At 39.4% G+C, this 60948-nt stretch overlaps 2 protein-coding genes across 2 annotated transcripts; one reads left to right on the top strand and one right to left on the bottom strand.

The window, feature by feature from the left end:
- Nucleotides 1-3086: 3086 nt before the first annotated feature.
- LOC108679330 (probable 18S rRNA (guanine-N(7))-methyltransferase) lies at nucleotides 3087-10629 on the top strand. Its single transcript, XM_047880255.1, has 7 exons — nucleotides 3087-3351; nucleotides 6932-6969; nucleotides 7265-7443; nucleotides 8202-8293; nucleotides 8555-8734; nucleotides 9647-9873; nucleotides 10424-10629. Exons 1-7 carry the CDS (start codon nucleotides 3301-3303, stop codon nucleotides 10563-10565), a joined length of 909 nt encoding a protein of 302 aa, XP_047736211.1. The 5' UTR covers nucleotides 3087-3300; the 3' UTR covers nucleotides 10566-10629.
- On the bottom strand, nucleotides 10613-41595 carry LOC108679329. The gene is made up of 15 exons (XM_018167932.2): nucleotides 41126-41595; nucleotides 36892-37079; nucleotides 34806-35002; nucleotides 33961-34194; nucleotides 33578-33732; nucleotides 31888-32016; nucleotides 19894-19984; nucleotides 18712-18814; nucleotides 17783-18351; nucleotides 16934-17125; nucleotides 16288-16526; nucleotides 15925-16100; nucleotides 15207-15568; nucleotides 13181-13855; nucleotides 10613-12188 (listed from the first exon to the last, which is right to left on the bottom strand). The coding sequence occupies exons 1-15, from the start codon at nucleotides 41452-41454 to the stop codon at nucleotides 11715-11717; spliced, it is 4113 nt and encodes a 1370-aa protein (XP_018023421.1). The 5' UTR covers nucleotides 41455-41595; the 3' UTR covers nucleotides 10613-11714.
- Between the last annotated feature and the right edge of the window lie 19353 nt (nucleotides 41596-60948).

The raw sequence follows: 60948 nt of genomic DNA, 5'->3' as shown, positions 1-60948 counted from the left end.
AGAGGTGTAAAAAATAGTTTTTACAAACTCTTTTACAATTCTACTAAGGTNGGTAAAATAAAAATTTTTTACAATCTACAAAACACCGTTTGGTAGTTAGGAATGTATATGGAAAATTTCGTTCAAATCTGTTCGGTAGTTTGGAAGAAATTCTTTGATCACTGCGTCTCAATTGACACGTAGGATTTCTGTAGACAGTACGGTGCCCCAGTCTTGGCCGCCGCTCCCAGCTCTGTATTAGGGTAGGATTTGCTGTCTTTAAGTATATAAGAGTTGATATCATTGTTTGTGTCATTCTCCTTGTTAAATCATACTGCCAGTATAGAGAATCTCCATCGCGCCATTTTTGACCACTCGGAACAATAAAACCAACCTGACAGTAGAATGTTTATGTATACAACTCTGCTGAGGATAAACTGAAATCGATAACTTACCGTAGGCTTTAAATCGTACAGTAAAAATAAATATTGAAGGCCAATACCGAGCTCAAGAAATCAAAGTCAACCAAATATATTCAATTAGGAGTAAAAGATTCTTCCAGTCTAATCAACCCAACGGAGCCGAACGTCTAGAGCTCTTGGAGAAGCATTCGGATGGCCTGGCATCATCGTCGTCGATTATGATGGTAATTGTGATTGTACAGATGGTATCAGAAAGAAATATCCACAGAGCAAGAAATGTTCAGTTATGGAAACCCTCTGTTCAGGACAAGGCGTCTACGGCTACGTTGTAAGAGTCACACGTGACACCTATATAATATACGTTATCGTAGAATGCTCACAGTTTGCCGAGCCCGGAACCGCTCCAATAGCTGCTCCAGTTTCAATTCACTTGGCTCTTTGTCAGATGCAGACTTTCTTTTAATTTCAGTGTGTTCGCCATGGATTCATTCACCGTACGACAGAATGTCGCACAATTACTGTCTCGGAATGTACCCGTGACGCGGAATATACCTATGATTGGATTTGCTAATTGTTAGACGCAAGAAAGATAAACGCAATTCTGCGACATGATAGTTAACGAAAACCTCGTTAGGTTAGTGTTAGAGGTGTAAAAAATAGTTTTTACAAACTCTTTTACAATTCTACTAAGGTTGGGTCCAGCCAGCAAAGGTTCTTTTACCTTAAATAACTCATTGAAACACGTCAACTAATCATGGACGCGGTATTACCAATTAATGTATAATAATAACGAGCTAGAACGCGTAGTTCAGGTGGCTGCTAACGCTTATGTTCGGTTCGGCACCAGTTACAACCATCGGAAGTACGTGCTACGACGCGTCGTCCCGATAATAGCATGGGGATAAATGTGACGCATCGGCTATATCATAAATCGCGATGTATGGAGAAGCATAATTGGCGACCGTGTGGGGGCTGTCTCTTATACACATCTAGATGTGTATAAGAGACAGATGTAACATTTGTGTTGCGCACAGCGCCATGCAACATTTATGTTGCATNGGCCTATGTCTTCAACGCCGACACTTCTATTCTATAGTGATGTCAACACCATGAAGGTGCTGACGTGATGTTGCACGATCCTGCCGGAGCAGCGGCCGGTATGAGAGTGAGCTCTGAGAGGGGGCAGAAGTGAGCTGCGAGAGATCTACCGGAAATTAATGTTGCCAACAGAAGAAGTGATTCGTTAGCATGGATTCTTTACATTTTTTCCTAAATATAAAAGTAGTTATGGAGCGAGATCTGCAACAAGCCTACAACCGCCATACAGTGGCATCCACCTCGATCGTACCTCAGCGTTTTTGGTGCAACGAAATCGGCGTCCTCGACATAAGTTGCGACATTCAGAAACCCTTGACCGAAGGAACTTGGCCGGCCGATTAGAAAGAAGCTCAAGTGACACCATTAAAAAAATTACAATAGTAGCCAAAAAAGTAACAAATTTAGAAAGAAGCCGGAACATGAAATTGGAAGGCAATAATCGTAACAGAGTGTGTTTTTGGTAAAAATCTATGAGTTGAATATACGTAGATCTAGGGCGTTATTTACGATTTAAAATTTTTATCTCGAGAAAATAAACCAATTACATTGCATTGTAAATTGGACTTCAAAATTTAGTGTAGATCGTTAGTGAAATAGGGAATAGTAATTGACACAAAACAATACTTAACGCACTCTAGAGGATTATGTCACAAATTTCAGGAAGCCTCCAGAGTCATTGTGGAAGGTTAACGAGGTCCAGATAGATAGGGTAATCAGGAGAGTTGATGCAGGATAGGTTAAAATTTATTCCGGTAGTTAGAGAATAATAGTGCTAGGAAATACATACTGGACCGTTTAATAAACCGTCGAATCAAAACAAGCGAAATGCTAATAAAACGCAGGAAGGAAATATGTGAGATGTTATAAGATATTTTTTTTATAAGATATTATAGATATTAAGACTGGTCATGATCAACTGGCTTACAATGTCGATCATATTTCCTTTTTATTTGCTCTATTTTATGTTGACGCACAGAGGGTTTCCAGGTGAATTTTACATAATTAAAGCATAAGGAAGTATAAAAATAGGTACTGTTTCGTTCTAATGATACTCGTGAATCACTACAATACTTATACGCTGCGCAACTGCCTTCACGTTGTAAGGTAGTTAGAGTTCACTTAGAATATTCTAGTCAAGCAACGCAATCTTGCACAGTCGGAAAACTGTCGTATTGCTGTAAGCCTTTCGCATTTATGTCCGAAGGTGAAGTCTAAACAATTCAAATGTAAACAACGCGCCTGAAAAATGGCCGAATAAAACTGAGAAAATAGGGTATTATTGCAGATTAACTACATCCAAAAAAAGGGTGTTTTTTTTTTTTAATTATATGTTTTTTGGGGTGTAGATTACGAATCTGAAATCCATTTTTGGCGGTCGGCATCGGAAAACCGATTCGCAGTGCAGTGGCGTAGCCGTAGTGCAGGCCTGCAGGGGGACTTCTCACTACGGGGACTCCTGCAGCCCTCGCTCATTACTGCTGTGCTGAGTGCCGACTGCCGTCTGCAGAGTGGCTAGTGAGTGCTCTAAGCTCAACGGAGCCTCAACCTGTCTACTGTATTCAGTATTGGTGAACTGTATTTTTCCTCTAGGTCATATTTTTTCAAAATTTTATATAAAAGCAAATGATCCATTGTTATCCTATTTCATGAGCCCTGCAGTTCTTTTGAATTAGTCTATTAGAGTTTAGTTTAGGGCTGTTTGAGGTGCAAACTAAAATTTTTTGTTGAATAGGCCTATTCCTTTTTATTTGCCACTTTCTATTTTCAGAAAAGTTGGTTTCAAATTTCAATATCTTCCACAATGGGTAAAATGACAGCAAGGCGACCTGAGCATCAATCACCACCTGATATTGTAAGTTTCTATTTTCTAAGAAATAATTTGTAAGACATTGCTTCTAGTAAGCAAGATTGACATTTTATTACTTATTGATGAAACCTCAATAATGAATGAATCCTCAAGTGACATATTTGAGAGAAATTTTGAATGATCATTGATCAGGGCATCAGGCCCCTGGCCGGGGTGTTGCCCCGCCCCCAGACCGGGACCAGGTCTCATAGAGTGGCAATAGTTGTCAGACTGTCAGAATATTGACAACTTTTGCTGAAGTTAATGACCAATTTTTTAAACTTTACAACAACTGGCAAGCTAAACTATTATGTCATTTATCTTTTTCAACAACTGCCAACTAGTGAAAACTGAGAAGGCAATTTTCATGCTGCCAACTGGAGCCAACAGCTCGACTCCCAGGGTGCAGAGGGTGCAAGCAGTGTCGCCAAGCATAGTGGCAAACCAGTTATTTTTTAGAATCAGTTCATTTTTAATTTCCTCATTTACCCAAGATTTTAACAGATTTCTTATGTATGATAATTCTGGTATCCAAGATACTTTACTGGTCTACTTATAAGACTAAAAAATGAACTTGAGGAAGAGTCTAGAAAACTCTCTGCTTTGCCACTATGTTGCCAAGATATGGTTTTTCAGCCAAAAGCATTGCCGGCCATTTTCAAGATCTGTAGCCGGATAATTTTTAATAAGAAAGTGCTGCAAGCTACTTTGATAGTACATCCTTTACTATCCACACAGTGAAACACACACAACCTAACTGACAAGCTTCACTGCATCCTGATCTTTCCAGTGTACCGGAAACCTTACTGCATGCACTTGCAGTCCTTCAGATTTCCAGTAATTTTAAAGTTATTTCTCATATGCAATAATTTCAATCTAAATGTGTCAATGTGTTGGCAAGATCTTCAGAATGAGTTAATTTTGCTGCCAATGTGTGGCCAAAGATCTTGCAATATTCACCTACTTTCTGCACAGTAGCCCGACTCAACAAACTTGTGATCCACCAGGGTATTACAAGGGGATGTAAAATGTTCAGCTCTGGGTCAACGTAACCATCATATGAAAGTATTGAAGCTTGCAAAAATAATTGGACAGATGATGCCAGTGTTTTTTTTTCACTTAGAATTTTCTGCATGTTATACTTTTATTTCAACCTTGACATGTAAGAGCTTTTAGGTGTTGCAGTGTTTTTATGCATGATACTCATGCATATTAACCAATTATGTAAATCTGAAAGTTTGTATGCAAAATATTACAATATTTGTGTACATGAAATTCAAGCACTTGAACTTACTACGCACATTTGAAAGCCTGTATGAAATATATTGCTCGATGAAACTTCATAAAACTTAACGGTGATGTTTAGCTTGTGAATTTTTTTTCCATTTCACCTTGATTCATGAGTTATACAAAAATTTGAGCCAAAATTTGCAGTGACCAAGAAATTTTTGTTACTGATCTCTTTAGTGTCAAAGTCACCTTAGTGTTACTGATCTCTGTTCTCTTAAGTGTCAAAGTGCATGTGTATCATCAATACAGACATTGTAATATATTGCATACAGGCTTTCAGTTGTGTATAGTAAGTTGAAGTGCATGAATTTCATGCACACAAACGTCATAATATTTTGCATACAAACATTCAGATTTATGTAATTGGTTAAAATGCATGTGCATCATGCATAAAAACACTACAATATATTACAGACCTATAGGCTCTTACATGTCAAGGTTGAAATTAAAATATAACACGCAGAAAATTTCCTTAGAAAGTTTGGTTCTAACTTGTAAGTGGAAAAACACTGGCGTCATCTGTCCGGTTATTTTTGCAAGCTTCAATACCTCTACATGATAGTTACGTTGTCGCGGAGCTGAACATTTTACATCCACTCATAATGCGCTTGTAGATCATAAGTTTATCTTGTTGGGGCTGTTGGCTCCTGGTGGCGGCATGAAAATTGCCTTCTCACTAATTGGCAGTCATTGAAAAAGATAAATGACCTATTAGTTTAGCTCGCCAGTTGTGGTAAAGTCTAAAAAATTCATTGTTAATTTCAGCAAAAGTTGTCAATATTCTGATGACTATGGCCACTCTATGAGACCTGGGGAGCCATCATGCTTTTTTGATATTTGCATGGATAACTTTTCTAGCAAGCCAATCTCAAATCTGCTGGACCTGATTTTAGAAAAATTTCTGGTAAAAACTTATTTATTGGTAATTTTAAAAAATTGTCATATTTTGGATAGCATATTAGCTTTTGCCCAATTTTTCAGATTGGCTTGCTACCACTTTCAGAAGTGACTTTCAATGTATTTTTTATTATGGATGTGTTTTTTAGCAGGTATATATGTTATTCTTAAATAACAACTAATGACCAATGAAACATCATTATTTCAAGTATCAAGAAGATATTCTATTAATATTTTGGATTTTATGATAGTAATAATTATTCACATGAGATATGACTGAAAACTGGGTGCATTTCTGCATTTAGTGCCTACATTATTGTTAAAAGTATGTGCAACCTAATTGGGAAAATTTGGCAGCAGTGACCTGTAAATCAGACAAAATGCCTGTAAATCTGGCCTATTTTGCCATTCCTATTTCCTTATGATTCCAATGCCCTTTTCAAAATTTATTCAGCAAAAAATTGGACAAAGGCTTATCATGGTGCAATTTTAGGATTGGCAGTGGTTATTGGTCTTGGCAAAGGATGCCTGGTCTTGGTCTGCACTACCCCCACAGCAAAACCAGGGTGGTAGTGATTTCAGCACCTGGGGAATGGACTTTTGACTGACCAAAGTTGGGAATTTAGGTAATTCAATTTTAGATCAAAGCCAAATAGTCATATAATAAATTTTTTATATTCAATGTAAAGTTAATTTCTAATAAATAATATAAAATGTAATTATTTTCTTCTATTTCATATTTAGAATGAAGTATAACTTTACCAAGTATCAATGTTGAAGTAGTACCAAAAATGGTGAAGTTGCCATTTTCTCAAAGTTGGCTGAGTAATACCGTACAATACAATGTACACATATTCAATACAATCTACACCAATCGTGATGTACCAAGTAAATTAAAAATTAAAGAATTTGGCAATTCAATATCTTATTCACATAGGTTGCAAAATTCTTCAATGCTGCACAGACTACCAGTTATGACAACAAGAGAGTTAGGAGCTTGCTGTCAGACATTGCACTGTACATTGCTCAAAGCAAAATGGCATGCGATGCCCTCAAGCCTTGAAACTTTGTCATGACAAGCAATTCCTCATGAAGCAAGTGTTTTTCTAAATGATTTGTGGGCCATTCTAGACTTAAAATATGCTTCTTTATATACAATATCTAGTTCTTTAACCTAGCAATCAATGTGAAGAGGCTTTTGTAAACCATAAATTTTATAGGACCGAGTGGACCTTTTGGTTCTGAAAGCGTTTCTGAGTTATGTTTGTAGTCAAATTATAATTTATTTAATAAGTATATATGATAAGTGAGATGCTTTAAAGTTCCTCAACGTTAACAGCATTTAAATCAATGTTAACAGCATGTTTGCTTCTTTCTGACATTAATTTATTTGTTTCAGTTTTACAATGAAGAAGAAGCTCAAAAATATACACGAAAGTAAGTACTATAAAATTTTAGTAGATCTTGTTGACATGTGCTGAATAAGATATATTCTGGTCACTATAACATCATATGGATTGGAGCGATATGTATGCTCATACCTATTTTGATTATGTTGCATCAGAAAATCAATTTGCATTCGGTTTCAAAATTGTGTTGGGGCATTTGTTATTCATGATTGTCATTCATTTCATATGTTATTCATGATAGTTGTTAATTTTATGTGCCTCATTGTATAACTTTAAAAGTACCAAATGATGTTTGATGTTCTACAATTTTTATGTTTTATCAGCACCAGAATAATGGACGTTCAGAGTCAATGCAGTGTGAGGGCCCTTGAGCTGCTTGCCTTGCCTCCCGACCAGCCTTCAATATTGCTTGATTTGGGATGTGGTTCGGGGCTGTCAGGGGAAGCAATCACAGAACAAGGACACTTCTGGGTTGGGTTGGATATTTCTCAAGCCATGCTGGGTGAGCATTTTTATTCGATGTATTTCTGCCTTATTTTCATCATCCTTGCTAATTTCTTTAGTGTAAATAATAAAATTTGTATGAAAAATTTGCTGATCAGATAATGCAATTAAGATACACGTAAGATTAACAACATTTAAGATTAGGTAAATTTTTGCCAATCCTTCACTAAAGCTGATTCTTCATTATTCCAGCATAAGGCAAACCAATTTTTTGTGAACATTTCATCTGAAAAAGTACCTATTTGAGCATCTTTATTCAGATCAGACTGGGCATATGAGTGCGTCTGTGTTTTACGGCATCATTTTGTCCTCGCCTGTCATTTGGTGTTGAGTTTGAAGTCGCTGGTGATTATTTTTATTATTGCATTCATTCTAATCATGTCCTCTCAGCTTTGTCTCGTCACGCCAACGCAATATGTGCTGCAAGCAACTTCAGCTTAGCTCTTCTATTGATTTTGAGCCACATTACAATCACCATAAATATTAATCATTGAGGACTTGACTTAGTTGACGAATTAGTTTTGTAACAGATGACAAAGTTGAATTGAAAACAATAGCGCATAACTATGAGGTGCTGGTACTATTGACAAAAACATTTAAATGATTTAAATGATCAACTGAACAACATTTAAATGATCAACTAAAACCAAGACTGATGTTGGTTAGCCCGCATATTAAAATTTCATGGTGCAGTGCTAGCGTACCAATGAACATTGTATTTTTTAGGTTTGTTAGTCACATTATGCAGCATTCCAGATGTTGCCCTTGAACGCAGTGCTGAGGGAGACATGCTGCTCAGTGACCTGGGCCACGGAGTGCCCTTCCGCCCCGCCATGTTCGACGGGGCCGTGAGCTTGATTTTGTGAATTAATAAAATTAGGCCGTTTCCTATATATTAGTATAAATAGCAATGTTTTGAAAATAGTCAAGATTTCTTGAAAGAAACTGGAACGAAATTAAATTATCTCGCGATGCCGTGGAAGAGAACATCGGAATTTTTCAAATCTTACTGTAGAGATAAATTTAAAGAATTTGAAATTATTTGTTGACTTCGCAGCAGAGTACTTTTGAAATCGGCACATTGAGTCTTTATTTCTTTAACATTTTAGGCTCAGAACAGCGCGTGTCGAGCCTCAGCGGAAGAAGCACGCACGGCAGCTGTTCGCCAGCACAGAGAACAACAGAGACAAGCGGACGAGCAACAGAGACGGCGTCTGTTGGCTCTGTGGGAGCGCCAACAGACGCTCGTAGAAAACAGGAAAAGGGAACGCGAACAAGCTGCTAGGAAGGTGAATACATTTGTATAACTTACTTTTAGTCCTCACAGTTAATTTTTTTGCGGGTTACTTTGGAAAATAAATGCTCGAATTTGGCTTTAACTTTTAATCCTCACAGTTGATTTTTTTGCGGGTTAATTTGGAAAAAAATGCTCGATTTTGGCTCTTCAATAGATTACTTATTAACTAGATGTATTTCAATTTTATGGTGAGCAGACCTTGTGGTGTTTTGTTCAGTTATTGGGACTTAGATGTTTTACACCTCATTAAAGTAAAATAATTTACAGCTAGCATTATCAGTTTGCTTGTCTTCTTGATGCACGCCGGATAGGTTATATGCTATTCATTAGAAATTTATAATTTTGAAAATAAATTTTCGATTGATTATCTTATCTAGTGTAGCTAATTTTTTTTAATCCAATTGAAATTAGATAATTCGCTCGTGAAGCCTTGATCATTAAATCAATAATAAAAGTTACTGACCGAATTAATCCATGACAAATTTCAAAGCATGATTGTGATAGGATTTAAAGTGAGAGGATTATCAAGATGTGAATGTTCTGCGATGTTAAGAATCGGCGACATTCCTACGGCCTAATAAACGCAGAAACCGATATTATCATTATTATTATAAATTATAGTCTTTAATTTGATTCATTTGATGGAAAAAATCCTTAATCGTTCTATATTTCAAAACATTTTTTATCCGTTCCCTCGTCTTTTTCTTAGCTTGAATACTACATTTAATTTGTGGATTGTTAACGTACGCCGTTACCTCTTAGATAAATTTTGTAACGAATTTTTATTTGTTGCATTGACCAATACCTCATGATGAAAATGCGTCCTTGAAAATAGTTCCACTCTCGTATTGATGTAGGAATGGGTCACGTTTCAACGAGTTTTAAATGAGTTTCGTTTCCTCAGAGTCGTGGCAGCAGGGCAGTGTTTCAGTTCTACCCAGAGAGCGACCAGCAGGTGTCACTCATAGTCAAGCAAGCCACGAAGGCTGGATTCACAGGTGGCGTCGTTGTTGACTATCCTAATTCTACGAAGGCAAAGAAGCTTTACTTGGTACTTATGTGTGGGGGGTCTGCGCCCCTGCCGCAAGGGCTACAGGATGAAGGCGTGCCTGAGGCCGCATACAACAGAAGGTCAGTGATACCTCGAAGAATTTACAAAATAAAAACGTTAATCTTGTTGTGGCGAAACGACTTTAGTTTTTTTAATACACATGTTTGGGTGAAAAGTAGTTCAAAAAACGTAACGTATTTTTAAATGCGTATTGACGTATTCCATTGCCGGTAAGAGATTACTTTAACACGTTGACTACGATTACTTCATCTTGTACAATTATTTCATTTTTTTGTACTTTTTTTTAAGCAGGGTTGCCAGACGGTCATTTTTTCCGGACAAATTCCGTGATTTAGTTTTTCTCAATTGCGTTGGCCGGCTAAAATTTATGATAGGGGTATTTTCTAATTAAATTTTAAATACTGCAAAAAGAGAATAAATGGAATTTTTATAGCGGAACCTACAAATAAACTAGTATACATTAAATTATCGGCCTTTTTTGTTCTCGGATTTGGCCGATTTTAGGCAACCTGAATTATGTACCACTACGTCCTGGAGAAATACATTTCGTGGTACGCATATGTACCAATTCGTAGTCAACGTGTTAAAACTTGCTGTGTTCGTGGGCAGGCTGCAGCTCAAGAAGGGTGTGAGGACGACTGCAGCCATAAGAGAGAAAATTCGTCAAAAGAAAGAGAGGAGGATGAAGCAAGGCAAGCAGGTGCACCGTGATTCAAAATATACCGGCAGGCCAAGATCTTCAAGGTTCTAATGCAATGTGACTGAGTACTAAGGCATTGTGTTTAAAAAAAAAATACAAACGGTTTGCCCATGTATTATCCCAGTTTCATTTAAAATTCTCTGATACGCAATGTGGAAAATAGTTTCCTGACGTCGGCTGGTACGAGCTCGACGGCATTGCGTACGCATTTATCTTAACGTACAACAAATATTTTTACAGATTATTATACTAAAGTTTAAGACTAACAGTGCAACGGTACTCAACTTCCATTACGACTTCATACAAGCAAAATATTCTCAAGTCTTTAAGTGCTTAGCGATATGCGGGGGAAAATGCTCTTCTCATTCTAAGACCCTGTGTTGGTATTGCGAGCATGCGCATTTTATTGAGCAGCTCTGTGCAAGCATTACAATCGTGAACTCATCATTCATTTCGGCAACTTGCAACATGCTAAAAGATAAGAACATACACTAGTCAACACCAAATCTCATGCGAAATTTCCCGAATTCTGTGGACTGCAACACGAATCGCGTAGCTAATGTACTTCAAACCGAACCGAAAATAAAGGAGAAATACTAATTGGCTAAAAAATTACGTCACCGTGTATGAACGCTTTCCAACTTGTATTATGAACTGCGATCTCATGAGCGTAAGTTGTTTCGACGAATTATTCCTACAAGAAGACATTTCGGTCGACGAAAATGAAAGCTTTGCATTATTGGTATGCTGCAGTGCTTTAGATATGTATCCAAAATACGAAATCTTCGAAGAACTTGATGTCTCACTCTTGCTCATTAAGTCTAGACGATACAAACGTTCATAAAAAATAACTTATTTATGGCACTAACTGAAGGGTGAGCCATTCTATTATTCCTCGAAATCCAGGGTTGAATTATGAGATTATTTACAAGAAAATGAACATTCTTAACTAAAAATCCATTACAGAGTAAGCGGTAAATTTCATCTCACAAAACCGACCGAGTGTTGGCCACTCGCAACCTCATTCACAGGCAAGACAAATAATTTTCGTTTTCGGTTATCCAGCATAGAATTGTGAACAGTTTTGTCGTCACAATTAAGGTCATCGTAAGCAACTGATTATTTCTACACTATATATTGTTGCATTGCACAGCAAGCATCTCGGTGACAGAAATCCGATTGCTGTTTAAAATAACAATCTTAGAGAAAAGGTACGATGGTTACAGATGGGCCAGAGGAGTCCTCCATGTAAAGGCACTCTGAATGTCGACTTTGGATTTGTCCACTCCGGGAGGCGCAAATTTCGGGCTCCTTTAATCCTGAGCGAGAAGTCGCGTTGTGCCTGATCCCGGACGCAGTTGTTGTCCAGCAGCCATTGGGCGAGACCGTCAGCCATGGACCTGACCTGGACGCTGTATCTCTTGCGACCAAAAACTGCCGCTTACTCGGCTTCTCTGATCCACTGCCAGTGGTGTCTTTAGCATGTCTTTTGACAAGGAGCTTCTTGCATCCGCAACCTTTCAACTTAAGGACTTGGGTGCTGTCGGGGGCTGCGCCGCAGTAGTGAACGGTGCAGGGCGTCATGATGGCTGCGGTAGGTTTCGTCTCAGGCGTCGTGCTCGACTTGAAGGTCTGTCGGCACACGGGGCTTCCCAGCAACACAGACTGAGTCATCTGTAACAATAAATTCTTTAATCAGCATAAATATAGTTTAATTCGTTCAAACGCAAAATTTGTAGTACTATCAGGCAGTATAAGACGTGAAATTTGCGGTAGAAAATTACACTTGAAGCCACTGAACGCCGGTAAAAAAATTAATAGTATTAGCTTAAGCGTGGTCGTGTCTTGTAACAAAGCCGCGCTTCTTATGGCGAAGGCTAAAAAAAAGCATAAATGAAAATGAGTCAACATAATGAGCCTCAAATTTACTGAAGCCTAACATTTGAACAAATTGAAAGAAGGAACGGTAAAAAAGTAACATGTTTGACTCATCATCAAAACCTCATTAGCCAAGCTTCATTAAAATCATAACATATAATAGAAATAAGTGAACACAAAAATGCGATTTGCTTATTTGCGGAAGCTTAAAAACATGTGCTCAATAATTATTATGAAATATTATGATCAACAGCTAAACTAAGATCTAAATAATTCTAGTAAAAAAATCTACCACATAAAAAATTTACAGGAAACCGCTAATTTAAATATCAATCTCACAGAAAGAAACTGGGCCATGAGAAAATATAGTCTAACGTTTCATGTGACAACTATCGACTGTATTCATACACCAATATGTGTTGGGTCATGACCAAATCTTTCATTCTTTCACTTACGTGCACAATTAGCCTTTTTACCTCATAAAACTTTTATTGGTCAGTGCCACGCGTTAGAATGTTTTTACGTGTACTGTAAGTTTATGTCTTTGATTCACACACATTGAAATCGGGTACCACGTATATGCTACAGATCACTCGAGCTACAACTAATGAACCGGTAAACTGTGCAAGGTGAAATAACTAATCGGGAAGCAATATCATGCACACTGCTAATAACAAATACGACATAAAATCATCCACGGGAATCAAGGGTCGTTTGGAGGATGTCACACAGCTGAGCATGCGTAAGCGGAGGGATGCGAGATGGAGAAGCACACGGATTGCGGATACCTTAGCAGGGGCGCGTTGAGTGCACAGCTGTAGGCGTCCGTCGGGCGATAGTGTGGCATACAGAGAGCCAATCGCTGGAGGAGAGGCGAGGCGGAGGAATTTCATCCTGCCTAAGGAAGTTGAGCGTAGCAAGAGTGTAGATGAAGCTGAGGATGGTAAACTAGAGCCGCCATCCTCCTGCTTAAAGTCCGCACATTCTTGAGCAGACGACGACACTGTTGGAGACTCGTTCGCAATTGAGGATTTAGGGAGGCGAGGAGATGGTAACGGTCGATGGAGGATACAAGGTGATGCGCGGACGGGGGAATTGGGCGACGAGTTATCACGTGTATCGTCGGCGGAGTCGGAGTCAGCGGATGAACACTTTGATGAAGACGACGATGACGGCGGGGACCAGGCTCGCGTAGGGGGAGACGAGGGAGGCAGCACATAGTGTTCCTTGCTAAAGTCACGACCGGACACTAGCAGGTTCCTAAGGACTGAATTGAAGGATTTTTTAAGGCCATCGCGCGAGTTTTTATCGGGTCCTTCATTGCTCACCAGCAGCTGCTGTACGCAGGGCATGTTAGGCTTGACCAGAGGGCGGCCACTCTTGACAGGTTTTCTCAGGATAACGTTACCGGCGTTACCCTCATCAGCGGAGGGCGCAGAACACATGCGCTTGCAGGTCACCAGCTGCACATGAGATGAGCCCAGAAGTCGTGATCACTATAGATGATCAACATCCGGTGCGGTGACCTCCACAAAAGCATTTCGGAACACCAAGTAAAATATGGGCACCTGAATTACCGTACTAGCCGCAGAGATAAAGAATGTCGGTGATATTTAATTGACTAAGAGCTAATGGGAGACGCCGGAAATCACGTTGATCGTAGACAAATACGCCACACAAAATCAATTGTTGATCATTTACGTGACGATCAAAAATAAAATGCTTTGAAGGCGCAAAAATTATGAGGGAATTAGAAAGTTTAATTGCAGTTTTTTCGTAATTCTTATTATTAAAGTTTAAAAATAAAAAATAACTCAGAACTGAGCATGGAATATATCAACGGGGCAAATTCAATTTAATTTTTCTGATTTACGCGCATAAAATTATCTGCATAAACCAAAATTAGTGACTTCAACACGAAATAACTCTGGAGTCAAAGTAACCACAAGATATTCTGCCTTTTCATCGCAATTAAGTTAATAGATTGTTGAGGTAATAAAAAACATAATAACGACGACATTGCGGCAATAGGCTAGCATCTGACCTGATTTATCGTCATAACATGAACATGGCATAAAATTAAGTGCAGGTTATAAATAAAAGTAAATAAGAATTAATGCAATATCATGTGCCACGAACAGACAAGGCCACTAATGCTGACGACATCAGGTCAACGTAGGAACCTGGGGCCATACTTTCAAAACTCGCTAAGTGAACGTAAGTATTTACGCTCTATTTTCTTGTCTATGATTGGTGAATTTTACTTGAAAGGCCGTCAACGATTGGCTGATGAACTTACGATCTCTTAAATTTTTTTGAAAGTATAGGCACTGGGAGATGACAATCAAGAGGGAACCCAGAGAGTATACCTCAACACGGGACAATTTGACAATCGTTGACAATTTGACATATGCAGAAAATTGCATGAAATTCGTGAGAATTTTTTTTATTCAGGTACATAAATAAATCAAGTTGACGTGCCTAGAATTACTAAATACTTTATCCAACTTAGAACATACTTTATTTGACAAAAAAGTTCATTGTCTTATGAATGCAATTCAGTCACAATGAAAAAGAATTGCAGGGAGAACACGGCAGCATCCATCCATCCCTTCGAGAGTTCAATATTCGTTTCAAAATTAGTGGGGCAATAACATAAGGAGTTATCAGTTGAGTGGGCAGAAGGTATAAAAAAAAATCCGTTGCCACACATCGCTTGCTCGGGGTACCACACATTCACTTGATCCTGTCGCAACCAATGCAAAAATATGGCAATGTCTATTGAGAAAAAATACAAAATTTAGGAAGACTCACTTGCACGGAGGCATTGAACGGCGATGGAGGTCGCTTGATGGTCGGCACCGGTGGTTCATTGGGCGGTTTGTCAGACGTCGGCATGACCAGCAAGGAGGTGGACACAGCCGTAGCTGAGGTCGGAGCTCCAATGGACGCGCGATATTTAGGCTCCTCTTGGTCGGTCTTACGGGCGGGGAGAAAGCGCGCTGACGCAGGGGGCGTCTGGCCGCTCGAGGAGGACGGGCAAGCGTTACGGAAGGGGCCGTCCCTGGGGCCGCCCCTCGCCAGCACGGACGCGAATGAGGGCGACGAGGTCGGCTCCTCTTCATCCTCGTCGTCGTCTTCGTGCAGTAGTTGCTCGAAGTCCAGGAGTTTGTCTTCTATACGTAAAAATAGCATGAGGTTACGTTGGTCATAGTTCTTTAATGGCTCAGTCTTCTACAAACTTCTATCCTATTTGTTCTCATAATGAACAGAATAATTTGCAAGCAATGTTTCAATTAATATAAAAATATGAACGAATTTGAATCGCGGAATAATTTACAGTACTAACAATTCTTACTTCATGTCCAGTACATAATTCTTTGGTGCTCCCACTTATGTATACATTTTCAATATTTCAACGAGAACTTAAAAATTTGGACAACGAAGTGTAAGCTATAAATTTGACATCCGGAGCGAGAAGAAATAATAATGAAGCAAAGGAAAACAAAGAATGGAACAGAAATTTTTGCACCTTGAGGCGGTTGATGGCGCACCAGGCCCGGCCAGACTGTGTTGGGGTCAATACAAGACGCAGGAGCGTCCTGCCCCCTCTGAGGGGAGCTGATGCTCAGGTGTAGGAGTTCAGAGAAGGAGCTACGGCGCACCGAGTCCCTGTGGGACGAGTGGTCTTCATGCGTGCTACTGTACCTGCTGAGCAAGTGTAATTGTTATCGTCAACTAAAGTTATGATGTCCAAGACAGCAAAGTCCAAAAAGCATCTAGTTTACAGAATTTATTCAGAATTATTACAATTCATTTTAGCATTAAAATACCTCTGAACAATAATATTCAACTTAACATGAAACTAAAAAGTCAAACAAAACGAATGCCCCACCGATCTCCAGCAGAGGTGAAGAGTCCACCTTCAAATCCACTGTCGGGGCTGAAGACGTTGTCGCAAGATTCGATGCTGCGTTTGCCGTGACTGCAGCTTACGCTGCCGTCATTGCTGCTGCTGTTGCTGCAGCAGGCTTCCTCTGCTGCAGGGCTCCACATAATAAGGCTTTCATCTTCACTGAGGTGGAGTAGAGGGGCCCCGTTGTCCATGTCATCGTCATCAAGGAAATCTTCAGTCTGAAGAAGAATGCGACAAAGTTAATGAGGTCTTCACCATTAAGTATGGGACTCCAGCCGTCAGCCAAATTGATTTCTGAGTAGTATCCTCTTTACATGATTTTGTACTTATGTCGATCCAAATCTCATCACTCGGTACGTCTTGTAACTTGATAATGAATGATTGACGCATTCTAAACGTTGTTTACGAATTAGAAATGTTCGATATAATAAAAAAAAATAACAAGAAAATTGTCAATAAAACAAACTTCCAGATATCTGCAAATTTAGCCAAGAATGCATCATGAATGTCACGGAAAAACTACCTCTGAAAATTGTTCAGAGCTAATCACCAATTGAAGATTAGCGGAGTTATGCCGTGGTTTTCATGTTAATTGCAGCTGACTACTACAAGAGCGGCTTCTCACCTTCAAGAAAGGTGAGTTATTGATGAAGTCCATGCTTTCATCCAGGCTGGGAGATGAGCTCTGCTGTTGGATGTCCTCGAAGAGGTCCAGACTCCCACTGTCACACGACGAGTCAAGGAAGAGGTATTGTTCCAGGGTCAGCGGCTCAGGCGACAATAATTCTTCTGTACACGCCTTCTTTGTAGGCGTGTCCTGCTCATAATAACCATAGGTCAACACTAATAATTCTAACAATATTATTATTAATTATTAATAATACTAAAATCGATAGTAACATCTATGTGCGACTAATCAATAATAAGTCAAATAATAAATAATAGTACAAATTGCATGATGTCTCATTATATTTATTGCTCAGAAATAATACATAGCAAATAACCAAACAAAAGTTACATCTGATTTAAGAAGAAAAATTTAAAACTCTCTTTTATCAACGATCTTTGCAGGGAAATTCCTTACACATGTAGGAAAGTATCAAGGGAATGATTCATTTCTTTTATCAATAATTTGTTCAATTCAACGGCAAATAAAATGATGATACATAGTAGCAACTTGAATTAAAACCTTAGTGTAGTACCGAAAACTCGTTTGATAATGCCATCACGAACATGAAGGACAATCGTTTATTTTAAACAAATTCTGCAGACAATAACGTTTGCTTGAAATAATGGCTAAAAAAGTATGGAAAAATTAAAAGAATAAAATGTGAAATTGAGCCTGAAGGCTACGAATTAGTTGAAAAATGAAAATGTCAGTGGGAGAGTCGGAGGAGATGAAATATGACTTGACAGCGACTGGTAGAGTTTTTCCACAGCCATCCTACACGGCAACAATAATCGCCCCAGTTACCTTGACAGACGCTGCGAGACTCGACTTGACGTTCCAAACACCAGCTGCAGATTGGCTCAGCAGAGGCGAGGATTGTTGTTGGTCAAATAAAGGTATGGAGTCTTCAATGGATTTGCTGAACACGGGACTCTGTTGCTTCAGATCATTAGTGACAGTTATCGGATCGCTCTGAAAATTATCCGAACCAAAACGAACTGAATCGGGCTCGGTTACTTCGTCCGCAGTTGAAATTCCGAAGAAAGTATCATCAACTGCTGTTGACTCTTGAAAATCTTGAGTGAAGAGTGCCAAATCTGTTGTATGTTGATCAGAGTTCGCGGGACTTTTGCTTGCGGTTTGACTGGTGAGGGGACCACCAAACGCTGCTTGGTCGCTTACGATGGCAGCTGAGGCAGTGAGGTAAGAAGTCTCAGGCAGAACAGCGGCTGCGTCGTCCACGTAAAGAGGATCGTAAGAACACTCAATGCTGGGGCCGTACGGAGTGGGGCTCGAGGAGGGGATCAAGTTGGGGGAAGCATGGTTGGAGATGGGGGGGCTGCGACTGGCCAGCAACTTGAGGGAGCGTTTGCCTGCACATAAATTATCTAACTTTAGTCGTAATGATGATGAGGATTAACATTATACGAGAATACGAACGTTATCTTCATCACGGAGGCATTGATGTGTACGTCTCGACTCTAGGCCATATTAACAATACAAATTCGTACTTACTTTCATACTGATGACATCAAAAATTATGACGATATAGTTCATCTCAAGTAGCTGCGATAAAACAGCCATTATCATTTCAATGCAATCACAAGAAATGCTTCACCAAATTTAATTTTGCTGTATCGTCCCAGAAGTGTACACCACACGATAGGAAGTTAAGATTATCCATAGACCATGTCGAGATTAAGCAGCGACTGCTAATAAAATAGAAGGCTGACCTGTGGAATGTGAAGAGCTAGCCGAGTTGTGTGAGTTAGGAAGAGCAGTAACTGTCATTGCCAGTACACCAGCAGCAGCACCAGCACAGTCTGCACCAGCACCCTGCAGTACCAAGAACATCACCCTCACTTACTCTATCTAGCGTAGTTATCAAGTCAAAGCGTATAATCAAACGCATGATTTATACAGAAACTCGAGATATGCACGTGCAAAACTCAGTAACTTTGGTAAGCTGGAACGGCGTTCATCTCTCGTTCAATAGTATTTTCTCACCTCGAACTAGCTAACAATCTTCACAGCTCCGACAAATTCAACAAAATAGATATCAGAGTGTTAAGTTAATTTTCGTTATTTTACAGAAGAAAGTTAAATACGCTATCAAATTGAAAAACGTTCTTCAAAACTATATATGAATATAATAGAACAACGCCCCCGATGTTAGTGAAGAGCGCAAATAAGAGAGCTTAAGTTACCGTACTCCAACCGCTGGTGTTCAGTAGAAGATCGCAAGAGTGAAGAACAACATGACAACTCCGATAAAATAAGCGTCACACAATACGAGAATCAACTGCGCAAGATTGATGCCACCCAACGGCAACTCAAGCACCTTCATGCAGCCGATGTGGATGAAGTTATTGTTAGTTATAGCTGATGTATACCCATTATAACTTCAGGTAAGTAACCTCTGGCGCCAGGAAATTCCGCACAGAACAACACACCATAAATAGAAAGAAGCAAGAATCGGAACAAAACTAGTTAGAACATGGGAGCTTCACTTAATGAATGGGTTCATGATTATATTGTGATGATGAGAGAGAAATATAGAATTATTATCAAGGCACTTCAAAAGCCAACGAAAACGACTGAACTCAAATGTTAATGAGATAAGATGTTAAAGAATAGGTCCAAGATGCTGATACGCGGTAGAATGAAGCAAATGTTGAGCATGACACATTCAACCAAGATCAGCCAAAACACATACAAGGTAGCGACTGCAAGTTAGATGGCATAATGTGGTCGATATGACAGTATATTAGATTCTAGTAAGTATAATGTCCCTACAATGTGTAGTATATTAGATTATAGTAAGTATAATGTCCCTGCAATCAACAACAATGTGTATTATATTAGACCCTAGTAAGATACCAAATAATGCGATAAGTTAGAGAATAAGAACTGACCTCAAGAGGGAGAGAGTGGCGAGGTGACGCTGAGGTAAGACGCGGCAGCAGCTGCACGCAAGACAGCACCACGCCAGCTTCCTCTACTCCACTGCACACACACCGCACATTTTTATACCACTGCACACTGCGCCAATAATTCCACTGCTTATAAATAGAATGACGTGTGATTTATTAAAGAACGCTGATCCCAGTAACGTTCGTCTAAGAAAACCGCGCTGGCACAAGGAAAACCACTGCAGCGAAACTCTTATCAGTCGGAGACTAAACTTTGGCAAAGAAAACACTACTCGACCCATGAAGCAGTGTCAACCCGGCGTAAAAGGACTTTTCTAGCTTGACCATTCCTGGCCACAAATAAAATGGTTTACAAACAATCGTCAGTAATCGTTATAATCTTTTCGATTTTATTCCTGTTAAGGAAGATGATGCACGTACATAAGCAATTAAAATCAGAGTCGGCGAAATCTGGCTCCCCATTAATAAGATTTAGAGCGATTTAATAAAAATTGCTTCGCGACAAGTTGTGATTGTACTTATGAGCGCTAGTTTCTGATGAGGGGAGAGCTTGTGAGAGGAGACGTCTGTATTTAACTAAATCATGCTGTTAAAGTAATACAGAAACGACTTCGGGATAAGTTAGGTTTGTTCTTATGTCTTCTGCATTTAGCCATACTTGAATACTGTAGAGATAATCCAATCACAATCGTAACCTAGGTCAGATAAGGCAACCAAAAATGTCATCATTTGCGCCGGATCTACCGCGAGATGACAGCTATGTAAGAATGTGAATGCTTCACATATGTATGTGGAAGACGCCGCTCATCCACGGGTCTTCTCGAGCCCTCTTGGTTGGCAGAGATCCAACACTGCGCGAGACGATACACGGTCTACCAAATCATAGAGAATAGTCTTGTATAAATCACGGGTCTTCTCGAGCCCTCTTGGTTGGCAGAGATCCAACACTGCGCGAGACGATACACGGTCTACCAAATCATAGAGAATAGTCTAGTATAAACTCTTCTTGGAATTTGGAATATTTTTCAGGGCACATTTTCTAAAGAAATGACACGAAGACGATGCAACACTACAACGATATCAAAAATACTCACGTTTTATACTCCCGCTAAACGTTTCCGCGGCACATGGAACTGGCAAGCGAATACCTAATATATTGAAATTATGATAATTTCTGACAGTTTGGGCTTTTTGATTTTCAAATGATGGGTACACTTGGCTTAAGTTAGGCCGTAGTGTCTACAAAATATTCAAAACACAAAATTGATTGAAAAAAATTTAAACCCAGATTTGAAAGTCCAATGCTCTGAAGAACTTTCTGAGTACATACAAGCTCAATTAAGTTAAATAATAAAGACGTCAGTTAATCGAAAGGTTCCCTGTGTAGTAGTGAGACAAGATCTGCGAGGCGTGCTATACATGTCGCCCTAATGTTCACATCCTATACGAACAAGACGAATCCTGACCACAGGGCCTATACTTTCAAAAAAAGTTGAGATATCGTAAGTTCATCAGCCAATCATTGACGGCCTTTCAAGCAAAATCCACCAATCATAGATAAGAAAATAGAGCGTAAGTACTAAGTAGGTACTTACGTTAACTTAAAGAGTTTTGGAAGTATAGCCCCTGCACACCATGCGATATATTTCAATGCAACATCTACATGTCGATTATTATGAACGGCAATGGTAGGCTCGTCAGCAGCAAGGCGAACAGTTCTAGTGAGGCACGCGATCGATACACACCGAGAGCGGTCGTCACGACGACCTTCAGGGACGGCATCAAGGTTTAGTTTAACTGGGTGATGGTTAGTTTAACTAGGTGATGGTCATGCGATAACTATAGTGATAAAATTTTAGAATTTTTCGTTTAGCGAATCAAAAGCCCATGAAACTTATTTTCTTTATTCATGATAATAACGCAAATGGTGTGTAGCGCAAGATCACCTAAATTTTGCTTCGACATAAAAATTCGGCCACTCAATATTTCTATTACGTTCAGTGTCATTGGTGAATCCGATTCAAGGCCCAGCGGGAACTCCACAGGAGTTGTTCACTTTTAATTGCATGAACTAATGCCTGGTACAGACCTACGCGGATTCAAGGTAGCTTCAAGTGTGAGTTATAATCAAGAAAGCAAATTTTAAATAAATTCCCAATGAACATAACAAATGCAAACAACGACATACAATTTGGAAGAACATTTCTGAAGATATTATATATCTTCATATATAGGGGTTAGACAAAATAAGGGAAACGCCAAATAAATTCACAAAATATATTTTAGTATGGTGCAGGTCCACCTTTTGCGGCAGTTACAGCTTCAATTCCCCGGTGTATTGATTATACAAATTGTGAATAGTTTCCAAGAGAATTTCAAGCCTTTCTTCAGTTACAACTCCAACTAGATCTTTTAACGACGATGGCGGCGGGAATCGACTTCTGACTTGCATCTCTAAAATCGACCATAAATGCTAGATAATATTCAGGTTTGGTGATTGTGGTGTCCAAATGAGATGCTCAACTTCATTATAATGTTCATGGTGCCATTTCTTAACAATTCCAGCTGTTTGGATCGTGGCATTATCATTTTGAAATATGGCGTTCCCCAACTTGGTCCCCCAAAATTCTCAAATAGTCACGACTGTTAATTCTTCCATGAAGAGAAATCATTGGTCTGCCGGATATCCCAGAAATAGCACCCCCCGATCATTGCAGAACTCGCCCGGTATTACGGTTGGGAGGAGGCAGTCGGGATTAAATGACTTTTCTGGCTGTCTCCAAACGTAAACTCAGCCAGAGGTTGGAAACAAGGTGAGTGGTGATTCGTCAGAGAAAATCCCATTTTTACACTGATCGAGGGACCAATTGTTTTTTGCACCACTCTAAACGCTTCGCAGCATTTTGTATTTGAAACCAGAAGTTTACTAATTGCAAGTCTTTCATAAAATATAGATCTGCGTACAAATAATGCGTGAAATAATGTCAAGTGAATGCAATATATTGGAACTGAAGGATGCCATTTAGGAAGACTTCACGAGCAATGTAAAAGGATCTTTAGCTTATGAACGAGTTGTGCGTGCGGTTGTGCAAAAATCGTCGCTGGCAAGGCACCGGCACAGCTCTCAATACATGCAGATTAGCCACAACTCTCAAGCCTCATCCAACGTCATATGCGGTGAGGCGACGAAGCCTCGGCCAACGTCATACGGTGAGGCGACGAAGCCTCGGCCAACGTCATGCGGTGCAGCGACGAAGCCTCGGCCAACGTCATGCGGCAGGAGATACGTGGCGAGATAATGGCGGCTAGTGGGCGCTCTTTAGCGATCTCTCATACATCATCTTTCCTCAAGACTCATCCTCTATTCCGTCTTGGTTCACCATCATAAATTACGAAAGTTCATAGGCGTGGATTAGTCTTTATTGTACCCTAATAAATCCAATAAATTTGGAACAGAAAAAACATGAACACGCGCTTTATTTACGTTTCAACTCTTTGATTACAAGCAGCCTGGATCTCATGTCAATTAAGCTTGTCAAAAGATTTTTCGTGACCTGTTAAGTCAGCGGTTGGTCCTTTGGTGAGTAGCTGATATTTGCTCAAAGTTGTCTAGAGAAAAAAAAAACATTTTTTCATTTCAAGCAAAAGCGTTACGCGTCATCATTTTCAGTGGAAATGTGCACAACGTAAACCAATGCAGCAGTCACACCACATCTCGTTCATCACATTCACAACACAGCACCACATGTGCCAACACGGCGGAGAAGCGTGCATAGAAGCGCCATCGCTCAAGCGTTTACACGCGGAATTTATAAGAATAACGCACTTCAGCTCCATGCTTATGCTAGAGTCTCTAGAGACGAGCCTAGATCCAATTAAATGAAACTTAAAAATCCTTGGTTCATTCCATTTTAATTCACTACATTCACGCAATGAATACTTCACTTCATTATGCTTGGATTCATCCACATTCATTCATTGAGTCAATAATTCATTTAGCGAATGACTTCACTACCCAAACAAAATTTAGAGTCACCCCAGCTTCTGGTAATCCAAATCAGAAGCTGCCGCGTCGGTAAATTTTTACAGGGTATTTGATTGATAGTTTAGCAGTGCACCCAATGACCTCGTACGCAGTACATCATTGCCAGTCTAGTGAATGAGAGCACACCATTACTCCCTCATTCTAGTACACGAAGCGAGGGCACGGCCACGCAAGGACGTGTGAGGTCACGCGCTCGGGTCACTTTGCGTGACCTTGCTTGCTTATCGAACGGCGCGGCCCTGCGCCAACCCTCAATGAAATGCCAGCCAGCCTCCCACTGTGCATCCTTGCCACCGCTGCTGCTGCTTGTCACTACAAATGTGCAGACATTTAACGATTATCATCGTAGTTGTAACTTGTGTAAGCAGCACGATGCAAATAATATTCGACCAAAACAATAACGTTTCCTGTTCATTGCCACTGCTGCTTGTCACTACAAATGTGCAGACATTTAACGATTATCATCGTGGTTGTAAGCAGCACGATGCAAACATTCGACAAAACCTATAACGTTTTCTGTTTATCACAAATAATGACTTAAAATATTAAAAATTAGGTACTCTGAGTTGTTCTCAGCTGAGGGGTGTCTCGAAACGAGCCAAGTACACATAACAAGGGATTTCTATTGAATGTTATTTTAAAGCGTGGCTGCAATTTTGGCAATGTGGTTGAGGTAGGGGCGCTAATATATTCTTTAGTACCATTATAAATGAGACGCACGATATCAGCGAATGTACATATTCGAGTGTTGGCACAAGAGCAGACATGTTTACCGTTCTGTCTGCACGACAGAGCAGAGCTTCGCTATCAGCCATGATAATAGAGAATGCTAGGAACAGTACTCAGATGCTCGCAGGTCTTGACAAATCAATAATGCGGCTTGTCTTAGAATATCTGGGCTCCAAATTATAGATTTTTATCAGTATGACCGAGTGAGTTGGGGTGGGGGTTACGATCAATAGCTCAATTAATAATTATAATATGAAAATTATTACAATTATCTAATAATTAGTATATAATTGTAATCACAAATAATCTTTCATTATTTGTGCCAAAAAATACAAATTGCGCGCTGCTCCCGCATGCAGTGCAATAGAGGCCCAGCCTCCAGGATTACAATCAAGTCATGCAAAGAAAAAAAAACCGTCTTTCCAGCTGAACTGGATTATCGTCAACACGAAAATTTGGGGACAACACAAAGCAAACGCAGGCACATGCCACAAACCTACGACGTACGTGCGCTGAAGATGCGAGAAGTTGGTACAAACAAAAAGATATTACTTATTCGCCCATTTGCTTTCTTGTATATGATTGAAACACCAAACGGGCAGAAAAAGCTTTGAGTGTTGGACAATGATCCTCTCATTTCTGTGAGGGCATCCTCCTCTGCGGCTGCGAAGTGACACGAATGTAAGAAGATCACGCGATGAGTAACAAGGAGCGTACAGAATTTCAGAGACGTGAAAGAACTCCCTAATGATGCCTCGTGGCTTCTAGTTTCATACTTCACATAGCCTTGACGGAACATCGTACAAGACAGCTACCTTATTGGCGCCACATCGTGGCATCATCTTTTATAGATGAACCATGTTCAAAGGCACGTGTAATGGCGGAATATCACTCGCAAAATGCATGCAAATTCGCTGCTCGGAACGGCAATGGTCAGCATGAAATTGGTGAGAGGGCCACGAGTGTAATTCTGATTAGGCATTCATCCCAAGTAGTCAATGGTACATATCGCCTTCAGGCGACTTGATTCAAGAATTACTCAAATAAACTTGGAATCAATATTCAATAGTTCGTAGCTATAGAAGTTAAGGTAGCTTATTTTTATCATTGAAAGAAAAATTCTTGAACACAATCGTTCCACAGTAGAATAAACATTTAAATAAAATGCCACCGAATCATTCGAAACATTACTTTTTGCCACAAAATTAAATATTAATAAAGCTTAGTGACACGCCAACGACACGTTCTAGCCCGCATAAATTCGTAGGGTAAGCCAAGAATACGTCCGACCTTGGGGCGGGCAAACTTCCACACATCGCACACGTGCTGCTTCTACTGGGATACACACACACTCGATCGGGCCATTGCATGGTGTGCACAGTGCAAATCCGTTAGCCCTTTTACGGCAAGTTACCATATATGGTCACTTAAAATCTTTCAAAAAGAACCACCATAGCCACCGGTTTGAGGCTACGTTATCAAGCCTTTACCAATCACCAAGGTTCTGACCATCGTTTCGAACAGTAACATCACCTCCTGCCATGAACGAAAACTAAAATATGAGCGCTTAAATGCCATTTTTGTCTCGTATAACGAAATTGAAACTCTTACCGCATAAAAAAGGAGTAAAAATAAATGTTGGATTCCTTACGGTAACTAGATTGAAATGAATTAAATCAAACGATAATAGTGATCCATTATAATACTAATGTTCATAAGTGCTTAATACAAAAATTTGTTAGTGCAGTAAAGCGTATTTAAAGAATTATTCATCTGCGATTTGTTTCTCCAATATGCAAAAATTTGAAAAATACTTCGGAGTAAATAAATCTTAGAATTCTTCTTACTCATTTGCACTAGTTTCAAAGAATTCAATTTCCGCATATTTCTATGGTTGCCTGCGGAGGTGTAAAGCAGTGAAATGTGTACGGTACGCTAGAAAGTCGAGCACGTAATGCGATGCTGTTAGGCACTAAACAAATGTAATGTACAAATTTAACTTTTATTCCCAATCTAAGTCTCAAATAAAGTAAATTGAGAAAAGCATCAATCAATTGAAGCAGCATAATTGAGATGTCTCACCGCAGTGGAAGATATTTTATAGTTGCAAAATACACCGCGTAAGATGCATTCAACAAACCCACGTTGAGATATACAATATGTACATGAAAAATCCTTCTGTTTTCAGGGCCTGAAAAAAGCGTGAGGGAACATGTTCACGATTAGACTCATCTTGACTGAACGAGCGTCACACGCGATTCATGTACATCGGCGAGCTCTTTAATTAAATTATTTAATAAAAGTGCTCCGCGACAACCTTTAAAAAACAAATCGACGACGAAAAAACGAAATCGAAAAAAAAAACGACTGTAAAGCAAAAGTAGACGTGCGCAGTGAGAAGATTGTGCAATTGGCATGCCTGAGCGCCATCTTTCAACAACATGCTTTAATACTCACAGAAACTGACTTTACTTTCGTATTTTTTTTCAAGGGAATGCGAGTATTTCACTTTCTTGCGCAAATTTCTCGTAGTAATCAAATGTACCGTATAAATAAAACGCTAAAAAAATCAACGTGTTACGCCCGTTTTAGACATCGCCAGGAGTTTGGTTTTGGGAGAAGTCTGTTTCGGGAATGAGTTTGAGTCTTCATTAAAAAAATTCGAGCAAATGATGACAAGTCAACTCATATATATGGAGACCAGTAAAAAATTTCTATCTCGACGTCAAATTCGTTGAGGGAAGTATTCGTCCTCAGGAACAATGTTGAGAAACACGCGTAAACGCTACCCCTCTGTAAGGAATTATTCCCCCTTCGCCTGGGGCCATACTTAAAACTGGCTATGTGAACGTAAGTACTTACGCTCTATTTTCTTGACTATGATTGGTGGATTTTGCTTGAAAGACCGTTAGTGATTGGCTGATGAACTTACGATCTCTTAACTTTATTTGAAAGTATGGGCCCTGAACACCACGGCATCGAACGGAAAATTTTTTAAGGAAATAAATGACTAGCATCCCGACCACATCAAAGGCTGCCATGTGAGCGGTTAATTAAATACATAGGAATTGAATTTGAAGCATCATTGAACAATCAAACTAACAATGAGCGAAGGATTTAGGAGCAGGTCGTATTCCTGCCACGTGCCTGATAAGTGAAAGCAGGACTTGCACGAAACCTACTCTGACCGCTGAGTCTGTATTGAGAATAAACACTGAAAATTGCCGATTTGTAGCTCATTGTGATTTTGAGGCGTGTATTCATACATAATGAATGTAATCAACCAAAAAACAAGAGAAGTCAAAAATAATCTCATTCATCTCATGAACTACGGGAAATGGGATTAGTGGACACATAAAATACTGTCATAGAAATTGATTTCAGGTATTTTATATGAAATTGCATCAATCTCTTTGCATTTGTCCACTCAACTCTCGAAGGCAACCTATTTTTCTTTATCCCTGTCGCTCTACTACATGCATTCAACACGCCAAATGCATAGGAAACTTTCATATAATGCAACAAATTATGTGAGAAACTCCCAAACACATTGCCATAATTCAGCCATTGTCACATGACAATGAATCTAAAATACGGAACAAAATTAATCGGAAAACGGTGCTGCCGTCCACATGTGTCGACTTTTCGGAACAGTGTAAAGAAATATATGCTCTGTTGTAGTTTATTCATCGCTGCAACTGTGCTCTCTACCCGACGGACTCACAACCATACTGTTTTCCAGTTTACACTCAACGTTTTATCTGCAACGTGTTGAACTTTGCAGACAAAAGGTTGTGCAAAACATAGCGTCTAGTTCATTTATTGGCGTCGCTTCGTCGCCGTCACAACTCTCAAGTTGGTTCTTCCAGCATGGCCTTTAGTTGGTGTCACCGGAGGAACAGTAGTGCGTTAGCCAGGACTACTAACTGCATGGGCTACCCTGGTGCTACGCCTGTGCTCAAGTCTAATCGCTAAATTCAACCACTTAGGCATGCCACATTCGATTCGTAACCAATAATCATGAAAATAAACACACTTCCTAATACCAATTGCGTTGTGGCAAGTTTATTTTTCATATTTTTTCTTCCTTCCGCTTTCGAATTGAACGGTAGAATGGGTGGAACCCAACCTAACTTAAAAGATGAGCGCATTTTCTTGTCTCTGTTGAACGGACTTTTGCCGTTTTAATTACAAAGAGATAAAGTAAAACTATGAAAAGCATCCTCGTCACACTGCAATGGGCATTAGAAAGTATGTATTTAATTTCATGATTTTTCGTTAGGAGTCACGCATTTCTGTCGACTTGGTACTGGTGTCCACGGACGAATTTAGTGAACGTGTTACCTAGGCTAGGGGGATATTGAGCTACGGGACACGTCGTCGGAGCTGCAGCGATAATATCTCTAGGATGAGATCATGAGACTTGTCTAAGTTGTCGAGATAGCGCGCGCTTATTGCGACCAAAGTCGTCGGTGATCCACATAACATTTTATTTAGTATGAGGTGTCATTCTCACTCATGACTGAGTCATGCCTTTTCTTCGCATAGAAGCGTCACAAAATACAGCAAGTTTTGTCGGCGACCGCCATTGCCCATTAATTAAAAATGTGTTATAGTAGCATTCAATCAATTTTCGTCGCCTCGTATATAGAAATGCATACTTAGTAAGAAAATCTCTAATAGACGGTAAAAAACATCAATCTTTGAAGAAGCAAGAATTTGTTTCACAGTATTGCGGAGGCCGGTGGGCACAGTGCATGGGTACCTACTAGAATTAAAATACAGATGAGACCATAATTATTGATAACGAAGAGATGCAAATAACTTCATACATCGTATGTTCGTGGAAACAAATTGTAATTCTGACAATAAACTCCGCGGCACCAAACACTGGCAGCAATTAAAGAAATAGAGAGGCAGCGTCAATCAGCCCATGGAGCGAACGGCGGCGGGGGCGCGGGTACAACGGTTGCCGAGGAAACGACAATCCTAACCCTCAGACAATGAAGGCTATTTGTTCTAACCTGAGCTAAAAACCAGCTCACAATACTAACCTGGCTTCAGGGCATTAACAGGGACATAATTGAACTCTTGGGACACTTTTTCAAGAGGTAAGATAGAGCAGTAGTATGGGCACGCGTGGGAACTCGAGGTGACGCAACCTCTCGCGGCAACAGCACCTGCACAACTAAACTCGTCCTGGCTTATTGGGGAGGGAGGTGCCAGCGGTGGATTAGAATCCTTTATTTCTTCCCTAGTATTTCTCTCTATAAAGACATCTATCTATATTCTGGTATGAGACTATCTGAAAATAATCATAATCGCGTGTGACGAACACGACTTCACCTTTGTTATGGATTCATATCATCATCACAGCAATTGACAACTAACTTTATCGGAGCGAAGAGCGACGTGAGCGTCAAATATTGACTTGCAACAAAAGAAACTCGGAGCCAGAGAAATGGACGTTACGATAGACACCATCATATGCTGTACGTAATGATGGACACCATCATCACATGCTGTACGTAATGAACGACACCATCATCACATGCTGTACGTAATGATGGACACCATCGTCACAAGCTGTAGTACGTAATGATGGACACATCATCACATGCTGTACGTAATGATGGACACATCATCACATGCTGTACGTAATGGTGGACACATCACATGCTGTACTTAATGAACGAATATGCGTTGAGAGCGCAAAAAAAACGCATTATAGAGCCTAAATTCACATGACAAATGAAAGTTAAATTGTTTGTAAGCTTAAAGCAGGCGAGTCCAGCGAATACAAACTTACCATAGAAACGACACTTCCATGAGAACCATTGCCAGAAAACTGAGATGAAGTAAAATGAAAATGTGAGCAGCGTTTAAGCAGTGTTATGTTGTTGCGGAGTGTGCCAGAGTTTAAGGCAGTAATATACGTAAATATTCCACAAAAATCATATTCATATGATAAATGGAGAAGAAACAATGTCGCGTAATCAAGCACAGCAGCAGGTCATGAATGTAACACGATACTCGAGACAACATTAGCGGTAGGCAGTTGGACCTATAGTATTCTTTAATATTGGTCGTTCAATTAATTTTCGTTAGAATATTAAATTAGAAGACTTTCGATGGATAAATCTGCTTCCTTGAATTTGTTCAGAAAAAGGCACGCGCCATGATGTGATTTGCCAGCCACCTATAATTCTGTCAATTAACAGAACTCAAAACTATGAACGGTTCTGAACGTACAACGCAAATAAACGCTGAATTTAAAAATGAAGAAGATGGCAGACATTTACGTTGTCGAACGGACGATGGAGCTAGACTCCGAAACGTCTTCGATTGTAAATATACGGTAAATTTCAGTGCCATATTCTTTGTTTTTAAATTTCATATCATGAGCCAGATGATGACCACACTTGCACGAATCATGACATCACACTATGAACGGTTAGTCATGAACACATGATGGAACAAGCTAGCACGAATCATAACATCACAATAAGAACGGTTAGTCATGATACAGATACTGGAACAGATGATGGAACACACTTGCAGAATCAAGAGCAGACCGGTAGGATTAAGTGCCACGATTAGAGAGGCGCGTGAAGGAGAACAAGCGTAACCAACACCAAGTTCATATTCGGCAGGCTTGGTTTGAACGAACTAGTGGCGAACGAACAATTTTATGGCGATGCACAATACATTTTATAACAGAACAATAAACAATTTAGATGCATTGGAAGCTACAATAGTTCGTTCAGTTTTTGTTCATCGGAATATGTCTACACAGTTGGATATTCAAAATATTTCGTTCGTCACTTTCACGATGCTGAGACTTGAATCTTCCTGCACAATTCTGACACTGAATGCTCACTTTTTGCATCAACGAAATATGCCACATAGCTAGCGGGCGTCGCAAGAACGCTGCCATGGCCGAGCGCGCAACACCACATGACGGACCAAGTGTAACGAGCCCCGTATAGTGAAGCTCTATAGTATATAGTTTCTATAATAAACGCTTTACAAACGCAATCACATTCAGATAACTGTCGTATTTTTCGAGGAAGATGTAGGCGAAACAAGATCCATGGAAAATATTACCACTAAAAATTTTACTAAAATTAAGAACGCTAACACAAAAAGCTTCAAATTAAAGGATGGGAAAAGATAATCAAGAAAAAAAGGAAGGTAGACACTGAGGATGCCTGAGGAACTCACGGGTGTTGAAGGCCTGGCGCAGCAGAGGGCCGTCCATCTCGTGGTGCAGCTGGAACAGCGACTGTCCTTCCAACTGGCAAGGCGAGAACCCGCAGAACTGAGGGAAGCTGCGCAGGAATACAATATTCTAAGTATTAAAATCACTTGGCTGCTTAAGTCGCAAATTTACCAGGAATTTAAAAGTAAAGAAAATAGCCAGAAAGTTCGCCATTTCTTATAAGCGAATAAGAAATGGTGAACTTTTTGGCTATTTTCTTTACTTTTAAATTCCTGGTACAATATTCTACAATGAACGCGCTGATATTCTCCTTCATAACTTACTTGATTTGTTGTGGCTAGCGTAAATTATTGATTTATTTAAAGTCAGCTTTCAGCGGCACTGAATATCAAGTCCAACTGGCAAGGCGAGAACCCTTCAACTGAGGGAAGCTGCGCAGTAAAACAATATTCTACAATGAACACGCTGATATTCTGCTTCATAACTTATTTGGTATTCTTGTGACTAGCGTGAATTATTTGTTTATTTAGAGTCAGCTTCCAGCAGGACTGAATATCAAGTCCCATACGCGTTCGACGTGTAGTTTTCGTCAGGGTGCTCGTACTGTTATACGCAGTATTGTGTATAGTGTATTTTTCTTCAGGGCGCACGTACAGTATTGTGTATAACAGCTCCCAAGCACATCACGCTATTTAATGCTGTTATGAGTAACGCTATACTTCTAGGCGTAGGCCACCATCAGAGGCGTTAAGGTCGGGGCCCTGATCATTGAGATGAAACCATTCCATGTTTTTAATGAATAAAATTAATAAATCCTTTTTGTTGGAATGGTGAGTGTGGGAGGCCTTAAAAAAAACTCCTAGGCTCACTTTTTAGCGCATCTTCTCATCTATGAAAAAAAAACGCTATTGTGCTCGTCATGTCCGTCTGTCTGTCCGTGACTTCACGTTTTCGTCGACGAGAAAATGCGCTCTCTGTCACTCACTGCAGTGAGTACTGAGTGTGTGGTTTTTATCATTAGTGTGTGGTTGTTTGAATTTATGCGTTTGTGAAGTTAATTGGCAATTCACCGATGGAAATTAAAGCCTGGGGCAAACCATTGACATGTAACGCACCGGCCGGATTTATTCAAGAATTACAAAATGTGATAGATTCCTAATAGGTATACATGTTGCTTAGAAGGCATAATTATGTAAACGATGAGATATGTCATAAACCATTTGTTAGAATTTGCGGAATTTATGTCCCACGGTTGAACAAAATAAAGAAATTCAAGATTCTCTGATAAATTGTTGCTACTTGCCTATTTTCAATTGGTCTTTATATTTCTGTGGTCAGGACAGTGGAAACCAATCCGTCATAGCAAACGCCAACACTACAGCAATTTGTAAGCTTCAGAATAAATTACGTAGGTATATGATGATTGATAACTTACTCTGATATGTTGATTATTAAATTCACATGAACAACACGTGGCGACGTTGCAACATCGCAGCAGCTACGTCGCTTTCTTTATTCTTGTTGAAAATGTTCGGTCGTAGTTATGGTGTACATGGCATTTCGCTAATAATAATCTTACGTTCCTCACACAGAAAATATATATTAATACTTATACTTAAAAAAAAGTATAATTAAACTCCTAATCATGGTCAGAAGAAAGAACAACTCACTTCTCGTCGGCGTACTGGAACTTCATATCGAGTGTGTGTTTACTGAAGAATGTTGTGCGGTCCAGCGGCACTTCGATGTTGGCGGGATGTGGCACGGGCGCCGCCACACACATCAGCCACCCAAGCGGCGACACGTCGCTGCGGCGGGCTAGTCNCTGAAACATGCCACTAACTGTCCAATATAAATAGCCAGATAACCAGGAGCCGAACCATCAAAATAATCAAGAGTTCGTTAACACCTTCAGCCAATCACTGACGGCTTTCAAAGCTGAATCCACCAATCCCAGACGAGAATGCGGCCGCTACGTTCACTTGAGCGAGTATCACTAGCACGGCCCCAGCTCCTGTAAATCAGTCGCAAGTCAAGCTTGTGGAGAGCGCACCTTGTACGAGGCGTTCCTGATGGTGACATTACGGCCTTTGCTCGCCAGGGTGCACTTCATCCTGAGGAAGCCATGTCGGGGCTCCCAAAGGTGCTCGTCTTTGGGGTCTCTGCCATCCAGGGGCGCGAGTCTAGCCTCGTCCTTGCTGGGGGTGGGGATGGCCAGGAGCTGGCGCAGGTCTTCGTGGTCGCACTGGTGCACGATGTCGTACAGCGATACGCCCATCACGTCAACCTGCTCACACAACAATAGCGTGTGAAACACAAAGAAAATGCCAGTACTTAATTAATAATTAAATTAAATTAAATTAAATAAGTGTTTGATAGGAAAAAAGTTATAACGTGACTAAAAGGAACGAATACGGGGATAAAAAAAATGTAGTCATCAGATTTTTCGAAGGGTTATAGGAAATTAAAGGGAAATATGAAGTTTAAATACAACTTAGCGCAGTATCTATGAAGCTGTTTATTCTCGCCAAATGCGTGATCTTAAGAACATTTGAACAATGTCTTGCTGGAGTCCCCAAGAAAATATGCCTGACACGCGAGGTTGCGAGCCTGTAGTCTGGGCATTAATTATTATAGGTACGAGTCCTTCGTCAGCCTTTCACTGACGGCTTCGTACTAACCCACCAATGAGACAAGAAATCGGGCGTTACGTGCACTCTGGTCGCTACGAGTACTTTAGCCGCCACGCGTTCTTAGGCCGCTAAGTGTACTAAGGCCGCCAAGTGTACTTAGGCCGCTACGTGTACCTAGGCCGCTACGTTTGCTTAGACCCCTACGTGTACTTGGATCTAGATTGGATAGTAGTATATCTATTAGACAGATAGCCGTTGAGGTTACCTGCGCCAGGCCGAGGTAGCGAGCGATGCTGGAGGAGACGTACGCGACGTCGCCCACGCAGGACAGGCCGAGCACGAAGCCATCGACGGCCTGCAGCAGCGACTCCTGGAACTGGCCTTCGCAGACCTCCTGCAGGCCAGCGTCCCACGGCAGGCTGCTCGTGTCACTGTTGGCTGCATGGCTGCTCAGCGCCAGGCCTGTGGTAGAATTTTAATCATCACCTTGAGAAGCACATGATATCAAGCTTAGAAATATCAAAGGCATTGAAATATTGAAATATCAAAAGTGAAATATCACATTGAAATATCAAAAGTGATAGTGATAGAGCTGCAACTACATCACTGGGTTCGATAATTCAGCACATTCATGGACAAGCGTTTTTGTATAGCATAAAACACTGCACGATATACAACTTCAGCTCCCGCGTGGATACCTAATGAATCAAAATAGGCCAAAATTACTTATAAAATTGTAGTGAGATGAATCAGGAGCATACAATGAGCAGTGAACATCAACCAGTTCAATTTATTTAATCAGCAACTTAACATCAAACTCTTCACCTAAATGATGTATTAAAGTATTGTACTCTCAATGACATGCAAAATAACCGTCTGAGAGATAAAACTCATGGCTATGCCATAACAAGTTACACTCGCAGCAGACATGTAACGGGTTTACCTGCATGTAATAATTGTTATGGAGTAATTGTAATAATAAAAATAATTGTAATCAAACGTATTGTGCATGTGAGAGCACGGTAACGTGATCGGAAGGCATGCATCATACTAAAGCAGCTCGGCCAGCGTTTTGTACTGCAGAATGATAATCTATCTCAAAGCGATCCCATTTTTTTAATTCCTGTTTTTAAAGTTAGTAAATCGTTAATTAAAGTCTAGACTAATGTGATTGATAAGTCTATACAATAAAATTAATTACAATAAATAATACGCAATAATAAACAAGCAAGTTGTTGAGTGGCGTAGCACCTCTTACACGCACTCAAGTTACGACAGCGAGTTTAACGTTACCACGTACGGCCTTACCATGCTTAGTATATGTTTTAGATGTTAGCAGTCCCAGGCCACGATGTACGCCAAATTAACCATTAATTATTTAACCCTTAATTAACCTTAAACCCTTAACCCTTAACGCCCTTAATGAACAAACTGCTTGTGTTTATCGTTCAATGTTCAGCGCTTTCCGTCAGATCCCAACAGTGATTCTTTAACAAATTACGTCTCTATGATCCTGTCAAAATGCCCGTTCCAAAATATTGTTGCATCAACAATAAAATAGTTTTTCCTGAGTTTAATGTTTAACTAAACTGCGCGCGCTGAATCATGCATTATTTCTGAAGTGATTGCAATTAGGTTTGCGTGCTGCATGCAACCAGCACCACACCGCACTAAAAATAATTTTATTTATCAAGCACCACACACTAGTACCAGCACCAGCTACTCACTAGTACCAGCACCAGCTACTCACTAGTATTACCAGCACCAGCTACTCACCAGTACCAGCACCAGCTACTCACTAGTACCAGCACCAGCTACTCACTAGTATCCAGCACCAGCTACTCACTAGTATCCAGCACCAGCTACTCACTAGTATCCAGCAACACACACTAGCACCAGCTACTCACTAGTATCCAGCAACACACACTAGCACCAGCTACTCACTAGTACCAGCACCAGCTACTCACTAGTACCAGCACCAGCTACTCACCAGTACCAGCACCAGCTACTCACTAGTGCACCAGCTACTCACTAGTACCAGCACCAGCTCCTCACTAGTACCAGCACCAGCTACTCACTAGTGCACCAGCTACTCACTAGTACCAGCAACAGCTACTCACTAGTGCACCAGCTACTCACTAGTACACATCACCAGCTACCCACTAGTGCACCAGCTACTCACTAGTACCCATCACCAGCTACTCACTAGTACCCATCACCAGCTACTCACTAGTACCCATCACCAGCTACTCACTAGTACCAGCACCAGCTACTCACTAGTACCAGCACCAGCTACTCACTAGCACCCAGCACCAGCTACTCACTAGTACCAGCATGCACCAGCTACTCACTAGTATCGATCATGTCGCCAGTATGTAGGCAGGCTATGGCCAGTCTCATGATGGAGGCCTTGTCGAGGTTCTCCAGCAGGTCTCGCGGCAGGGGCAGACAGTCGCTCAGGGCGCTGTACAGCTCGCTCTCTTTGCTGCGCCGGCATCGCGCTGCTTCACGGGACTTCTCCTTGCGCTTCTCGCTGCTTCTGCTCACAATAAAATAACACGTTAACTCACAATAGCCAAATTGTATTAAATAAAATAAATAAATTAAATAATACAATTGTATTATTTTCAGTTATTGTATAACATGTTAACTCACTAGACGAATTCCAGAATTATTCTGAATTTATAATAGAGGTGAATTTATACTGCTAGTTACGCATTGATATTCAAAACTTTAAGTTATAAAAACCATATTAACTACACGTTAGTAACGATAAATAAGGTATAAATAAGGTAAATAATAAGAATAAGGTATTAATAAATGAAGTAAATGAGGTAACGATGAATAAGGAATAAATATAAATAAATATAAAATAAATACCATGAGAATATAGTTCAATTTTTTTCTTTGTTGGCTTTCCTGCTCATCAAATGAGTGTGAATGAAATACATGATTTAATGAAGCTAATTACTTCAACATGGTATACACTTGTACAAAATATCCATTACTTAAAATAGCATCAATGAAAAGTTAGGATCAAATTTTACAGCTATATTCTTCCTAGAAAAACATTTAGCACTCGTTTCGGAACAACACAGCAGCTCTATTGATTGATAATCATACCAATCATCAGATCATGCCAATCAGATAAGCTAATTCTCTCAAACTGTAAAAATCTGTCAGCCTGCATATAATTTTAGGTTGAGCGGCAGCGCGATAAGGCCGTTGCCAGGCATGTGGGGCAGGTTAAACACTCAATCGGACGTTTGTTTACACATTAAGTTTGAAGGTAAACAATTAGCACTGTAATACATAGTGATATAATCATGGAGCAATCAAGAGAAGAAAAGAAAATATTATTAAAGCTATTATTTAAGGAATTACAAATCCCTACATACGAGATTGTAGCACGCATCTTACACCTCAAGGCGATTAGGACGAAATATTCACGAAGTAGCTGAACTTTACCATGAAGGCAGGGAAAAATTGAATAACTCGCGTAAAATTAACATATGACTGATGTCCCTTATCAGTATGAGCCATGATAAGTTGATACACGCTTCAAGACAACTGTTGTATAATTGCATGAGTTTTATATATCAGAATCAGAGGTAAAACTAGAGAAAGAGAGATGACTGACCTAGGGAGCTATATATATATATTTCGCCTTTTGACTAACCCAGGGACTAGAAGCAATGACGAAACATTTCATTGAGCAACGCACTGAAAAAGTCTATTTTGCCAAGGCTCAAAGTAAAAAAAAAAGTTAAATATAGGCAGGAATCTTCAAGGTTTTGGAGTAATGCCGTCTCATGCAGAGCAGAATCCACCACGTGCATATTGATGAAGGTTAATGCCCAATTTGGGAGACGTCGTCGCCTCTCACAGGCAAGGGATCGTCACTATGCTGGATTTTAACGAGGGTCTGGAGGAGGCGTTCGCTCCTGTACTATTGCTACCGTCGCACTCAACAGCAGCCGCTAACTGAACGTTTACAGCTCGTTCCAGTCTCAGAGGCTTGATAAGCTCCAGTTAAGTGATGTAGCTTCCGATACTGCAGTAAAAACTTTTCATAAGCTTGATACATTCCAGAACCATGTTCCTTTCAATCTATAGGGAATTTTAATACAGTTCCGTTAATAATATATTCATAATGTAAATCATAACGATCCAATACCATAAAAGTTGTGGCAATAACTTTATCTAATTTGCTGCGATTAAGCTCAAGCCAAACTGCAAGATATTCCAGAAAACAATTTTTCCGCCAAACCAATATCGTTGCGTTTCATTAGCGGCTACAGTTCGTAGAGCTTTAGAGAACTAGGATATCTCACGGTTATATTCATGACAATATTAAATGCCCTCAGTATTTTATATTCAAATGATGAATTCAGAGATTGGCTGATACCGACTCGCGTTAATACGCCAAGACGTCGCTTAGCAAAAGCATGTCGAGTGCCAAAATGGATCACCTCCAACCACAGTAAGTTAAAAAAATTACACACAACATGCACTTAAACTTCTAGGGGAAATGGGAAAACGATTAAGATTCCAGATTGAAATTCAAGGATATAATAAATTGTGAATTTTCGTGACGTTAAGACTCGACATCACCTCACGCTGCTCTGACTAGTCGATTTTGGGCAACGGGAGGATTATTATTAATTCAGTTACTGCATTTGTGCTTTCTCGAAATCTCTTGCGTAGTAACAAGGAGCTGATTATTACGAGTTACACTTCGTGGAGCTGCCGAATAAATTTCAGAAAATAGACTTGTATCGATCCATCAAATTCACCATGAACAAAAATCGCAACCGATAAAAAGCGCGAGACCTCATCCCGGGTCTCGCTATAATTCCAGAGGCTCGAGGTGCGCAGCTGCGAAAAGCACCAAACCAAGTCATAAACCAACGTTGCATTCTGATGAACTATAGCTAGTAATTTGCCCACCCCAGAAAAACTCGCTGGATGACCTAAATGAGGCTGTAATGTTCTCATAAGATTCCTGAAGGAAATTATAGCAGAATAAGAAAACCTAGACAGTTCGACAACACCGTAGTATCGTTCAAGTTGAAGTGATGCTCCTCGATACCATAATTCATAATACGTACCAATAATGGCGTTTGATAAATCCTATTAAAAATATTCTGAGCATCAAAAACGTCGCTACGGAGGTCACTGATCCGTACAATGAAGTGCCATCTAAGTGGCCGGTATCTGGGCTGTTGTCAAGGGGGTTATAGAGTCCATATTCGACCTTGCCACGTGCAGCTTCCACTTCAAGAAAACTTCTTATCACGAACGTTTAAATCATTCTTACATAAATATTTAATTATTCTAAACAAGAAATAATTTCATTTTATAATATTTTTGCACAAAAATTGGAAATTGTGCAGCAGGAAAAGTGTAAATTAAAGAGCTTTTCCCAATACGTTGTGAGTTCAAGAAGCAACTTTTTCTGTGTCCTCCTAAACAAAAAGTGCGGTAACACCTATAGACTTGCGTGCAACGCAGGTGAAGAACTCGGCCTCAATGCACTTTGAACATCGGAGGTATCGTAGATAGCAGGTTTAATAACGGGCATTGAACGGTTAGTTCAAACATAATGAGTGCGAATTTCGTGGGGGAGAAGGCCCCAATGATCATGCAAGTAAAAAAATATACTATCCTTGGATAACATGTTAGCATCATCATTGTTTTAGAGGAGTATGTGTGTTTAAACTTTAAATAAAGCACACATACATTTCGAAACAATCTTGAAGACGAACGTGAGACGCTGAAGAGGGAAATGAAATGATTTATTGGTTCAAAAGAGGGAACGGTTTAAATAGTTTGAAACAAATTCCCAACAGCAGATATTTTACACTGAGATCTCTGACAATTGCTATATGAACTGGCTATAGAATTTAGAGCTCACAGGCTGCGCCGGGCAGTGGCTTATATGCTTTAACTGTAATTAAATATTCTACTCCATCAAATGGTCTCGTCTTATTAAAATTTGAGCAGAAAGAAGGGAGAAGTTAGGATATTCGAACACAGGGACAATAAGTCGACAGTACGGAACACGAGAGAGCATTCTGGAATCTGGACAAATTCGAAACACATCTCACATGCCGACATGCGTCATAGACAGGCAGTAGCACTCAATAAGAGTCAAGAGAAAAGTAAAAACACGTTTTGGAACATTTTTGGACAAAAATGTCGAGAAATTACATTTAAGCTTTCTAGACGAGGCTTACGATGTCTCAACTGCAGATAATGTCATGTGCCTAGTAGTACCCTATAGTTCTCATGAAACATCAATTTAGCATGTGCTGTGCAAGATAAAACTTGAACTTAATCTTCTCCAACAAAATAATTCGTACGATTATCTCAGCCAGTTAAATGTAGAATATACGCTCTGCAGTTTTCTGTTACTTGCAAATAAAATAAATACAAAACTGGAACAAATTACGTGAATCTCGTGACATTTATGAGAGATCCGAAGTTTAAATTCAGACTACAATCTCGAACGCTCAATCACAGTCACACAAATAGGACCCGAGAAGAATGCATAACAACGAATGAACAAACACGGACACTCACTCTTTTGATGTTTTTTTCGCAGGTTTAGAGTTGTTTTTGACAGGAGGCGTTCGTTTGGCAGGTGCAAACTCTTCCTCTTCAGGCGCAGGTGATTCGGGGAGTGGAACGAAACAAGGAGGCGAGCCAGAAGTTCCGAAATCATCAAAATCGCTTGTGACGCGCCCCAGGGATATAGAGGGACATGTTTCATCACACTGAGGCTTCTTGCCGTCGCCGTATGGCTGTTGAGCGGCATCTTGCGGGGGCTGAAGATCATGTTTGAAACACAGGCGACGTATGCGTCGCTGTGACCTAATGCTGTTGTCTGGACAGCCTGTCACCAGACACATCTTTGCGGTGTTTAGGTCAGGACAGCACCTCCTACAACCTTCACTCCTGGAGAGGTGCTCTCAAGTAACGGAGGTGCTAATACAACCTTGTCAAAAAATTGTTTGCTTTCTAATTCAAGTTAAAAATTAAATAGGTAAGAACTCGTCTGGAAATAAGAATAAATTATATAAGTGAGATAGTTCAATTGTTACCATCAGTTTGAATTTAGTTTGTCAGGTTCATTTGCCACCTGAGTCAATTGTAAATATATACATGCAAGAGGCTGACCCATCACACTCATCAATTAGCAGACATCTAAGGGACATTCCAAGTAATAGGACAGTAGCTAGAGATTTAGAACACAAAGTGCAATTGATAAAGCAAAACACCACACATTTTTTTTATTTCTACCACAAAACACCAGCAATTTGGATAAAAAGTAAAGCCTACTAGCCATTGTACATAAAATAAACAACAAATGGAATGATTTGATGGGCAGTCATCCCTATTGATGGGCAGTCATCCCAGTTGATGGACAGTCATCCCAGTTGATGGGCAGTCATCCCAGTCGATGGGCAGTCATCCCTATTGATGGGCAGTCATCCCAGTTGATGGACAGTCATCCCAGTTGATGGGCAGTCATCCCAGTTGATAGGAGTCATCCCAGTTGATGGACAGTCATCCCAGTTGATGGACAGTCATCCCAGTTGATGGACAGTCATCATAGTCGATGGGCAGTCATCCCAGTTGATGGACAGTCATCCCAGTTGATGGGCAGTCATCCCAGTTGATGGACAGTCATCCCAGTTGATGGACAGTCATCCCAGTTGATGGACAGTCATCCCAGTTGATGGCAGTCATCCCAGTTGATGAACAGTCATCCCAGTTGATGGACAGTCATCCCAGTTTATGGACAGTCATCCCAGTTTATGGACAGTCATCCCAGTTTATGGACAGTCATCCCAGTTTATGGACAGTCATCCCAGTGCATATCCTGTAAAAAAATAAAAATATTTTCATCACATGTTCACCGGGCACCGGCTGAAAATAAAATTAAATTGTTGGTCAATGGTCAGATGTATGGAACTTGTCTTTGCAATAGTGGCAGGTGCAAGGTGCTTGATGTAAAATTGAATGAAAACAGTACTTGTATAAATAATAGCATGGAAAAACAAGCAGATTCATAGTTTCAGATTAGTTCCATTGTCTACATAAGTAACTTGTTACACATTGATGCACTTTCATGTCATTAAAATGAATTTTTTGTAACCTGTTATTCATGCCTGTGCTTGTGATGCATAGCATCTTTGCAAAAATCATTATAATATAGGTATAATAGTTGTAATTTACCAAACAATAGTTGTTTAAGATGCATCTGATTTATTGTATACATGCAATAACTGTTACACAATTGTTTTACATGTAAAATTGGCCCTCCAGGAACATATGTAGTTTGAAGTGATAAGATGAAAAATATAAAAAATTCAGACCATGCAAAATCCAAAAAATCTTCAACCTTTCTCCAAGAATTATTAATTCAAGAATTGGAAAGCTCAGGCTAACCAAATGTGAATTCTATTTTTATCCATGACACATAAGCAGCCATGAGTTTACTAAACTGCTTTTCAGGGGAGAATATTAACATTTAGTGGATAATTCCAATTAGACCTCTCCATGGCCCCATGTTTGTGTTTGAGATTATCTTAACATGCCACTGCCAATAACCAATCATCTAATCATTGTTTCATACATAGCACCAGCTCTGCTAAGCTAGAAAATTAAAATATGAGCATTTAAATTAAATTTTTGACTCAAACTATGAAATTGAAGCACTTTCTACAGTTTTTAGCGCATTTTCTCATTTATGGAAAAAAGGCGCTATTGTGCTTGTCATGTCCCTCCATCTGTCTGTCTATCTGTCCGTCCGTGACTTCACATTTTCATTAACAAGAAAATGCACGCTCTATCACTCACTGCAGTGAGTACTTAGATATATTTTTTCAATAATGGAAGTTGCAATATTTCTTCAATTAATTATTATAACTTGATGAAATTAGATTAAATTGATAATAGTTTCTCTTTACCTTTGAATATTTTAATTTGAATTATATTAAATTCTTTCAAAGTAATGATAATATTTATTAAATTATTCAACAGCTAATAAACCCTTCAATATTAAAAATTTTTGAAAATTTATACAAGTAAATATATCTTATAATTGTTTATACCTATGTTCTTGTGCAGATTTCAGAAATTAACATTTCTGCATAATTCTTTTCTTGTCTTCATACTGGCATGGAAAATATCTAACTTTCAAGATGCAACAAAAGCTTCCAAGCCATTTTCAGAGCTATGAGATTGCCACCAGATGAATTATCTCCTATCTAATAATTGTTAATGAAACTGCACAATTGGGGGACAAGATTATAAATGTACTAAAAATTTGTCACTTTGGAGCCATGTAAGTTTATTCTTAAGTAGGAAACTTCCAATCTAGCCTACATAAGGGTTCTATATATGTTTTTATGTGTGTATTTATGTGTGGCTGTACTTTTATTTATGCTTTTATAGTTGTTGAATTTTATAAATTTATTTATACAAGTAAAATCGATATTTTGGTAAGAGAAATATTTAAAATTATTTTGCATTTAAATTAATGTTCGGGTCAAATTCCGTGGTATGATATTTTCAATTCTTTTGATAGTGACAGAAATAGAGTAACAGTAACTTGGCAGATTGAATATTAAAACTGCATCCTATGAATGCAGAATGGTTTATAGACTTTAATTGACTTGGCTGGTCACTTGATGATTTCAAAAATATCAGGCAAGTTATAAAAGGTAGCTGCATCTAGCCTGGATGCAGCTACCTTTTTACAACTTATTTTGGAATTTTACTACTTGTGATTGGAATTTTCCTACTTGTTTCTGAAATCTGGTGGCTCCAACTAGGTAGACAAATTTTCAATACATTTGGAATCTAGTGAGTCATGGCCTGATCCTGCACTTTAGTTAACAATTAGATAGGAGTTAATTCATCTGGCAGAAATTGCACAGTTCTGGAAATGGCGGGAAAGCTCTAGTTACGGCCCTAATGGTAGAAGTTTTCCATGCTTGCATCCAGGTTCAGGAGTTTCATGTAACATATGCACTGTTATTGAATAAGTTATTAGAGTACCGTAAAATGGGGTTACTTTGACCGCTGGGGTAACTTTGACCACTTTTCGTTTTTTAACAAAAACCCCCAAAACTCAAAAACTATTTAACATGGAAAATTTTTGTCAATGGCCATCAAAGGCCTAATACTGAGGCTACGTGACACAATAGAAAGATTTAAAAAGTTTGCATATCTAATAGGTTAAAAAATTAATAATGTGACCCACAAAAAAGAGCTATTATTTAAAGCCTGTCGGTACCCCCAATTTGCAAACTATGACACTTCCTACAAATTTGTCATTTGCATATGTAACTAGAAGAGTTCTACTACAATGCACCAAAACCTGGAGTTATTTTCCCAAAAAATAAAATTGATTTTACCACCCGGTCAAAGAAACCCCAAGAGCTGGGGTAACAAAGACCATCACTTTTTTTTTTGAAATTACATCAAAACTATGAGAGGCAGGAGCCAGCAATTTATGGTGAGTGAAGCTAGAGTATAGACCTGTATTTTGAACATTTCAATTTAAGTTTAACTTATCTAGTAAAAAAATGGCATCATTTTGACAAAAAAAAGTGGTCAAAGTTACCCCATTTTATGGTAGACCACTTGTTCTAGATTCCGCAATCTGAACATACTGCCGTCAATTGAAAATAACTGTCATGGCACTGGGTAGTATATGAAGATTATTTTGTCCTGTAAGGGCAGTAAAAAATTTAAGCCCAAGAAAAACTAAAAAGTGGTAAGTTCATTATTATAGAATTTTACTCATAAAATTATTTAATTTGTTCATATTCCATGGCAGCAACTTGCATTCAGTGAGCTGGAAACTTTTTTATCATTGATTTAAGAAAATAAAAATCTTTTTCAGGAATATTGATCTTATTATTATATAGGCCTAATCCTTCAACTTTTTCCTAATCCTTCAGCTGCCTTTAAATTTAATTAACATGAAGTCATTCTTCCATTTGAGATGTGAAAATTTATGTTCTGAAGTAATCTGAAAAAATTGTGCTTGTGCATGCCATTTATTGTAAGTGTTTATGTTCCATTATTTTATTAATTGTCAATTAATTTCATTTAATATGAAAACTTTTATTTCTATCATATGTTGACAAATGCAAACTCTTCCTCTTCATGACACAGAAGAAAGAGCAGAAAGTTTTTTAAGAATTTGAAACTACCTAATAAAGTAATTATAATATGTATATTCCCATTTCAACAAGTCTAAGACTAATGCATGATAGAGTATTATTCAAACATGGACCATGGTCTCGGTGTCTTTTATTTGTATATATGAATAGAATGATGAGATTGAGACATAATACTCAAGTCTCAATACTGTCAATATAGTCAAGTCAATATTATTATTTAGCCTGCAAATCGGTAGGGCCGCAAAGCCATTCGAGTTTTACTTTAAAGTTCTAGGTAGTGTCGTAGTGACGCAGCACACAGCATATAAAGCTCGCAAATTAACAAAACGACAAGAATATATATTCACGATAAAATTTAGCAGTATGTCTCCAGAGCCCAGAGATTTCATGGCACTTGCATCAGTTTCAATCACATTATTGACACTACTTTCTAAAAGAGGTACAAAATTCCTGCGCAGCGACAACACAACGAATCTCGATGCAGTCTGCAGAGACAACAGCTGACTGTAATCAGTCCTCAAACAAAGGAACTTGTCTTAAAAATTCGATCAACAAGGTCACTGGATAGTAGATATTACTTTTAAAATGTTTTTAAAAGAATCATCAATCTAAAGTATGATATTGTTCAATTGATAACATCCACATGCGTCAGATTACCACTCTACGCACACTGTTACTGTCTTGCTTGGAGCGAGGTCAGCCACTGGCTGGACCAATATGGCTGAAATGGCTGCGAGACAGGCCGGCTGAATGGCTGAAGTGAAGTGGAAGAACAAGTATAGTAATTACTGACGGCTCCTTACCGGAGGTAAAAGTTCCTTACAAACTAAAAGAAAAAAAATGTGATAGGTTTACTGCAAGGGGAATACCGAGAATTTTAAGCTCGAATTACCTTTCATGCGTTTTCTATGTAGGTCAGAAAATTTAAGTAATATTGAGGTTGCTCACACACATCATTAAAAAACTGAAGTTGATTTGATAAATGACATTTTGCAACGATATTATAAAATCGACGTTGAAAAAGTAATTCACTTTAAAAAATAACACAACATAGCTTTTGATTTCTTGGACTTGAATTATCTAGCTCAAGTGGTTCACGAATGAGTTTGCACTACATGCAGTCATCTAATAACGACGAATTAATAAACATAAGAGCAATCACTGTTAGTTTCGTGAACATATTGAAAAGGGGCGACGCAACCAACAGACAAGAATGACGAAGAAATAATTGACGTTGCTCCAACATCATGGAGCAGCAGCAGCTACAGCACCATGGAGCAGCAGCAGCAGCTACACCATGGAGCAGCAGCAGCTACACCATGGAGCAGCAGCAGCTACAGCACCATGGAGTAGCAGCAGCAGCTACATCACCATGGAGCAGCAGCAGCAGCTACAGCACCATGCAGCAGCAGCAGCAGCTACAGCACCATGGAGCAGCAGCAGCAGCTACAGCATTAGGTAGCGGCAGCAGCAACACCATGGAGCAGCAGCTACAGCACCATGTAGCAGCAAGAGAGCGACCTCTCCAGTGACGTATGTTCCAGTCTCTGAAAATAAATAAATAAACTAACAAAAAATAAATAAAAGAAATAAAAACTTCATCGATGTCTTGAACTTCCTAGGGGCACAAGCTACGATTAATTTAACGAGGATTATCTTCAAACAAATGGCTTTCATCGGGCAGGATATACNTTAGGTAGCGGCAGCAGCAACACCATGGAGCAGCAGCTACAGCACCATGTAGCAGCAAGAGAGCGACCTCTCCAGTGACGTATGTTCCAGTCTCTGAAAATAAATAAATAAACTAACAAAAAATAAATAAAAGAAATAAAAACTTCATCGATGTCTTGAACTTCCTAGGGGCACAAGCTACGATTAATTTAACGAGGATTATCTTCAAACAAATGGCTTTCATCGGGCAGGATATACCTCGTTCAGAGCTGCAGTGCTGGAGATGTTTGAGCCAAAATTGTTATTATTAATCAGCAACAATCCAAATATCGTCAGTATACACGGTCATTGAACTGAAATAATTCCAACTTTTGAAATATAACTCTGACCTACTTGGTCGCATTACACATTTACCACCCGACATCCGCACAAAATTCATCATATAGATTTATAGGCAAATCTTACACGCGCTTAATCAACATTTGAAAGCATAGAATTAATTCCGATAATGCTGATAAACATCGCCAATACGGGACAGTCTCAGCACACGGAACACGGCAGGATCGCTATAGCAAACTAGTCATTATGGACCAACATTGGCCTCAAGCTCTTCGTATAAATCGGGTTTATCAGTCAGAACCGATCACCGGAGCTTCACATGCAGTTGCAGGCGCCGCCTAAAAAATTAATAACACCCACGGGGCCTCGTAAACCTGGCGCTGACACCCTACCCTGAGCGGGGTGCTATACAATGCGCACAGTGCGCCATACAATGCGTACAGTGCGCGGTACAATGATTAACAATATATGTACGGCTTGCCATAAAATGTTTGCAATATGCCATTTAATGTTTATTGTTTGCCTCACACTGTTTGTGGAATGTAATTCAATCTAAAGTCAATCTATACATGCGGTACGCGATATAATGTTTACAGTTTGTCATCTGATGCACGTGGTATACCAGTCAATGTTACAGTTTATAATCGAACTTTAACGACATACTTATAATCTTCGAAATGTTGTAAGCAATCTTTGCGGTATACATTATAATTTTCAACCAATTTTTACCGTACACTTTACATCGTGCATCAGGTGGCCCAAATGAGGGCGGATGAACCATAATCAGAGGCGGCGATCCATCGTGGTCTGGGACTGCTGTGTCCCAAACAAGTACCAAGATTACCAAGATTACCAATGTCTACAGTATGCTACACAATGTTTATAAAATGCCTTTAAATGGTCCCAGTGTAAGAAATAAATAATTCATTGAAAGTAATATGAATAAGTGTAAGGTGTCATGGAGCCATGCATGCTGGTTTACATCAGGACTCATATGCCATCGGTAGTTTTTGGATGTATCAATTGTACTGAAAAGAATATTGTTCAAAATGAATGCCAAGAATGAATGAATCTTGTCTATTTATTTGAAGTTATGGCAATTGGATGTGTTTTCTCTTCAGCATTAAATTTTCTTGGTGTAACTGAAAACGACCATTATAGGCAAAAAATAATGTCCTTCAACCCGCAAGGCTCTTGTACACCTACTTTGCCTAAATGATACCACAGCTGCTATTGACGTATCCGTTTAATTATGGCGGATACGAGAGCAAGTTTCAAGGACTTTAGATCCAGGAATCAAGTTTTGGAAGACCATAAAAAGTCATTCAGTGCACCGGATGAAGGTTAGATATTCGTCGTACAGCACCTTTTTTCCAATCGAGAAATCAACACGTGCATGCGTTTTAATGCTTCTTTTGGATGGGTTTTAATTTTTGCGACACAAGTGAACGTTATCTTGCACAGCCTACATATTGGCGCCCAACAGTAAGGCCAGGCACTCAGTAAAAGCATCTGAGGTGCAGATACAAGATACTAGAAAACGCATATCTTTATAGGATCACTGAGTTCAGGAAAAGATAAAAGAAATCTTGCAAAAACACTCTTGCCTTCACCAGTTTCCCTTTCGTTTAATTGTGATGTGACCGAGTTACACGGAGCAAGCATATATTGTTCCATTGTGGTGGTTGTTGTTTACAGGATAAATGATGATTATCTAGCGAAGGAATATGCTCAAATGCACAAATCGAGTACAACGTAGAATATTGTAAATTCAATATTTTTACTGTAATGGCCACGTCAGAAACGTCTCGTAAGCCAGAGTCCGTTTCTTGTAGTATTATTGATCCTATTTTTTTAAAATCAAAGTTAAGTAAGCAGTAAAAATTTAAAATAAGAGCGGCTGTACCAATAAATTGTATAATGAAAAGATTAAAAGTTTGTAAAAAAGTATCTTCCATCTCATGTAGAGAGATATAAAGATTTAATCTGCCGTACTTACCAAGGATTTTTCAGAGCAACTCATACGAGTATTCAGTAGAGCGTAATTAACTCGGTTATTATCGAACATCTTTACAGTCGCGTTCGACCTTGGGCATGTATATTCAATTCCAAGACCCCTGTCGCTCCGGCAAAATATTGACAAATTACCCATCAACCTTCTTAAACGCTTCATTTCCCATGTGTCAATTACCCAGCAGGGGGCACTCCCAACACTCAAAGAAGCATAACTAATTTGCAAGGCTTGTCCACGCTTCGGACCTCGGAGCTGTCGTTGTGTAAAGCTTAGCATCACACTTTAAGAATAAAGGCTAAAACCAAAAAAGTTGCATAAAACATTTTACTGGATAGAAGTCCTAGATGTAAATGACTAGAAGTAAAATGTTTTATGCAACTTTTTTGGTTTTAGCCTTTATTCTTAAACTGAGAAGAACTCCTCGAGATGTTGTGAATTAGCATCACACGTAACGAAAATTCTTACCTGAAATATTATGTTAAGGGACAGTTATGAGATCATTATTGTCTTTGAAAGCAGTACATACTAACAATTAAAACGTGGGGATTAGCTGCACTTATGGCTGAGGAAATGCTCACGTGAACCCAGCATAAAGGCACGAGTTAATGAGCTGGAAACATGTGAGAGCTGGGCAGGCCATTCGATAAAAACAATAAAAATCGATTCGATTTGAAGGGCGAACGCTTTGATTGACTTCCTGGACCATATTGAAGAACAAGATTTGCCCGTGCAAGAAATTTTGTGGCTTCAACTCCCGTTGGCGAAGATGGCGATAGAGATTCTGTGGATGGAGATGGATAAGGAAATTCAGACAAATTGAAACGTACAAGGTGCGATGTGCGAAATCATAGAGAATAAAATAGACGCACTGAAACGGAGCCCGATAATAATTTAGATACAGCCGGTCGAAGAAAGTACAGGATATTAAGGCACTTAATGAATGCCAAAATCCCTGCTTCGATCTGCTATTACCGCGAGTAGGAAGAGTCTGCTTGAAATGCTAGAATACTTATCCGATGAATATTTCTACAACTTATGACTCGATACGCAACATTAAAAAATGTGATATTCTTTGTTTCTGGTGTTTAGCTTAAGAAGTAAAAGTGTTCATCTCATCTTCAGTATTATTGTACACTCCCGGTTACCACACTCTCCCTCCCCGACCATTACACTGTATAAGGACGAGGTCAGACCACAATGTGGATCTAGTGCCCAAGAATATGTCTCGCAATAGATTAAAAAATATCCTTCTGCATAGTCATTTTATCAATAACAAATACTGGAAAAATGTGCTCACATATCTGTAAGCAACGGTAAAACATCTTCAGGAAAGGTTCGTGGAGGCTTTTTCTATACACAAATTCTTCAACTTTGACGAGTCTGCGGCAGCTCATGGAAGTCGTCTACATAACCATATAGCAAATTAAAACACTCGGTTGAAGAAAGAACAACCTTGTTACGGTAGCCTCCACCATCACTGGGTCACAACCAAACAAAACAACTCGTTGATTTTAATTCAATCCTTCATAATTTCGATTCTTCTGGCGCGCGGCCGCTTCCTGGATTTTTACCAATTATTACTTTTTTGGTAGTATAAGGATAGAGAGGTGTATGAATTTCTTCTCTCCTTCAAAGATAAATGAAAGCTCGTGAACGCTCGGATAATTTAAAATAAAAAAATAACAGAACCATTTAATTCTCGCTATTTATTGATGTCAGTACTGCAAAAATACATGTCATTTGTTCATAAAAACGGATTTAAGTGACCAATTTCGACTGCCATTGCACAGACAACAATGCAAGATACGATGGAACTCTTGAGCATTTTTCAACTCAATTCATTTTTTATCAGTTATTCTAAGTAAAATCAGAAACGAAACTCTATATTATAATTCTCTGTAGGGGAGAAGAGAGGTACAATATCGTACTGTACACTTGGACTGGCTCCCAACTTTGAATGTGAGACCTCCAAATTGTGACGTATTACAAAGAAAGGAGGGGGAGACTGTGCGGGATTCCCCCACATTCAATAACCGTGCCGTGACCAGAGTACAGACTCTTAATTCGTGAGGGATCACTGTCCGTGATAGGACCAAGCTAGTGTTTAACGCCTTACCAAAGGTGTTGAGAGGAGGGGAGTTTACCTTTGCGACTTTCAAGAGACAACTGGATAAGTTTCTGAAGAAAATCCATGATTGTCCAGTTATGGGAAAGTACTTTCAGCAAGTGACAACATCATCTTCCATCAGCTGGCCCAAATTAGGGCAAATAGATGGAACACGTCCAATGTTACATCTGGGACCCGAGGGCGAGGTAACCTGCCTATCGACGACTTGGAAACGGGGGACGAAGGCGGAGCATCAGTTTGACCATGGACTGAGAAGTCCTAAACTCATCATCAGGTCATATATAAGGACAACGCAGAGTCGATCCCGGCAGAGAGAGGATTCCACTCTCGGTCACAGAGGAAAACCCCTCTCGTGAAGGAAATTCACGTAAAGAACCGCCAGATCTTTGCTAAAGAACACGTGAGTAAACATTCAAGCTTTTTGGGAAAAAAATCTTGAAGAAAATTGAGTTGTTTGGTTGGAACTGTGTCAGTCGTGTTTGGAGACAGAAGAGCTCTGCGTTTCACGTCCGGAAGAATACCGTTGCAACAGTGAAGTTTGGGAAGAATGCCGTTTCTCTTCTACAGGTCCTGAGGAATTCGAATTATCATAGAAGGAAGGATGAACACCGAAATATAGCAGGGTTTTCTTGAGAGTCTCGTAAAGTCAGCCAAAAAATGGAACCTTCCTCGAGGTTGGATATTCCAACAAGACAATGACCCTAAGCGGGCGCTAGGATAACTATTGCAGTGTTTCAGGAGAGGGACATTGAGCTATTGGAATGGCCAATCCAATCACCTGACCTCAATGCCTGCAAATAATTGGCAAGCGCACAGGCGAAGACTGGATTCTTGTAGTTTTAGAGATCTTGGGCAAGCTCGGATTAGAACATCGCGGAGGCTTCTGCCTAGTGCCTTCCGTTCAGGGCTCGGAGTACAGCCTTAGGCAGCATGCAGGCTCGGTAGGCTCCACTCTTGTCATACTCTCATAAGACTATAAATTTAACAAGGAGATTCTGACCCTGATCTAAAGTCGCTAATTGCGATTGGGCGACCAAACCGGCCAGAAATAACTTTAACCCAAGTGTAGCGACCATTGGACACATGTCCAGGTGATCCCCAAATTTTATTAGGGTATGAGCGCACGGCCCGCACAACACGGTCCTCGATGAAGTTGTTGAGGGAACACTTCCCATGTGTCCCCTCATCTCTCCCCGAGGTGATCTACTTTGACCAACGTGCACCATTTGGCTCTAATTCCTTTGAGGTTATTTGAAGACTATCGTCAGCAACGGTCGACTTGCGTACTCTGCACACTAATCGTCTGCATAGGCTACGACGACTGGCCCCGTGTACACACCCAGCTTATCCTGGCATTGGACAAGTATCGAATTATTGCAAATTCATATTTTTAAACTGACAGAGGAAATATGCCATTTTAGCGGTCGATATAAATACTGCTTTCTATTTTTGATGATGCACGGTATGGTAAAATGATCGTCAGACCTTCCTCTAAAGAATATAGGCTCTTTTTCGTGCCTTGAGGGGCTTACCTTAATGAGCAGCAAAGCGGAGAAATTTTCTAATTAGAACACAAAAAAACTCCACGTGAATTTCTATTCAGAATTCAGTAGTTTGCCATTTGAAAACAGGGCGTATAAGAAATCATCTTATAGCATAAAATCATAACTATTTTGTTGTTGAAGCCAAATACACGTAGGTACTCTTGGTGATTGGAAATATATATGTTTTATATGCTTCCCTCTTAATTGGTGGCAACTGCGCTGGAGTGAATAAATTCTAGTGAATATGGCGTTATTACCACAAAAAGGGCTTCGTTTTCAAAGTTTTTATTTCAACGTCACTGGACGAACTGTTTGCGATTTTTCTTGTTGGGATTCTTTAAAGAAAACATAAATGCTCCTCCGCTACCATGGATAATGTGAGGAATCTTATGACAACAGCATTCAAGTGTGTAACTCAGTAAATGTTCGCTGGAGTGTGGGACAAATTTGACTACCGCAGAAACATACACCAGGTAGATTATGGATGAAAAATTGAGAGCCCATCTGAAAAGTTATGTTAAAAAGACATGTTAAAATTTACGAAACTTCCTTATCAGCCAAAAATTAGTATTTGTTATTCGAATTCTCATTAGAATTCGAAACATAGACATCGGATGATAATTTTCGATATTTCTAGTGTCATAACGTAGACTTAATTGCGTTGGACTGATAAAGGAACAGAAAGCAGTACGAAGAATTGGATTTAGTCGTTCATAAACTGCAACACAATAGAGAAGCTGCACGTTACTATACATGCACGTATTCATTACACATGGGCAACGGGATCAAAAGTTGAATACAATTGACTCTGACTAATGAAACGGAATGTAACATAAAATAATAACGTCAAAGAAATGGTAATATTTAGTATGATATTACATATTCTTTGATCAGAAGAATATAAAAGATAATTTTTAGAGCCTTTGCATTACTTACTTTCAAATACTCATCTTGTAATTCTGAAGCGTATAGAAGAGGGTGATATTACGAATTGTATGACCGACAGTTGATTAGGGAGATGCAGACCGCTGGCAACCATGAATGACGTATATAGGCGCGATATAATCAATGCTGGTTAGGCCGATTCATTAATATTATGACAATAATTGGTAAATATCAGATTATAATAGAGAATTTAATAAGCATGTAGTACTACTCACATGTGAAAGGCTTAAAGTCATCACTAAGTAGCTTCTTTCAGTCGATTCGAATTTTTTGAATTAAAATGTTAGATTCTACTGATTCTCGCCATAATTTTACTGACAATCCATCTCTTTCCATTAGAACTTGGTATTAGAACGGGAAGAAAAAGGTATGTGTAAGATATGAACACCTTCTGAGTACAGCTGGCCTCAACGAATGCTCTGTTAGTCGGTTAAGGCTTATGATCGATCTATGCGTCAATTCCGATGGCAGATATGCGTGATGATAGCTTTGGTTCAAAGAAGACCGCCCACAGCAAAATGAAAAGAGGAATTATGTAAAATTTTACTAGCATCCACCTGATGAGTAAGAAAATAGAATGGTGTGGATCTTTTCTTCAACAAAATTCACACAGCAACTCGAGAGCGTGAAGCAAACCCTAGTTGAAGATCGGAGCCATCATTCTTTGAGGCCGCATGACAATTTTCAGTCGTGTCAGAGCCACTGTACGCTCAGTAATTGAATGGGTTGTATTGTCCAAATAGTGAATGTTCTTGCATGTAGCACTGATACGCCTTTTTGCGGGGCCAAACTGAGTCAGGGTGACCCACACAGGATCTAAAAGAACATCAATATTCGGACAAGTCTCACTAATTTCTATGAGTGTAGTGACAAAAAAAAAACGTATTCTTGGGCCCTCTGCTGCGACTGAATCAGCGCCTCAGCCCGGCTGCGTTTCTACTGGCGTGGCCGTGAGCGGCACTAGCGCGGCAGTGAACGGCACCGGCACGGCAGTGAGCGGCACTGGCTCGGCAGTAAACGGCACCGGCGCGGCAGTGAGCGGCACCGGCGCGGCAGTGAGCGGCACCGGCGCGACAGTGAGCGGCACCGGGCGGCAGTGAGCGGCCCGTGGCTATGGTGCTTGCTCGCTCAGTGATGTTTGGTGGCGAAGACGAATGAATTATGCAGATGAATAGTCGTTTATTTATTTGAAAATAATAACTACACTGTGGTACAGGCTCACAGATAATATTACTATTACACGCACGCGCAAGTTAAGCAAAAGTTCGCCATTTAATCGGAAAATAATGGAATGTTGCTAAGTATAAATGAGCTTATGAGTAGAGAGGAACATGAACGTTATCATAATTTAAACAAAAACTCATTCTATGTGTCCTTAACTCGCGCCAGGGCAACATGCCAATGTCAGCGAGGCCACACCTCGCGGCTGCATTTCACACATAGCGAGAGTTCACAATTATAAAGGCATTTCGTAGCGTCCGTTTTCTCTCAAATTCAAATCTTGTATGAATTTGAACGACTTCAATATAGATCACCGAGGCTTTCTTGAAAATGATCAAGTTAAAAAATATATTGTTTTTACGCGATTCCTGTTCTTCAGCACGTAAGGCAATTTAGCAGTTTATAACTTTATAAGATAATTGAATTTTAATACTAATTTGAATGAAAGATTATCCATGAAAACTCCAAATCAATATGTAGAGCGCAGCCATCAAAACAACTACAAATGCATTTAAATACGAATACGTATGATTGCATTTATTTAACTATGCATATTTATTTATTTATATTTATTTAACTTCGCCGAATATTCAGACGAAGAAAAACCAGTTGGAGTCAATCGATCATTAAATAGATTTATTTGAGTTCTTCTCCTCAGGTTAGGTTTCCAAAGACCAGCCACTAGCGTATATAATCGGTCATAATTTTCATGATCGCTTAATTGGTCGAGTGCAAGTTGACGCAGCACGCAGTATCAAGCTCAATGCATCTCGAAAATGTTAAGCTTGTTTTTGCAATGAGATTGTTCGAAGTAGTAAAAAAATAAAAAATAGTAATGTCTTTTTTAACAAATAGCACTAATAGTAACATAACTATTTTCTAATAACTGTATATAAGTAAAGAGCAATAACTTATTGTAATTTCATGGATGAGCTTGTGGTATTTCGTTCAAGGTAATAGAAACTTGAGGTGTTCAAACTGAATTTAAAAGTTGCTCATTTAAATTCAATTCATCCATTTATTGTTTAGATGTTCATTAAAAATTTTTAACGAATACTCAAATCGTTAAAAACTTAGGTCAGCTGTAATCTGAACATATTGATGGATGAAGTACACTCGATCGAATGACATGAATAGCTCGGCAGAAATCATTGGACCGAGCAAGTTTGTAGGTTTATGACGTGAATAAATTTTGATGTAAATATAGGAGACAAGAAAAAGTCATTTGTAAGCAAGATTGCTTTTAAAAACTACGCTAGATTGTTGTCGGGAAACTAACTTTGCGACCTCCAGATTTTATTGGCTCATAATATCTTGTTTAAACGAATTAACTGTTTTCCGTTTAAAAACACATCTAATTCAGTCAGATGTCCTTATAATAAGAGTGATAGTTTATACGTATATACCTCACGTAATTTCTTTGGTATCACTGACCGTCCACTTTGTGACTTAATACAGAGGATCGGACTAGAATTAACACAATACGGTATAGTGGACTTAGCGTTGCGGGAGTGTGAAGTGATTCATTGATGTAATGTTCAATGTTCTGAAAGGCACCAGCGATACCCCGTAGATTTTTCTGTGATGTAGTTTATGATGTTACGCTGAGGCGTCACTTGCTTATGGGGAGAGAGGGGGATCGGCCCCCCGAGATGTATGAGCATATTTAGGTTGATAAGGATTGGTTGATTGGTTATTAACTTTTATTGACTCCAAATTAAATTGCATTAGTCGGCATCGTAAATTATAATAACAGTTTTAATGAATGAACCTAAAATACTCAGTAGCTTAATAATATTTTATGGGGCTAATGGATCTTCTAGAGTTACTCATGCATGATATACACTCATAGAAATAAGTGAGACTTCGTACAAATAACAATGCACTTATGACTTCGTGTGAGTCATCCTGATCAAACTTTTCCTCGCCAAATGGCGTATCAGAACTAAGTTTGGAAAGGTATCATCATTTGGACAATATGGTCCATCCATTTTTCTGAATGTTTATGATTGGATAAACAAGTTTTGTTAAAGACCAGAGAATTAGTTTTATTTACCAACTTCTTGTTAGTTTTTTCAATGAGTCGTACTAAATTCTTCGTAGGTGTTGGAAGATTGAAAATTAAATTACCGATAGACATTTTTAATATTTAACGACGTTTCGAATGTACAACATTCATTTTCAAGTTAAAGACNGTTGGTAAATAAAACTAATTCTCTGGTCTTTAACAAAACTTGTTTAAGAGAAGAAATTCTGCCAGCCTACACTAAGATTGGATAAACGTATATGACTCGAATTCGTATATGAAAACGTATATGACATTCGTCATATCTCGAAAACGTATATGACATTCGTCATATCTCGAAAACGTATATGACATTCTGCGGCAAATTCAACTCGCGGCTGATTGACGACATTACAAAGAGATGCACGGCACTTCAGGGTTGAGTGGTGAAAAAATGCCATCAGGGCCTCACAGCGTGTGATCACTGGGATAGGATTTCGCGCAGCCAGGTAAATGTGGCCAAGGTTATGAAGAGTAGTTATTATAGTTATTAGTTATGAAGAGTAGTTATTATAGTTATATATTGTATTTCTGTGTTATGTTTTAACACAGAACGAAGTGCGACGTCGAGAAGCTCAAATTAGACGATGCACTGCATGAAAATACAGTATATTATCATGCAAGTATTTATCATTTTTAATGTCTAGGCTCTGGTACTTCATGGCCGATTAAACATAATTTGGTGGTTGGTTTTAATAGACAGAACGCCTGCAGTATATTAAATTTAATTTTTAAAGTTGTTGGCTGTTGAATTCTAATGCGAGCTGGGGATAAAGACAGATTTCACCACTCACTTCTTTTGCTCTAATTATAGCAAAATTAGTAAAAAATTGGCAGGCAGCACAGCTATTGCCAACACAGTTTTTAACATGTTCATGTCTGGTGCAACTAATAATTATTCGTTGTTTCTCGTCAATTTTATTTAACTTTTTACGCTAAAAATCCTACAACATTCAAAGTCCATTTAGGAATGCTTCTTAAGATGAAGGCTCAGTTTGATTGTAAATGAATGAAAGAAGGAAATGCTGTCTACCAAGCAAGTGAAATCAAAAAGAACTAAATATTTAGTCGAAGAATATCATTTCCGCGACAGATCACTGTGTCACTTGATTATAATTGGTTGTGAAGACTCAATGTGAAATTATTTATTATAGTAATTATATCGCTTAAGAGTATAGTTGCGGACGTCATAATTCACACGACATGCCGTCGTCGTGTTACGATTTTAAATGACTTTGGCAACTAGATGAAAATTGCACATATGGTTTCGAACATACACTGGACTTCGTGCTACCTTGAATAACCTACAACTATCTACAACATAACCTACGACTGTATAGATATACCGCTTATATGTGTAGTGCCCATGTTCGAGGTTATACAGCGGAGAGTAATCATTTGCCAGTATAGGGCGACCGTTGCTGGAGGCTATACCGTTTTGTTTACGATGGGCTGAGGCGGCCAGAACAAGACGTTTCAAATAGCCGTTGTTGCTAAGGAGAAACGCTGCTAAGTTGCTAAGTGGAAATTCGAGCAAAGTTTCAGTCGTAGTTATAAGGTCTCTGTGGTATACTTGATTTTCAGGCAACGAGCGGTTTTTAAATATACTTCATAGCGGTTTCAGAAAACGAGCGGTTTTTAAAGATACCGCATATCGGATTCAGGCAACGAGCGGTTTTTAAAGATACCTCGGCCAGAGCTAACGGTCGCAAAAACCCCCGCCAGTAGGTTTTTAATCATTAAAATCGACATTCTTTTCAAAAAGTTTAGAAACAGAGAAAACGCAAAACAAATTTACCATTTCTTCTATCAAAATGATCTGGAGACTAGTTCCATCATCAGCTCAAAAATTTGTATAGAATACAAATAGCATAGCTGAGCATGAACATGGCATAGCATACAAATGGCATAGAAAACAAATAGCATAGCATAGCATAGCATAGCATAGCATAGCATAGCATAGCATAGCATAGCATAGCATGAATCGACTCAGATGATTAGGCCGACGAGGGCTTGTCATCGAGTCTCGTCGCCTTGCATTCAAACGCGCAAAAAAAAATAGAACCAGCTCATTCTTTAAGCAACACCAACATGGGAACCGTAAGTATTGGTGATTTGCACTCCACATTTCGGCAAACACGTTCACTGAGAGTTGTTAGCCACAAAAATATTCAAGGAGGCTGACCGAGAAATTCCTGGTATGCCGATCAGTGCAGACAGAGAAACAATATCGGTTAACATCTAAAAAAAATAAATCCGCATAATTCGATGTGCCAAATTTTTCTTCGCGATATCTGTTATAGTGAAAAATTTGCATAATTTCTGCTACTGGGCACGCATTTAAAAATAAATGCATTTATAAGAATGGAGACACTCGGCTTGTTATCTCATTTACGAGCGTAGTTATAGGGGCGAACGTCCTAGTGAAGAAGTCCTATAAGAACAGGCCACGCCTGGGGCTCGTGGCTGCGTGTCTCGATCATTCGATCACTCACATCAGAACGGGTTATTGGAAAAGCTTGACGTCAATACGAATTGCTGCCAACTGATTGGGTAGCAACTGGACACAAGTTAACTGACTACACATACATGAAAATATGCACAGAAATTAATGATTTTTTAAACTTACTAAACAATTTTGAAAATATGCTCGAAAATAAAGATTTATTTTAAACTGCGTTGCAAATGACCCTTGTCAATTGCAATAGAACATGACGCTGTAATTAATGTCAAATATTTACGCTATACAAGATTTTGATCCGCAGATTGAACGTCGCATGCCAACGTGGCTTCGCTGTAAAATTTGTCACACGAATAATTTTTTCGAAGTTCGCGACAACCTGCGCATTTATTCTTCGGATTCTAGTGATTCTACACTCAGATATATCAGTGATAGGTTGGGTCACTAATTTAATTCATGTTAACTGATCGACAACCAATTTACTTCAGTGAGTCTTTCGATGTCGTAATTCACTGTTGCGCCTATTTATTCTACCGTGGATCTTGTGAGTTATTCTGAAAGGCTAGACTCCAACAATAAAATTATATATCTTAACTCCTTTACTAACTCGTCTCTTCGAGTGTATGGATGTATGTTAGCATAGAAAATATGTGATTCCGTTATCTTGTCAGTAATACAGTAACTGAGATTAAGGTCAGTGGCTGGTGTGTGTCTGATAACATTCATCAAGCGAAGGGAGCAAAGGCTTGAGACTCCGGCGCTCCCACTAGAGGTTCCACTCAAAGATAAGCGCTAACAGTCCTTAGAATTCTAGAG

This window comes from Hyalella azteca, unplaced genomic scaffold, assembly GCF_000764305.2.
Source record: "Hyalella azteca isolate HAZT.00-mixed unplaced genomic scaffold, Hazt_2.0.2 contig5073, whole genome shotgun sequence".
NCBI classification, from domain to species: Eukaryota; Metazoa; Arthropoda; class Malacostraca; order Amphipoda; family Hyalellidae; genus Hyalella; species Hyalella azteca.
The sequence above is the reverse complement of the archived record's forward strand: the minus strand, read 5'-3'. Positions and strand labels throughout refer to the sequence as shown.

Bases quoted from the DNA above. Each gene is read 5' to 3' on its own strand.
- LOC108679330 (XM_047880255.1), top strand. From the start codon at position 3,301: ATGGGTAAAATGACAGCAAGGCGACCTGAGCATCAATCACCACCTGAT. The intron at 6,970-7,264 runs GTAAGTACTATA...ATGTTTTATCAG, and splicing joins GCTCAAAAATATACACGAAA to CACCAGAATAATGGACGTTC. The intron at 8,294-8,554 runs GTGAGCTTGATT...TTAACATTTTAG, and splicing joins CCGCCATGTTCGACGGGGCC to GCTCAGAACAGCGCGTGTCG.